General features: G+C 40.2%; 1 protein-coding gene and 1 long non-coding RNA gene across 3 annotated transcripts in view; both read right to left on the bottom strand.

Annotated features, from left to right (window-relative positions):
* Nucleotides 1-6,586: 6,586 nt before the first annotated feature.
* SHCBP1 (SHC binding and spindle associated 1) lies at nt 6,587-45,510 on the bottom strand. Its single transcript, XM_019456054.2, has 13 exons — nt 45,384-45,510; nt 42,596-42,763; nt 42,298-42,413; nt 40,671-40,879; nt 29,542-29,634; nt 26,351-26,584; nt 26,092-26,260; nt 25,663-25,783; nt 22,747-22,878; nt 21,989-22,107; nt 10,167-10,253; nt 9,646-9,787; nt 6,587-7,798 (listed from the first exon to the last, which is right to left on the bottom strand). The coding sequence occupies exons 1-13, from the start codon at nt 45,490-45,492 to the stop codon at nt 7,473-7,475; spliced, it is 2,025 nt and encodes a 674-aa protein (XP_019311599.2). The 5' UTR covers nt 45,493-45,510; the 3' UTR covers nt 6,587-7,472.
* A 22,252-nt stretch (nt 45,511-67,762) lies between these two features.
* The window catches only part of LOC109270990 (uncharacterized), a 9,525-nt gene continuing 5,198 nt past the window's right edge, over nt 67,763-72,089 (bottom strand). The window contains exons 3-5 of one of the 2 annotated variants that reach the window (XR_002081779.2): nt 69,339-69,358; nt 68,850-68,917; nt 67,763-68,096 (exon numbers count right to left, since the gene is read on the bottom strand). This is a non-coding gene — a long non-coding RNA (uncharacterized LOC109270990). The remainder of the gene's footprint in view (nt 68,097-68,849; nt 68,918-69,338; nt 69,359-72,089) is intronic. The other variant, XR_008423477.1, reaches the window with a different exon arrangement.

Below are 72,089 nucleotides of genomic sequence, written 5' to 3' on the forward strand. Positions count from 1 at the left end.
AGGATTCATGCACAGAATCATGACACCAAGACTTTTTAATTTCTAGGAAGCAACTTTATTCGTGCTGGCACTGCTCAGTTGGGTTCGTACGCAAAGAACTGAGCACTGAATGTCCCATGGCATAGATTTTTACACATTTTCTATTTCTTTGTCTCCCACGTATGGTAACACACACAAACATGTACTCTGATTAAGTAGTTTCAGTTTACAAGGTCATGAAGGATGTTGTCACGAAGGTGCATAGCCAGGTTCCCTTGAAGTTTTCTCTCCGTTTTTTTTTTTTTCTCTCCTTAGGCAAGGGACCTTACCACAAGATGATAAAGCTAATAAATAAGGATCCTAAAATAGCTATTATAAATATGCTCTACATATTCAAGAAAGTAGAATATGATCATGATGAAAAGAGAAAGAAAAGATATTAAAAAGAGTCCTCCCAAAACACCCTCTTGGGATAAAAAATATAATATCTGAAATGAAAATTCACTGGATGGGATGAATAGCAGTTAAAACAGTGTAGAAGAAAAGATAAGTAAACTTAAAGACACAGCAATAAAAATTATCCAAAATGAAACACATTATTTTACCCATTGGACAAAACAAAACAGAGTAGCATGCATGTGTTAAGAGTCAAGAAAAGAACTGAGACAAAATAATATCTGGAAAAAAAATTCTCACACAATGAAGAAGTACAATGAACTCCATGCAGAATAAACATAAAGAAGTCCACACAAAATACAGGATAATGAATTGCTGACAACCAATGATAAAAACTTTAAAACAGCCAGGAGAAAAAGACACATAACAGCAGTCTACTTGTCAGAAACTATGTAAGCCAACTGACAGTGGAACAACATCCTTAGATACTGAAATAAACTGTCAGTTTAGAATTCTCTAAGCAGCAAAACTCATCTTTCAAAATTGAAGACAAAATAACGGGATTTTCAGACAAGTGCTAGAAGAATTCCGTCAGCAGATCTGTACAAAAAGAAATGATAAGGGAAGTTATTCAAGTACAATATGACACCAAATAGAATTTTGGATCAACACAAAATAATGAAAAACACTAGAAATGGTATATATGTTAATAAATGTAAGACATATTTTAAAAATCTTGTTGAATAATAGTTTAAGGCAAAAATAACAGCAAAATATTGAGGGGCTTATAACACACATATGAGTACAATATTTGATAGCAATAGCACAAAGGATAGAAGGGGGAAATTGACCTTACATATAAGGTGATAAAATATTATTTGAAGGTAGTACATGTATATTGTAAACAAACTCAAGCAAACTCAAGCCACAGGCCAAATCCAGCCTGCTACCTATTTTTGTACAGTTCAGAATGAAGAATGGTTTTTACAGTACCATTACAGTACCATTTCACAGAGTGGAGAGTGGAAAGGAGATATAAGACCATATATGTCAGGGCTCCTCAGTGGCTCAATCGGTTAAGCATCAGACTCTTGGTTTCGGCTCAGGTCATGATCTCCCAGTTTGTGGGTTCAAGCCCCACATTGGGCTCCATGCTGACAGCACAGAGCCTGCTTGGAATTCTCTCTCTCCCTCTCTCTCTGCCCCTCTCCTACTCACTGTCTCTCTCTCAAAATAAATAAATAAACTTAAAAAAAAAAAAAAGACCATATATGTCATACAAAGCCTAAAGTATTCACTATCTGATTCTTTAGAGAATAAGTTGCTAATAAGCCTGGTCCTTAAGTAGGATTTCTCAACCTTGGTACATTTGACATTTTAGGCCAAAATGTCATTCCATGATGTGAGGATAGTCTTGTGCATTATGAGATATTTGGTAGCATCCCTGGCTTCTACCTAACAAATGCTATTAGCACCCCACTCCCAGCTGTGAAAACCAAAAATGTCCCTGGACTCTGGCAAATGTCCTTTTGGCAAACTTGCTTGTGGTTGATAACTATTGCCCTAGAGCACAACTTAAAAAAAAAAAAAAAAAAAAATCATAGCTAATAAGCCAATAGTAAGGGTAGAATGGATCCATTAAAAAACTCTTTTTTAAACCCTTAATCCAAAAGAAGGCAACAAAAACAAAGATTGGTCAGATAAGACATAAAAAACACAAACCATGAAAGAAAATATTAATAAACTGACGTCATCAAAATTTAAATTTCTGCTACTCAAATTATACTCTTAAGAAAATGGAAACTCAAGCCACAGATAGAAAGAAAATATTTGCAAAATGTAATATTTGATAAAAACTTGTATCCAGAATAAAAAACAAACAAAACTTACAACTCAATAATACAAACAACCTGATTGGGGACAGCAGGGGGAGATGGGGGAGAATAGGCAAAAGATTTCAATACACACTTCACTGAAGATAAAGAAATGGCACATATGCACATTAAAAAGATGCTAAACATCATTAATCATAAGGGAAATGCAAACTGAAAGCACAATGAGCTATCACAGCATACCCATTAGAAAACTTAAAATTTAAAGGATATATCAAATATCAAGTATTGGGCAAGGATGTAAAGCAACTAGAACTCTCATATACTGATGGTAGGGAAGCAAAATGGGATAGCCACTTCGGAAAACAATTTGGGATTTTCCAACAAAGTAATATGTGCACTAGCAATCCCACTCATAGGTATTTGTCCCCACAAAAATGAAAACATATGTTCAAAGACTTTTACCCAAATAGTCTTAGCAACTTTATCCATAATAACCAAACACTGCAAACAACACATGTGGCCCATCAACTGGTGAATGAATAGACAATACTCAATATCCACACAATGGAAAACTACTCAACAATAAAAAGAAACAAACTACTGACACATGAAACAATGCAGATGTATTATAAGCACATTATGCTAAACTGAAGAAGATGAGCACAAAAGATTACCTACTGAGTCATTCTTTTTATATGTAACTTTAGAAAAGGCAAAACTATAGTGACAGAAAGCAGACAGATAATCTCCAGTGTCCAAGGGTTGGGGGAGAGGATTGACTGCAAAGGAAAATGAGGGGAATTTTAGAGATGATAGAAACATTCAATACTGTGATTGTGGTGGTGGTTATACAACTAAGGACATTTGTCAAGACCCAGAGAATTGTATACCTAAAACTGATAATGTTTCATATCAAAAAAGCTGATAAAAGCTGATTTAAAAAAAAAAAAGTTCAATACCCAAGAAGGTTTTGAAAAATAAGAACAGAGTGGTAGTGAGACTACATTTTCCCTAAGTCATCTCACTAGGAAAACACCTTGATATATGGAGGGTAGTGTCAGAGAAAAGAGTTTTTCCAGTCACATTTGATTGAGTGCTAGTGATTTGGATCCTGGTAACAGAATATACATTTAGCTGGAGATTATTAGCCAGTAGTATTTAAGCAGAGTGTCAGAAGTAGACAAACAGGGGAACTTGGTATGCTTCCAAGTAAGTGGGAAAAGAATGAACCATTCAGTAGATGGTATAGATAGAACTCACTAACCATTTAGAGAAAAAGAGTTCAATGTCATACCACACACAAAACCAAATGGATTAGAAATATAAATTTAAACAAGATGAATTAACAAGATTAATTAAACAAGGTTATAAAACTACTAAAATACAAAATATTTTTTTTTAATCTGGTAAGATCTATGTAAACAGGACACAAGACCCAGAAGAGCAGATCTGACTGCAATTAAAACTTAAAAATTCAGTAAAACAAAATACCATAAATAAAGCTCAGATGGCTCAAGAGATTTATATATATATATACTTATATATAACCATAAGTATGCTTATATGTAATATGTATACTATATATATGTATGTGTGTATATACATATACTTGCAATATAAAGGATTAAAACATACAGTATCTGGGGCACCTGGGGGGCTCAGTTGGTTAAGCATCTGCCTTCGGCTCAGGTCATGATCTCACAGTTCGTGAGTTAGAGCCCCGCATTGGGCTGTGTGCTGAGAGCTTGGAGCCTGAAGCCTGCTTCAGATTCTGTGTCTCTCTCCCTCTCTGCTCCTTCCTTCCTTCCTCCCTCCCTCCCTCCCTCCCTCCCTCCCTCCCTCTCTCTCTCTCTAAAATAAATAAATACTAAAAAAAAAATGCAGTATCTAAAACTCCTATTAATCAATAACAAAGTCAAACCACCCAACAGAACAATAGGCAAAGGATATGAACAGGCAATTTTCAGAAAAATAGATACATGAAAACATAGTTAATGATAAAATGTCAAACCAATAATAGTAATCAAATAAACACAAGTCCAAATATTTTTTTCACTCATGAATAAGCATTTTTTTTAACTGACAATATTTGCTATTATCAGAATATGGCAAAGTGTCACTCCCATACACTGTGGGCAGGAGTATAAACCAGTGCTCAATTTCTTGGAGAAGTCTGGCAATAGCGATCAAAATTTAAATCTATAACCTTCAACTGGAAGTCTTCTTTATCCAATAACTTAACCACAGAAAATCTTAGAGAAGTCCCAAGTGTTACACTGAGCATTCTTTTATGTGTGTCTATTTGTAATAATGAAAAACTGAAAGCCTGACTCCCCATCAATACAGGGAAATAGGTTAAGTTATACCTCATCCATCTCTAGCCAGACATCTATGTTTTTGCCTAAAAAGCAGTCATTTCATCTGCTTCTAGTAACAGAACCCCTTTTCCTCTAGAAACTTCTCTTTCACCACCTGGAGAATGAGTTGATCACAAAGCTCCATCCCTCTTCATTAGGGTAGAAATGTGACTCAGTGAGAATAGAAGACACCATTTATAGTGACTGGTCAAAGGACAAGCAAATGCTGGCAGAACCAACCAGATGCTAAAAAGTCTCTCTGCCTTCTGGGACCATAAAAACTGGGGATACTGAAGGCCATCTTTGCCACCACATGGAAAAAGCCAACCTGAAGATGAAGCCAAGACCAGAAAAGGCAAAATTAAAAGGATAGAACAACCCAACTATGCCCCAAATCAGCTCTCGTTTTCAGACCTCCTGGCTCCAGGACCCAACCCTCTAAGCCTGTCTGAATTAGGTTTTTAATCACTTTAAATGAAAGAATTCTGACAATGGAGTATAACACAATCAATAAAAAGACTAAGATAGATCTGCATATACAGACATAGATTTCTATAATATGTTAAGAGAAAACAGCAAAAGTAATTTTCAGAACATTATATACTAGGTCTTTTGTATTGTTTTCAAAGGATATATACTTTTAACAGTGAGAACTGGGAAAAGAGAGTGTTCTCTTTAACACATATAAGACTGTAGAAATTTTGTACATATCATTTTTTTTAACGTTTATTTATTTTTGAGACAGAGAGAGACAGAGCATGAACAGGGGAGGGGTAGAGAGAGAGGGAGACACAGAATCTGAGAGCTGTCAGCACAGAGTCCGATGCGGGGCTCGAACTCACGGACCATGAGATCATGACCTGAGCCGAAGTCGGATGCTTAACCGACCGAGCCACCCAGGCGCCCCTGTACATATGATTTTTTAAATCACAGAATAAAATGTTATAAAATTAAATGCTATATATAAATTTACATCAAGGTCGAATCATCAATTTCCATAGAAGTCTATGGAATTTTTTGCCTAGAAAGTAATAGAACTAAAAAACAGCAAATTGAATTACAAAGCAACGTAAGTGGGATTACTCCTTAGGTGCTCATCAAAGTTTTATAGGTAAGTCTCTTCAACCTCCCTCTGAAGAGCTAAATCTGGAAAGTGGGTATTTCTTCAACCTCCTACAACCAGAAGTTGCAGAAGTTCTAAAAAAGTGGGGTAGACACACTTGAGAACAAATTACCTATGGCTGAATAAATGAAAATACATTCATGTATATATTTGTGGCATAATTACAGAATAAGAAACCAAAGGAGATACTTCTAGGGAATCTCCAAGAAAATACTCAAATCAAGATACAGAACTTTGCTACCTGCCATGAATTCAAGGTTACACTAAGAGTAGACCAAAAAGGACATATAATTCATTCAACACTGAAGATAGTCCCTTTTCCATGTCAGTGTTTTCACCTCAAATGTTAAATCCACATCCTTCCAGAGCTCGCTCTCTTGACTCCCTGTACTAAGTCATCTAAGGTGTTCAACTCTTCACGACTGAGGCAAAATGTGGTCTACATAACTTAAATAAGAATGCATTAGGCCTACTCACTAATAACTTATCATGTGAATTAAAATGAATGTAAGTTTAGATTTAAACTGAGATAGAAATGAAATCTAAAAACCATCATGCTATAAAAAGGAACGAAGAAGGTATTAACTTTACTTACCCTGCTACTTGTCATTCTCTTGGCACTCTACCAAGTTACAAGAGAATATATGAAATCTAAACTCCAAGATAAAGAAATTTTATTGGAAAACCAATTTGATTTTTTTAAACATTGAATAAATGGTTTTTAAATCAGTATTTGGGTCAAGTTTATGCAGAATTAATTAGCATTACCACTGCAATAGGATTTAAAATGAGGAAAAGAAAAATGCCTTTCAATGGTCATTCCATTGTGTGCATTCCAAAAGGACCACAGATGCTACACAGCACTATGGCCCATAATGCATCTGGAAAAACAGAACAAGATTCAACTTATTATTTCATAATTTTAATTTTAATCAGTAAGCATATTAATGTCACATATACTTTTTAAAAATATAAATATCTTTAAAAGCTGTGTCTTACAATATGATATTCAAGAACACAGAGCTGATACAGGTTGTAAAAGAAACCACTATGTGTAAGATATTTGAAATCTGATCAGAATACTGTTATGGTCAAAGAAAAACACCTTCTTTTTAATCATTCATATTCAGCAACAGTGAAAATGTTCTACATACGCATTGGCTCTGAATAACACATCTCATATCTGTTTCAAACCTGCCATGCTATCTATTACTGTTTTGATGATTACATTGTTCAACACAAAAATGCATCCCACTCAAATTCTCAATAGTAAGTCTGATTATGCAGATAACTTCCTAATAATAAAAACTTATTTTAAGACAAGTATTATGCAAATATATCATGGAATTCAGACTTGCTGTAATTGGGAGAAAAATACAAGTGTAAAGAACACTGCACATTTGACATTTGATACCTACTGCATTTCTGTGCACTCATCTTGCATTCCCTTTCTTCTTTGAAGTGCTAGGTTAAAAGTGTATTTACACTAGAAAGTTACTGATAGGCTTAATAATATGAGAGAACTATGTGTTTGAGAAAGCAAGACTTTCTGGATAAGAAATCTTCAAATATTTTCTATTTTATGTTTTTATGACCTTCCTTATAAAAGGGAATGTTTCATGTGCAACACCTGCAGATAGAAATAGATGTACATTTCACTCAAACCCAATCAAATATATCAAATATAAAATACAGACATGAAGCAAACTATGATAGCAGCAGTGATTCTCAGGGCAGCATGTGCAAAATCCAATATTTTGCTATCTATTTATATCACGGTGGTCAGAAAAGAAATGTGCCAAAACTCCCTTTCCCATTCCACTTGAAATGGTTCCCCACAATTGAAACAAACATCTCCTGTGACATTAAGTTGTCATCAGCTTGCGTGATCCCCAGTTCACTCAACCTTTTCTTCTTCATCTGACCCTTCTGTGTGGAGGCAGCAACTAGTTCATTTACAATTTCATAGTTGCCTTCCACTTGCTCAGAAAGACTAGATCTTGCATAAAGCTCCATTTTGCCAGTTGTACATTGAATCAGCTCTTCTAGATCCACCCTTTCCGCTGTGTCTGCCTCCTCACTTGTCGGAATTTTAAGTGCTCTATTTTCTGAAGAAACAAACAAATTATAACAAATACAGTAAAATGTAAAAATAATGCAACAAAAAATATATATCTTTCTATATTCTAAAAAAAAATTGTTTTAATGTTTACTTATTATTGAGAGAGAGAGAGAGAGAGACAGAGAGAGAGACAGAGAGAGAGACAGAGCATGAGCAGGGAAGGGGCAGAGAGAGGAGACGCAGGATCCAAAGCAGACTCCCGGCTCCGAGCTGTCAGCACAGAGCCTGACGCAGGACTCGAACTCACAAACCACGAGATCATGACCTGAGCCGAAGTCGGATGCTTAACCGACTGAGCCACCCAGGTGCCCCTATATTTCTATATTCTAATTAAAGCTTTTAAGTTTTTACTGCCAAGGATTCATGCTGTCATCTGACTGGATTCCATGAACCCTTTGCCATAAGTATTTCAATAAGCAGTTGTCTTAGTCTTTGTACCAAGACTTTCTGACCCTCATACAGGATTACCAATTTTGAATTATTTTCTATTTTTATCCTAGAATCTCATTCACTCAACGGACCCTTTCTGGATATTGACTACCTACTATAAGCACAGTGTTAGGAGATAGACACAAAGATTAGTAAGAGTGCCACTATTCCCAAAGGAACACTCCTTCTAGCAGCTAATGCCAGCATTAGAAGTGAGTGCTTACTGAGAGGCAGAATTCTAGATGGCCCCTATGATGCCCACCCCCCTGGTGTTACTTTCGGGATTGTTAAGTGGCAAAAGGATTTTGCACATGTAATTAAGGTTACTAATCAGCTGACTCTAAGGAAATAATTCAGGTGTCCCTAATCTAATCACTTGGACCTTTTAAAAGTTGGGGTTTTGTTCTGGCTAGATGAAGAAGAGGAAAGTATGAAGAAATTCAAAACATGAGAGATTTGAAGCATGAACAAAATTTGCCTTAAGGAAGTTTCTCTTGAGGACAGTTGCTGAGATAGAGGAGGTTATGGGGGCAAGGACTGGACAGTGGCCTCTAGAAGCTGAAGCAATCCTCAGGCAATTGCAAAAAAAAAAAAAAAAAAAAAAATGGAGACCTCAGTCCTACAACCTAAAGGAAATGGATTTTGCCAACAATATGAATGAGCTCAGAAGCAGATTTCCCCCTCAGAGCTCTCAGATCAAAGCCCACTCCCCTTAACTTCACCCTTCTGAGACCCTAAGCACATAATGCAGCCAAGCCCACCTGGACTTCTGACCTACATAACTGTGAGAAGAAAAAGAACTCACAGATAACTAGACTGTATCCTGATGGATGACGAGGACTACTTTCCTCATCCATGCCAATGCATAATCCCTAAGATTTCACAGTAATCTGGGTCATGGCTTAAAAGTCACAAATTTCCTACTGAGCTCAGTTTTCCTGCCAAGAAAGATAGTTAACAGGGAGGCATTTACTTCTGCCAATAAAAAATAGAGACAAACTCCACAGTCCCCTCCAGTAAATGCAGCCTTCAATCTGGCACATGCATTTCTCTGCCTCCATCCTTAACAAATGTCAGCAGGAGCTACCATTTCTATCATATGCTCAGCTTTATTCTATAAATGCACAGAAAGCCAAGCATGATAAGAAGAGAACTGCAGGACCACAGAAACCACACACCAGGGTTTTGAATGAATAGGTGAACTAGTTGACCTTGAAAGTTTCTTTCACCCTGAGAGTCTACAATGTTACAGCCTTCCCAAGTTTCTCTATCTCAGAGTCCAAGCATATGCCAGTTATCTTTGTTAAGGAGAGGAAGACTCAGATCCTTAATAAGAGCTTTATGCTGAAATAAAGTAAACTAGGATCACATTTTTATTTTTAAAAATCACTAAATAAAACATACCTTCAGTTTCATCTTGGACATTTTCTTGCAGGTCAGAGAAGATTGTAGGTTTCACCAAGACAACACCATAACCTTCATTATTATGTATGACATTATTCACCATGGATATTTTGGGAATGTCATAATGCTCATCTAAGAAGTCCTGTGACATTGAAAACAAATGTTTTAAGGAACTGTCACATTCAACACTGCCTGCTTTAAAAATCTTCTCACTGTTTTCAGGCTATTCTAAAAATAAAGTAGAAAGCTATGCTTATTAATATGTTGTAGCACAGTCTGAGCTCTGAATGACACAGCATTCCTCTGTCATTTCTGCAGATCTATAGATAGCAAAGTATTCTCACAAAAGACCCTCAGTCACCAACTACCGATATCAAGATGATTATTAAGATGTATGTACTGTTTGTGCTTTTCAAAACCAAACAATAGAACTCAACTTGGGAATTTAACAAAACACAATTATTTCTTAGATGAAACCATTCTAACCTTTGGAAAGAGGGTGTTTTAGCAGGTACACTCACCTTAATGAGTATCCCTTCCTTGCAGTGATGGATCCCATTGTCACTCAAGGTGCACTTACTCCCGGGATATATTTCTATACCAGCACCCTACAAGTTACATTTCAAGGTATCACAATCAGTATTTTAAGGCAGGACTACAAGAGAAGATTTATTACAATCATTTCTTAAACCTTAACACAGTGTAAATATAAAGTGTTTTACAGAAAGTTTTATTAGATATTTCTAATCAACATTTCTATTTGCTCCATTTCCAGCAAGTTGTCTATCATTTATCACTTTCAAAAACCACATGCAGAGACACACACAAAACACTGGCTAAGATGATCAACACTTGATTATTGTTCCACTCCCTTTCATTCTGGATAAGTCAGTTTTCTGATTCTGCCAAATAAAAAAAAACCAAAATATTTAACAATTTTGCATTTATTCAAAATGATCATCCTGAGATACTAAATTAGTTGGAGAATCGTATTTGAGTCTAGTAAAATATTGCAATTTAAGTATAGAAAGAAGACCTGATATTTTTTTTTTTTTTTTTTTTTTTTATTTTTGGGACAGAGAGAGAGACAGAGCATGAACGGGGGAGGGGCAGAGAGAGAGGGAGACACAGAATCGGAAACAGGCTCCAGGCTCCGAGCCATCAGCCCAGAGCCTGACGTGGGGCTCGAACTCACGGACCGCGAGATCGTGACCTGGCTGAAGTCGGACGCTTAACCGACTGCGCCACCCAGGCGCCCCAAGAAGACCTGATATTTTTAAAAACACACTAGTTTTAAAACATCCCAACATAACCTAAAAATCACTTCTATGAGCTAAACAATTAATAGCCTCCACTACTACACACATGTTAAAATTAGCAACCAATTCAAGTGACTCAATAAAACAAAGTAACCAGAAAGATCCATGCATGGCACAATTCTTTCACAGTGTCCCTTGAGACCACATGGTACCAATTAAGTAACAGTAACAGGAATAATTTACTTCCTAAAACTATACTAAGCACTTTGGGAAGTAAAAATAATTTACTCAAACCTCTATAGTTATTTAAGAAATCACTTTGGGAATAATTTAATATACAATATCATACATGAAGAAGAGCTGCTATTAACCATTTATAAGACACCTACCACATATATGTTGAGTTTTTTTCTAAGAGTAGTAGTGAACCATGAGAAAATATTTATTATTAATTGCCCTTTTGGGGATACAAGAACACATATGGCTAGATAGCTAATCTAACTCTCTACTAGGTAAAAAAAAAAAATCTTCCAATTGGGCTTTCTTCCCCAGACATGAAGCTGAAGAATCTGGCAATCCATAAACACAAGACACAGACCAGTAAAGCCTTCCAAAAAGCCTGAACTCTCTAGCCAAAGGACCAGGCAGTTTAGAAAGACAGAAGACTTTCAGATAATTATAGCTCTATGCCAGTCAAACGCCACAGACAAAAATAGTGGCCCATCCCCATGTTGGCAAATGCTAAGAGGAGAGAACAGACTTTCACCTTCTCGAGGCTGTAACCAGGCACCCCAACTCTCCCAATGGGGTGGTGTCAGAGAAAGCCAAGCAGGAAGCCAGGATTTGCATCCCCACCAGCCAATAACAAGGCCCTAGCAGCATCACTGGAGACTACACACTCCCACCCAACAGTCACAAGATGCCACTCCCTCTCACCACTAGAGCAGTATCAGAGCAGGCCTGGTAGAAAGTCTGGACTTTCACCATTGCTCAGTGGTAACAAGGCCACTGTCATGGGCCACAGTGTCAGTGGGCACCATGCTGGAAACCAGAATTTCCATCCCCTCCCAGCAGTAACAAAGAGCTATCCCACTGAAACAGGTATCAGTGGAGGCTAAAATAGGGAACCTGGGCTTCTACCTCCTTCCACCAGCAGTACCCTTCATCCCATCCCCTCCTGTAAGGGTGTCACTTAAACTAAAACAGAAGATCCAGACTCTCATAATGTAGTACAAAATGTCCAGGTTTTGATGGAAAATCACCTGTCATACCAAGAACCAGGAAGATGTCAAACTGAATAAGATGGTCAATAGATGCCAAAACCAAGATGTCAGAGATGTTAGAATTAGCTGACAATGATTTTAAAGCATCCACGATAAATAGGCTTTAAGAAGCAATTATGAACATACTTAAATGAAAAATTAAAGGCGCACATAGAAAGTCTCAGTGAAAAAAACAGAAGATATGAAAGACCAAATGGAAATTTCAGAACTCAAAAATAACTGAAATAAAAAGCTCTGTGGATGGACTCAACAGCAAAAAGGAAAACAAGGAGGAAAGAATCAGTGAACTAGTAAGATAGAACAGTAGAAATTACCCAACCTAAACAACACAGAGAAAATTCACTGAAAAAGAAAAGTGAACAGAGCCTCAGGGACCAATAGGACTATAACAAACTACCAATATCAAGAATGAAATGAGATACCAGCACTGACCCTGCAGACATCAAAAGGTTAAAGACTAAGGGAATACCACAAATAACTATACCTGTAAATTTGACAACTTAGCAGAAGAAATGGTCACCTGCCCCCCCAGGCTGGTGTGAGGCCTAACGGGCTAGGTGGGAGGTGGTACATATAACACCTGGAGCTCCAGGAGTCACTGATGCCACTGCCACCAAACAGGAAAGCCCTTCACCACTGACCTGGCACCCATCCACAGGAGCTCTGTAACCTATCAGCATATCTGTTAACTCACTCAGTATGAAATAAGTCATTTGAACAGCCCTATAACTGTTAAGGAAATTGAATTCATAATTTTAAAATTTCCAAAAAAGAAATCCCCAGGCCCAGACGGTTTCACTGGAAAAATCTACCAAACATTTAAAGAATTAATACAAATTAGTGAAGGGAATGCTTCCAAATTCATTTTATGACGCTAATATTATCCTGATAACAAAACTTGACAAAGATGGTGCAAATAAAGAAAACTTCAGACCAATATCTCTCATGAATACAGATGTAAAAATTCCTCACAAAACATTGGCAAATATATTACAGCAATATATTAAAAAATATACACTATGACTAAATTGTGTTATTCCAGGGGTGCAAAACTGGTTCAAAATTTGAAAATCAATTAATGTAACCCACCATTTTGTTTCTTCCAAAAAAGAAAAATCATGTAATCATATGAAATGATGAAGGAAAAACATCTAACAAACATCAACACACAGTGATTACAAAAATTATCACAAAACAGAAATAGAGAACTTACTCAACTTGATAAAGATTATCTACAAAAAGCCTATAATTAACCTTATAGTTAATGGTATAATACTGAATACATTCTCCCTGATATCAAGAAGAACAAGTAAGGATGGCCACCCTCACCACTCTTATTCAGCATAGTGCTGGAAGTTCTAGTCAGTGCCATAAAGCAAAAAAAAAAAAAAAAAAAGGAAACAAAACCATACAGATCAGAAGGGAAGAAATAAAACTGTCCCTATTTGCAAATGATATGTAGAAAATCCCAAGAAATCTACAAAAACATTCCTAGAACTAATAAGAAAAGTCAGCAAGGGGGGGGGTTCCGGAAGATGGCGGCGTAGGAGGACGCGGGGCTCACAGGGCGTCCTGCCGATCACTTAGATTCCACCTACACCTGCCTAAAGAACCCAGAAAACTGCCAGAGGATTAGCAGAAGGGAGTCTCCGGAGTCAAGCGCAGACTAGAGGCCCACGGAAGAGGGTAGGAAGGGCGGCGAGGCGGTGCGCGCTCCACGGACTGGCGGGAGGGAGCCGGGGCGGAGGGGCGGCTCGCCGGCCAAGCAGAGCCCCCGAGTCTGGCTGGCAAAAGCGGAGGGGCCGGACAGACTGTGTTCCGACAGCAAGCGCGACTTAGCGTCTGGGAGGTCATAAGTTAACAGCTCTGCTCAGAAAGCGGGAAGGCTGGAGGACAAAGGGAGGGAGAGCTGCTGAGCCCCCGGACGGCAGAGCTCAGCTTGGGGGGGAACAAAGGCGCCAGCGCCATCTCCCCCGCCCATCCCCCAGCCAAAATCCCAAAGGGAACCAGTTCCTGCCAGGGAACTTGCTCGCTCCGCGCAAACACCCAACTCTGTGCTTCTGCGGAGCCAAACCTCCGGCAGCGGATCTGACTCCCTCCCGCTGCCACAGGGCTCCTCCTGAAGTGGATCACCTAAGGAGAAGCGAGCTAAGCCTGCCCCTCCAGCCCCCGTGCACCTTGCCTACCCACCCCAGCTAATACGCCAGATCCCCAGCAACACAAGCCTGGCAGTGTGCAAGTAGCCCAGACGGGACACGCCACCCCACAGTGAATCCCGCCCCTAGGAGAGGGGAAGAGAAGGCACACACCAGTCTGACTGTGGCCCCAGCAGTGGGCTGGGGGCAGACATCGGGTCGGACTGCGGCCCCGCCCACTAACTCCAGTTATACACCACAGCACAGGGGAAGTGCACTGCAGGTCCTCACCACGCCAGGGACTCTCCAAAATGACCAAACGGAAGAATTCCCCTCAGAAGAATCTCCAGGAAATAACAACAGCTAATGAACTGATCAAAAAGGATTTAAATAATATAACGGACAGTGAATTTAGAATAATAGTCATAAAATTAATCGCTGGGCTTGAAAACAGTATACAGGACAGCAGAGAATCTCTTGCCACAAAGATCGAGGGACTAAGGAACAGTCACGAGGAGTTGAAAAACGCTTTAAACGAATTGCAAAACAAAATGGAATCCACGATGGCTCGGCTTGAAGAGGCAGAGGAGAGAATAGGTGAACTAGAAGATAAAGTTATGGAGAAAGAGGAAGCTGAAAGAAAGAGAGATAAAAAAATCCAGGAGTATGAGGGGAAAATTAGAGAACTAAGTGATACACTAAAAAAAAATAATATACGCATAATTGGTATCCCAGAGGAGGAAGAGAGAGGGAAGGGTGCTGAAGGGGTACTTGAACAAATTATAGCTGAGAACTTCCCTGAACTGGGGAAGGAAAAAGGCATTGAAATCCAAGAGGCACAGAGAACTCCCTTCAGACGTAACTTGAATCGATCTTCTGCACGACATATCATAGTGAAACTGGCAAAATACAAGGATAAAGAGAAAATTCTGAAAGCAGCAAGGGATAAACGTGCCCTCACATATAAAGGGAGACCTATAAGACTCGTGACTGATCTCTCCTTTGAAACTTGGCAGGCCAGAAAGGCTTGGCACGATATCTACAGTGTGCTAAACAGAAAAAATATGCAGCCGAGAATCCTTTATCCAGCAAGTCTGTCATTTAGAATAGAAGGAGAGATAAAGGTCTTCCCAAACAAACAAAAACTGAAGGAATTTGTCACCACGAAACCAGCCCTACAAGAGATCCTAAGGGGGATCCTGTGAGACAAAGTACCAGAGACATCACTACAAGCATAAAACATACAGACATCACAATGACTCTAAACCCATATCTTTCTATAATAACACTGAATGTAAATGGATTAAATGCGCCAACCAAAAGACATAGGGTATCAGAATGGATAAAAAAACAAGACCCATCTATTTGCTGTCTACAAGAGACTCATTTTAGATCTGAGGACACCTTTAGATTGAGAGTGAGGGGATGGAGAACTATTTATCATGCTCCTGGAAGCCAAAAGAAAGCTGGAGTAGCCATACTTATATCAGACAAACTAGACTTTAAATTAAAGGCTGTAACAAGAGATGAAGAAGGGCATTATATAATAATCACAGGGTCTATCCACCAGGAAGAGCTAACTATTATAAATGTCTATGCGCCAAATACCCGAGCCCCCAGATATATAAAACAATTACTCATAAACATAAGCAACCTTATTGATAAGAATGTGGTCATTGCAGGGGACTTTAACACCCCACTTACAGAAATGGATAGATCATCTAGACACACAGTCAATAAAGAAACAAGGGCCCTGAATGATACATTGGATCAGATGGACTTGACAGATATATTTAGAACTCTGCATCCCAAAGCAACAGAATATACTTTCTTCTCGAGTGCACATGGAACATTCTCCAAGATAGATCATATACTGGGTCACAAAACAGCCCTTCATAAGTTTACAAGAATTGAAATTATACCATGCATACTTTCAGACCACAATGCTATGAAGCTTGAAATCAACCACAGGAAAAAGTCTGGAAAACCTCCAAAAGCATGGAGGTTAAAGAACACCCTACTAACGAATGAGTGGGTCAACCAGGCAATTAGAGAAGAAATTAAAACATATATGGAAACAAACGAAAATGAAAATACAACAATCCAAACGCTTTGGGATGCAGCGAAGGCAGTCGTGAGAGGAAAATACATTGCAATCCAGGCCTATCTCAAGAAACAAGAAAAATCCCAAATACAAAATCTAACAGCACACCTAAAGGAAATAGAAGCAGAACAGCAAAGGCAGCCTAAACCCAGCAGAAGAAGAGCAATCATAAAGATCAGAGCAGAAATAAACAATATAGAATCTAAAAAAACTGTAGAGCAGATCAACGAAACCAAGAGTTGGTTTTTTGAAAAAATAAACAAAATTGACAAACCTCTAGCCAGGCTTCTCAAAAAGAAAAGGGAGATGACCCAAATAGATAAAATCATCAATGAAAATGGAATTATTACAACCAATCCCTCAGAGATACAAACAATTATCAGGGAATACTATGAAAAATTATATGCCAGCAAATTGGACAACCTGGAAGAAATGGACAAATTTCTAAACACCCACACTCTTCCAAAACTCAATCAGGAGGAAATAGAAAGCTTGAACAGACCCATAACCAGCGAAGAAATTGAATCGGTTATCAAAAATCTCCCAACAAATAAGAGTCCAGGACCAGATGGCTTCCCAGGGGAGTTCTACCAGACATTTAAAGCAGAGATAATACCTATCCTTCTCAAGCTATTCCAAGAAATAGAAAGGGAAGGAAAACTTCCAGACTCATTCTATGAAGCCAGTATTACTTTGATTCCTAAACCAGACAGAGACCCAGTAAAAAAAGAGAACTACAGGCCAATATCCCTGATGAATATGGATGCAAAAATTCTCAATGAGATACTAGCAAATCGAATTCAACAGCATATAAAAAGAATTATTCACCATGATCAAGTGGGATTCATTCCTGGGATGCAGGGCTGGTTCAACATTCGCAAATCGATCAACGTGATACATCACATTAACAAAAAAAAAGAGAAGAACCATATGATCCTGTCAATCGATGCAGAAAAGGCCTTTGACAAAATCCAGCACCCTTTCTTAATAAAAACCCTTGAGAAAGTCGGGATAGAAGGAACATACTTAAAGATCATAAAGGCCATTTATGAAAAGCCCACAGCTAACATCATCCTCAACGGGGAAAAACTGAGAGCTTTTTCCCTGAGATCAGGAACACGACAGGGATGCCCACTGTCACCGCTGCTGTTTAATATAGTGCTGGAAGTTCTAGCATCAGCAATCAGACAACAAAAGGAAATCAAAGGCATCCAAATTGGCAAAGATGAAGTCAAGCTTTCGCTTTTTGCAGATGACATGATATTATACATGGAAAATCCGATAGACTCCACCAAAAGTCTGCTAGAACTGATACATGAATTCAGCAAAGTTGCAGGATACAAAATCAATGTGCAGAAATCAGTTGCATTCTTATACACTAACAATGAAGCAACAGAAAGACAAATGAAGAAACTGATCCCATTCACAATTGCACCAAGAAGCATAAAATACCTAGGAATAAATCTAACCAAAGATGTAAAAGATCTGTATGCTGAAAACTATAGAAAGCTTATGCAGGTAATTGAAGAAGATATAAAGAAATGGAAAGACATTCCCTGCTCATGGATTGGAAGAATAAATATTGTCAAAATGTCAATACTACCCAAAGCTATCTACACATTCAATGCAATCCCAATCAAAATTGCACCAGCATTCTTCTCGAAACTAGAACAAGCAATCCTAAAATTCATATGGAACCACAAAAGGCCCCGAATAGCCAAAGTAATTTTGAAGAAGAAGACCAAAGCAGGAGGCATCACAATCCCAGACTTTAGCCTCTACTACAAAGCTGTCATCATCAAGACAGCATGGTATTGGCATAAAAACAGACACATAGACCAATGGAATAGAAGAGAAACCCCAGAACTAGACCCACAAACGTATGGCCAACTCATCTTTGACAAAGCAGGAAAGAACATCCAATGGAAAAAAGACAGTCTCTTTAACAAATGGTGCTGGGAGAACTGGACAGCAACATGCAGAAGGTTGAAACTAGACCACTTTCTCACACCATTCACAAAAATAAACTCAAAATGGATAAAGGACCTGAATGTGAGACAGGAAACCATCAAAACCTTAGAGGAGAAAGCAGGAAAAGACCTCTCTGACCTCAGCCGTAGCAATCTCTTACTCGGCACATCCCCAAAGGCAAGGGAATTAAAAGCAAAAGTGAATTACTGGGACCTTATGAAGATAAAAAGCTTCTGCACAGCAAAGGAAACAACCAACAAAACTAAAAGGCAACCAACGGAATGGGAAAAGATATTTGCAAATGACACATCGGACAAAGGGCTAGTATCCAAAATCTATAAAGAGCTCATCAAACTCCACACCCGAAAAACAAATAACCCAGTGAAGAAATGGGCAGAAAACATGAATAGACACTTCTCTAAAGAAGACATCCGGATGGCCAACAGGCACATGAAAAGATGTTCAACGTCGCTCCTTATCAGGGAAATACAAATCAAAACCACACTCAGATACCACCTCACGCCAGTCAGAGTGGCCAAAATGAACAAATCAGGAGACTATAGATGCTGGAGAGGATGTGGAGAAACAGGAACCCTCTTGCACTGTTGGTGGGAATGCAAATTGGTGCAGCCGCTCTGGAAAGCAGTGTGGAGGTTCCTCAGAAAATTAAAAATAGACCTACCCTATGACCCAGCAATAGCACTGCTAGGAATTTATCCAAGGGATACAGGAGTACTGATGCATAGGGGCACCTGTACCCCAATGTTTATAGTGGCACTCTCAACAATAGCCAAATTATGGAAAGAGCCTAAATGTCCATCAACTGATGAATGGATAAAGAAATTGTGGTTTATATACACAATGGAATACTACGTGGCAATGAGAAAAAATGAAATATGGCCTTTTGTAGCAACATGGATGGAACTGGAGAGTGTCATGCTAAGTGAAATAAGCCATACAGAGAAAGACAGATACCATATGGTTTCACTCTTATGTGGATCCTGAGAAACATAACAGAAACCCATGGGGGAGGGGAAGGAAAAAAAAAAAAAAAAAGAGGTTAGAGTGGGAGAGAGCCAAAGCATTAGAGACTGTTAAAAACTGAGAACAAACTGAGGGTTGATGGGGGGTGGGAGGGAGGGCAGGGTGGGTGATGGGTATTGAGGAGGGCACCTTTTGGGATGAGCACTGGGTGTTGTATGGAAACCAATTTGACAGTAAATTTCATATATTAAAAAAAAAAAAAAAAAAAAAGTCAGCAAGGTCACAGGATATGTGACAAACAATAGTCAATTGTATACTAGCAATGAACACATGGACATTGAAATTAAAAATATGAGATGACTTATAATCACCTAAAAATGAAATATTTACATACAAATCTAAGAAAACACATACAAGACTTGTATTCTAAAAATTATGGAATGCTGATGAAAGAAATCAAAGATGAAAATAAATGGGAGAGACAGAGTGTTCACAAGATTGGAAGACTCAACATAAAAAAGATGTCCATCCTTCCTAAATTGATATACAGTTTTATTAGAATTCCTATCAAAATCTCACCAAGATTTTTTGTAGACAGAGACCATATTTTTCTAAAACTTATATTGACAGGCAAAGGAACCAGAATAGTTGAAACCATTTTGGAAAAGACAAAGTGGGAGGAATCACTGTATCAGATTTCAAGACTCAACATACAGTAGCAGATATTGGTGGAGGGACAGGTACACAGATCAGTGGAATGGAATGGAGAACCTAGAAATGGACCTACACAAATTTTCCAGATGATTTTTGACAAAGGTAGAAAACCAATTTATCAAAGGAAGAACCGCCTTTTCAAGAAATGGTGTGGTTACAACTGGACATCTATGGGCAAAAAAATAAATTAACCTTAATGTAAAACTCATATTTACACCAAAATTTACTCAAAAAATGGATCATGACCTTAAATGTAAAATGTAAACTATGAAATTTTTAGGAAAAAAAATAGAAGAAAATCTTTCATATCTAAGGCTGGGCAAAGAGTTCTTACACTTAACACCAAAATCACTACCCCATAAAAGGGAAATCAGTAAATTGGACTTCACTGACACTTAAAGCTTTTCTTTGTAGAAGCCCAAGTGAAGAAAATGAAAAGACAAGCTACAGTTTAGCATACAAATCTGCAAACCAAATACCCACCAGAGGACTAGTATCTAGAATATAAAAAGAACTCTCCAAAATCTACAGTAAAAAAGAAAAAATAATCCGATTAGAAAATGGGCAGAAGTCATGAACAGACATTTCACTGAAGAGAAGGATGGCACGTAAGAATATGAAAAAATGTTCAATATCATTAACCACTAGGTAAATGAAAAGTAAAACCACATACCTATCAGAATGGCTAAAATTTTAAAAACCAAATGCTGGTAAGGATATGGAGAAACTATACCACTCAAACACTGCTGATGGGAATGTAAAATGGTGTAACTACTCTGGAAAACAGTTTGGCCGTGTCTTTAAAAAAAAAAAGTAAACATGTAGCTACCATGTGCACTCCTGGGCATTTACGCCAGAGAAATGAAAAGTGCTCACACAGTAACCTGTACACAAATGTTTGCAGCAGCTTTATTTACAATAGCCAAAACCTGGAAAAAAAAACAGATATCCTTCAACGGGTAAACAGTTAAACAAACTGGAATATGCTAGAATACTATTCAGCAGTAAAAAAAGAACAAACACTTTGCACCTGGAACAACTTGGATGAATCTCCAGAGAACTGTGCTGAGTGAAAAAAGCCAATCCCAGAAGGTTACATTCTGTATGATTATGTTTATGTAACATTCTTGAAATGACGAAATAATAGAAATGGAGAAGAGACTAAAGTTTGCCAGTGATTAAGGAAGAGGTCTGAAGGACCATGAAGGATGCAGGATCCTTGGAGTGATGGAAATACTCGACTGAATCATGTTATCCTGTTGTGCTACAGTTTTCCAAGATGTTACAATTATGGGGAAACTAGTACAGAGTATACATACAGGACCATTCTGTATAATTTCTTACAACAGTACGTTAGCTCAGCAATAATCTCAAAATAAAAAGTCTCATTTAAAAAAAGCAACTCAGGGCGCCTGGGTGGCTCAGTCAATTGGGTGTCCGACTTCGGCTCAGGTCACAATCTCGTGGCCTATGAGTTTGAGCCCCACATCGGGCTCTGTGCTGGCAGCTCAAAACCTGGAGCCTGCTTCAGAGATTCTGTGTCTCCCTCTCCTTCAGCCCCTCCCCAACTCATGCTCTGTCTCTGTCTCAAAAATAAATAAACATTAAAAAAAATTTTTTTAAAAAGAGCAACTGAGCTTCAATTGCTACAAAACTGTTTGTAAAATTAATAAATGTGAAGGGTCTAAATCTCAAAGCTATCCTAGAGAAACTGTCAGATTTCTTATTTTTCTTCCTTACACAATGGACTCTGGCTGATTTAGTGTATATAAGTGTCTGAACTTCTTTGAGGAAAGAGAACGGGAGTGTACATCTTTACATCTTGGTCCCACATTTTACTTATTTAGAACTTAAACCTAAACTTCTTCCCCAAAAGATAAGAGATTATCCTACCTTGGCACCATATAAATCTGAGTTCTTCATTAAAAATTCTGCTGATGTTCGCACCGTGACTCCTGTAGTTTCACACTGCAGCACACAGTTTTCCAATGTGGTCTTACCACGATGAATGACTAGAATGAAAACATGCAATCAAATGCTTTAAGTAATGTGTGTTTTCCAATATTAGAAATGGTCTAGAGCTGACATTAGGTGGTCTAAATATTTCACTAGCCACCATGTAAACTTTGTTATTGGAATTACAAATTCATAATTTACAAAACAATGACTAAAATCTAAAAGCAGCATTTTAAAAAAGAATGATCTCAGAAACGTAAAACCAAGTTAAAAAGCACTTTTCATTACCAAAAAAGTATCAGAAAGTAACTTTCATGAGTATCCTGGAAGGGAGAAGAAAAGGAGACCAATTCTAGAAAGGAAATACAGATCCTAGGAAACAAATACCAGCACAATGGGAAAATAGCTGCATTGAGTTTAGGGCTAATCGAAAACAAAGAACACAGACCACAATATTGGAATGTTTGAAAGAAAAAAATGATCACAAAGAAACCAATATTAAACTAACAAATTTTCAGAATAGACAACTATTTTTTACTTTAGAGTAAGCTTCCTAAGTCATCATGTTATGTGTACATAAATAATTAGTCAGTCTTCCATATACTCAAAAGTAAGTTTATTAAATTGCATTTTCCAGGGAAAGTAAAGTTTTCCTTCCTGGAACAAAATAATACATGAAATATTCAGATACTTACTCAAGATTCCTTCTACAGCATCATGCTGAATAAATTTTATGCTTGAGATCTTAATATCTGCACCTGTACAATCCACAAAAGTGTCTCCTTTGCCCCTCTTTTCTATCACAATATCATCTGGTAGACCATATCCTAAGGAAGAGAGCAAGAGTGTTCAAGATGCTTGAGGGGAAATGTCTAAACACAAAATCGCTACAGTAGATTTCTCTATTTCAAATGACCACAAATGATATTTGAGACCAGTCAACCAAGTTGCATTTAAGTAAAATCTAATTATCTCCTCACATATCTTGTTTAATTTAAACCAGGGTATACAATTTTTAATTATAACAACTCCTCAGTTTGCTCCCATTATCAGGAAGACTACCCTATCAACCATCTCAGACCAGGTCAGCACTAAATTTGCTTACAAAACTGCTATATAAAAGTAAATAATCCTAAATACTCACAGCTGGTTCAAAAAGTTTTAAAAATGCATTTAACCCTTAAAAGTTTTTTTCCCCACTCTAAAATCCTATTATTCTAATACAAATTAGGTTTGAAAAGTCTTAGGCATTTCTCAAGATTTTTAAATTTTAGTATTCTCTTAAACAGGTTGACTTAGAACCTGACAGATGGACTTAAAACAATTTCACTTATTGAAAAAACAGGTCTACTCATGAACCAATAAAAAACAATGGAGCTCTACAAATTCCAAACTAATAATGCAGGCCAGACCTCTGAATGGGCTTACAAAACCTGGAGTGTCAGAAAACTAGAGAAGTTGTCTGACTTTCATCATAAAATGGAATCACATAGAAAAAGCTGTAAGAACTAAGTCTCAATGTCTAAGATGAGCCTTTGTTTGAGTAAATGAAAGCAGTCACTACATTAAACAGGCAAAACCAATAAAGTTTTCTGTACTCAAAGGACACAGACAAGCCTTTGGGGGCACTGAAGAAGAATACAAGAGGATTCCATACTTGGGGGTAATGCCAGTGGTGGACTCTGGATGATTGGATTGTAAGTAATTTCTCTTTCTGATTTCTTTTGTGTCTGCCTGCAGTTGGAACATTTTCTACGATAACCATTATGTTTATCATCAAAAAAATTAAAAACTAAAAAAATTTGCCATATTGAGGAAAAAAATTAAGCTTATTACATTAACAAGCTACATATTCTTAGCAATTTAAAACATAAAACCATCATTTAAGCAAATGTACTAAACAAGAAAGAAAAACCCTACTATAGGTACTGTTAACACCCTGCACATAGTAGGTACTCAATTATATATCTCTTGTGATAAGTGTTAGCTATAGATCAGTCAGATAAGGTATCAGATAAGCCTTAATCTTCTTACGCATGAACAGGTACTCCATATATTCACACTAGATATACCACCTCATTCCCCAAATTCTCAGAAATGCCCCCTGTTAGTAAATCTATAGTCATTTTTACACTTAATCCTCAGATATCTATATGGTTATTTATGACACTTTGGCAATTTCATTATTAATTTCCTCACCAACCTAGGAAGAACTGCTATCCACCATACAATCTATAATATCAATGCTATTTTCACTATGCTAAAAAATAAAGTGTTTTTATTGCAGCGATTTATCCTGCAGATGTGTTATTTATATACACACATCTATTATATATCAAATATTTGGAGAAGAGAAAGAACAAAAATTACCTACATAAAACAAAAAAGGGGGTAAAGTGATGTACTAGTGAACAGCAGGAAATTAAACTCCCAGCCTTGCTTCCATTAAGAAGTTTTGACAAGATAAAGATAAAGAGCATAGCTTAAGCAGTTTGTGAACAGCTGCACAAGTCCCAAAATGATATATGATTTTTTGCATTACAAGCTTTATTGCTAACTTGAAGCTTTTTTAGTAAATAGTTGAACAGGTGCATCTAAATTTAATATGTTATGGAAATACACAGGACCATGAAGAACAACTGTAAAGTAACCTAAATTTAGGAATCACTCTAAATGTACAATAAGATTATGACAGCCTAAAAAGCTATTTTTAATAGAATCTTTCAACATTAATGTTCTCATAAGTATACTTTGGTCAAGATACGAAGTAGAATTTGACATTCAGCAAGTTTAAAGAATGAATAAGATAAAGATTTTTGGTCCACTTTCAAGTTGGACCTGCACCTATGCAGAAATACGTTAAATTTAAAACAAAAACCATGCATCAACACATCCATAACATATAAGAAATTAAGAGTAGGCAGGAAATAAAAAATACTAAACCTTAAAAAATATTCCTAGGGAAAATTTTTATTCTAGAAATGAAATTTCCTTTCCATAAACCACCTACATTCTGGAAAATATGCTTCTTCGTAATGGTCTTTTTTTCTCTATGTTCTTGTTTTCCCAACACATACAATGCCACAAAAAAATCATACCTCAAGTTGCTCAAACACTGAGTCAATGTCCCACACACTTTAAATATATATATATATATATATATATATAATATATATATATATATATACATATATATATATATTATATATATTATATATATATAATATAAATATATATATATATATATAATATATACATATATATATATATTTTTTTTTTTTTGAGAGACAGAGAGAGAGGACACATGTGGCAGGCAGGCACACGTGGGAAAAGGGCAGAGGGAGAGAGAGAATCTTAAGCAGCCAGCACAGAGCCAAGGCAGGACTCAATCTCACAACTGTGAAATCATGACTTGAGCCAAAATCAGGAGTTAGTAGCTTAACCAACTGAACCACCCAGGCTCTCCTAAACACTCAAAATATTTTAAGGAAATTCATTTGAAATCAAATAGAATTAATCATATTCTTGGAGTTTCAACAAGATCAGTGATTTACTGTTTTCTTAAGCATTATCATGCCAGAGAGTTTGGTCTCATGATATTCCGGACTCACCTTCCAACTCAATGGAGTCAGCAATGGCGAATGTGCCATGTACCATGTAATGGCCAGGACAAACAATCACAGTGTCACCTTCATAGCAGGCATTTATAGCAGACAATGGATCACTATGGAACTAGAAAACAACAACATATTGCAAATATACACCCCCAAAAGCAACCTACATATCACTCCAGGTACTCTCATGTTTCACTTTCAAAGTGCCAAAACCACATACTTAAAAAAAATATATCCTCAGCTACTGCACTGAACCCAACACGTGCTTGGTAAGTGACTAATGCTTATGAAAGGCAGGGCTCTCACTACTACCCATTTCACAAAAAATCAACTCTGGGAAGCTCCTATAAACGCTTTGTAGAATTCAGGAAAACCTGGCATGAATTAGAAGAGAAAAAGCCACCTGCAGCAAAAAACTCCTTTTACCTGAATTTCTGTTTCTTCCTTACAAGGCTCCTGACAAAGCCTGTCCCTGAGCAGAGACCGCAGCAGACCAGTCATCATGGTGGAGGAGACCACATGTGTGACCTTCTGACCATTTGGACGAATGCCCTTTGCTTGGATATTCGAATTCTTCTGATAACCAAACACGTATCTTAGAGAAACCAACAGACCTATCAGTTCTCAGTAAGATAGCTGGTTAGAAAAGATGCCAACTAGCTAAGAATAACAAAGACACACATACCTCAACAATGGATTCTCAATGAGTTTTAGCTTTTGTTTCAACTGTTCCATCTCTGAATATAATTTTAACCCTTCAACCATGGAGATGTTTTCCTGCTCGGAATCGGAGTTACAATTTGACAAACTGCTTCTCAGATTTAAAAATTTCCTGTAACTGTCCTCACATTGGGACAACAGATTGCGGTAATCAACAATAAGTCCTGAAGGAACTCGATCTTCAAGGATGTCATAATGCCTGCAAGTTTAAAAGCAAATTGAAATCCACTGCCTTTCTGATATATTTTCCTATCATTAAAACAGCCCATTTAGTCCTTAAAGACCAGGAAGAAAAGCATTTTATAATACATAACTCAGTACATGTTAAGTCTTTCTGAATAGCACTCTATTATAAGTGGAAGCTATTGAAAGTTTTAAGGATCACTTTATTAAAGTCACTAGCTTTTCTTGCTTTGGGGAGTTGCTGGGTTTTATTCTTAGATCCAAGCATTTGTTATTTACAAACACTGAAAGTCCATGTTTCACAATTTGTAATCATTATTTAATAAAAATTATTTTCTCATATATTAGATTCAAAATCTTAAGTGAATGTCAGAGGGCAATCTGGGAGTGTGGATGGGAAAGGAAGTATCTCAAGTAGTTTCATAACAATGTCGAAGATGACCATATTTATAAGATTGAAAAATAAAAATGATTCAAGTCATCTAGTCCTTCCTCACATTTAAAGCCCTACAGCAAAAAATTATGCTGAATATTCCCTTAGGAAGATTATAACAGTATTTCAAAAACATAAGCCTTTGAGATTCTCAGAAAAAAATATAAAGCTGCCATTACTAAACTAGAGAGTGATTGAAACAAAATAACCTTGTACTGGACAACCTTACTGGTACTTAAAATTTATTATTAGTTTGTATATCTTCACAAATATATAGACAGAACAAAAAGTATTTCTAGATGCAATAAAATAATTTATGAATGTACAGTCAAGTTAATGGACATGAAATTAATGGATATGAAAATACACTGCAATATTACTGTCATTACCTAGTGTTTTAAAATAATTGCTTTATTTCTCACTTAAAAGTATATTGACTAGCTATGCCTGAGGCTAGAGTTTTTCAACCTTGGCTGCATATTAGAATCACGGGGGAGCTTTTAAAAATACAAATGCTCAGGTCCCCATTCGGACCAATTAAATTGGTCTCCAGAAGTAGAGAGGTTTTGTTTTTTTTTTAAAGTTCCTTGGGGATTCTAATGTGCAGTCAAGGTTGAAAACTATTGCCTTAGATGATGTTTTTCTAACTTAGTCATGCTCTAAATTATATAGGGGGGAAAAACAGAACCACATCCTAAACAAATTTACATGAAATTACAGTTAACATTCAAACAGTACTTAAAATGAATAAAAAATAATTTTTTCCACTTTTCAAGTAAATGAATTAGGTGAAGCTTGAAAAGCAAGGATTTTGTCTGCTTTGATTAATCCATACTCATTTAAAGATATTCTAGAAATCCACTTTGCAAACAAAAAATTGGGAACCAAACCACTGACTGCTTGATCAGGTCTATTAAGTTATGAATATTAAGACTCAAATTTTAAAATAAATTTCTTAGCATTTCCAATATCCATGCCAATCAGCTTATGTCTTCTCATTAAAGTGATACTTTGTGGTCTGGAAGCAATGAACCAACATCTGTGTCTCAGACCCATAAGCTTTGAAGTACAGCGTTTTGAATTAAAAAGGAAAAATATTTACCTCACAGTGCAAAATCAAGACAGTATGGTTTGATTCCCTTTAAATCCTGCATGTTCATAACGCTACTCCTCTCTTTGCCCAGGGACCTTTTTAAAGAGTCTGCCTATATTTGATAACATTCCAGTTTCCCCATCAAGTACCATAGTTTTCTTCTCCATAACTTAAAACAATTCCTCCCTTACACTTTTCTTATCTGCCAGGGATGTAAAAGGTAAATATGTAAATCATCTCTTGTTGTTTGAACATGTAAAGCTGTCAAATCAGAATACAGTCTTTTCCAAGTAAAGATCAAATTTGCTAGATACACATTATTCACCTACCACTACATTTCACTTCAATCAAAACCAATCATTGCTCTCTAAGAGCAAGCATAACAAAACTAGAAAATATGCAAGCTTATTGAAATTCTGGCATTTTATTGAATACGTTATGGGAAAATAGGAAATGCATGATGGAAAAACTGGAAAGGCTAAATAGAAATCACACATAATTCTAAACCAGGAGGAACCATTAACCATACTTTTCACATGTTTTTTACTTATTATTTACTATGTAAATCAAGAGAAATTTACCAAATCTATTTGGGTTCCACGAAAATGTAAAGGGTTACTGCCTTACCTTATGTAGCAAAATCATCTTTCACACAGGGAAAAAAAATCACCTTCTATAATTTATTTTTTTAGTGCAAGTTCTAATTTTATTCTTACTGCAGCACTGCCTATTAAATTACCACTCATGAATACAAGAAAATTACCTGGTCTTAGAGTACCACCTAGTGGAAATCTGAATACTATGTGGGTTGCATAGTTAAGTTACATTTTTTGTAATGTGTTTTTCCCTATAAAAATATGACAATTCTTCTTCTTAGAAGAAGATTGTGTTTCAGTAATTAGTAAATTTTTATGCACCACCAATATTAATTGTTTAGTATTTTTATCTATTTGTCAAATAAGATTTAAGGACAAGAACTTGACAAAACATCCTGAGATAATTCTGTTAGTTTAGCCCAGTGTCTTTTACTATAGGAACTTAGAATAAAGCCAAATATTTTTAAAAGTACTCTTTTAAAAAATTAAAGCAAAAGAAATATTTTATAATTCAACTAACTTCTTATTTCTCAAATAATTGTCTTTGAATTTAACACAGGGTTTCTTTTAAACACATTAGCTCAAACTGAGTTTTATTCAGACTTACAAAACAGTGAGATGTTTAATTTCAGTGTCCCTGAACTCAGCTTTTAGACTCAAGTATATAAACACTAAAAATAGTTTTCTCTGCATTCGTACAGGCTTCATTTAATAACTCGTCAATGGGTTATCCTATTTGTATAGCGGCCTGCTTCTGTGTGTGGGCCCTTGGAGTAACATACACCAGACAGGTAAAATAAACCATGGACAGCTCTTTTTCCAACATGGACAAGGTCACTACAAATACTTACAACCTCAATCGAGGTTCAACACATCTGACAAAATAATCATACTCATCCTCCTCTTCTTCATCCCAGCTCCTCCAAATGTTTTGATAGAAAAATCTGAAAAGGAAACTCATATCATTCAAATTAATCACTGGCTCAGTGTTAGGGTTTTGGAGAGTGCAAGCTAAAGAGTAAATCACAACAACTCTATCAGTGATGATAGAGAATGCTGCATAAATGCTAGACTTGATAGTTTTGAGTCATACAAGAACTTTTTTAGATTGACTAAAGTTTTCTACAACACTGTTTCCATTACCACCTCTTTTTAATCAGAAGAACTATTTATTGACCATCTGTAATTGGGTAGATGGTAGTGTCATTTGTTAAGATAGGAAAGACTGGGAGAGAAAAAGGTTTGGGGTTGAAAACAGTTTGAACTGAGATGCCTATGTGACCTCCAAGTGGATGATGTCAAGAGCGAATATGAATATATATGCCCAAAGCCCAAGGGAAATATCAGAGCTAAAGACATAAATCTAGGAGTTGTCAGCATACTGATGACATTAAAGCAACAGATGAGATCATCTAGGGACATAATATAAAACAGCAGTTCTCAAACCTGATTCTGCATGTTAGAGTTCCCCAGGAAGCTTTTAAAAATTGATTCCCAAACCTATCCCAGACCTATAAATCAGAACCTTTGTAAAAGGCAGGAGGGGGACAGGGGTTGGGTGCAAGATCCATATTTTTTTAACCCCCCCCCCAAGCGATTGAACAAATTTTTATTATGGAAAATTTCAAACATCCACAAGAGCAAGTAGTATCATGAACACCGTTTATGCATTAACCAGCTTCAACAATTATCAATGCATAGGCTATTTTATTTCATCTCTACCCTACCCACTTACTTCTCTGCTCCCCACCCCCACCATCTCAACACTGGATTTACTTTAAAGCAAATGTCAAACACAACATTCACAAATTTTAGCATATAGCTCTAAAATAAATCTTTACACCAAGAAAGTGTTATAATTTCTTAATATCCAAATATCCAGTCAGTATTGAATTTTCCCTATCTGTCTCTTCTGCTATTGTTGCTGTTATTGTTTTATCATTGGCTTGTTCAAATCAGGATCCAAACAAGGGTCAGCTATTGCATTTAATTAAATCACAGTTATTCTATAGATTATCCCTCCCTCCTTTTCTCTTTGCAATTTATTTAAGTTTCCCACACTCTGAATTTTATTGATTGCATCCCCATGGGGTCATTTAACATGTTCTTCCGCTTCTTTTACTTCTGGTAAACAGAAAGTAAGATCTAAAGACTTGATCAGCTTTCGGAAAGATGTTTTGGCAAGGATACTTAAAGGCGGACACAATGTACTTCCATCAGGAAGCATAAGATACCTGGTCATCTCTTCTGATGATGAGGTTAAGAATAACCAGTGGATTCAGGTGTTGTCAACCGGATCCATCTACTAGAGAGTTCCCCATCAGTTTTTCACCAATGGTTGTAGCAGCCAACCACGATTATTGCCTAGAACCTTTATTTTATTACAATTTGCAAAATAGTGATATTCTGATCCTATCATTCTTTCTTCATGTATTAGTTGGACTACTCCTATAAAACACAATCCCCAGGGGCACCCGGAAGATCAGTCAGTTGAACGTCTGACTTTGGCTCAGGTCATGATCTTGCAGTTCGTGAGTTCGAGCCCCACATTGGGCTTGCTGCTGTCAGCCTGTCAGTGCAGAGCCCACTTCAGATCCTCTGTACCCCCTCTCTGCCCCTCCTCTGCTTGCGCTCTCCCCAAAATAAGTATTTAAAAAAACAAAAACAAAAGCAATTCCCAGGTAATTCTAATGTGCTTCCAAGGCTGATTAAAGAGAGAGAAGGGTAGATAGTCTAGGACTGATCCCTGGGTAACTCCAACATTTTAAAGTTTTGAGCAAGAGAGGAAGAGCCAAGATGACTAAGAAGCTGGAAGAGTGTGTGTTACGAAGATGGGAGTGATCAGATAACTAGAATGTGACCAAGAGGGAAAGCAAGATGAGATCAGAAAAGAAATGACTGGGAAGGAGAACATGGAGGACTTTGGTGACCTTAAGCACAATTTCAGTGGTGCTGTGGGGCAGAAGCATTACTGGAATGCCAGGAGGTGCAGACTGTGACTACACAGAATTCTGTCAAGTTCTGCTGTGAGGGCACCTGGGTGGCACCTGGGTTAAGCGATCGACTTTGACTCAGGTTATAATCTCACGGTTCATGAGTCGAGACCCACATCAGGCTCTGTGCTGACCACTCACAGCCTGGAGCCTGCTTCAGATTCTGTGTCTCCCTCTGTCTCTGCCCCTCCCTCACTAGTGCTCTATCTCTCAAAAATAAGCATTAAAAAAATTAAAAAAAAAAAGTTCTGCTATGAAAAGGAAGGAGCAGTGAAAATAAAGCCATCTCTTAATTCTTGTAGATTGGACTGCCGGTCTCTTCATCCTCTAGTCATCTCAAAAAAAAAAAAAAAAAAAAAAAAAAAAGAACCTGAGCATGCGTTTACTCAGTTAAAAAACTCTGCTGGCTGCTGCCCTCACAACGAAGTTCAAATTCCTGAGCTTGGCGGTATTACTTGGATTCACAATCTGGCTACAGAGCACCTCTCTTGTCAGACCTCCTGCATGCAAACTCCCATTTCACAAGGTCTTTCAAACTTCCATGTGAAATGCTGGTCAGGCTGTCCACCTTCTCCACCTGGTGAACTTATATTTACATTTCAAGACTTAGCTCAAGTATTATCCTCACCAGTACCATACTGGGCATTCACACACATCACTCACATCTGCACCTCCTCCAGTGTTTATTCTCTCAAGACCAAAACCTTAACTTCTGGCTTATCCACTCATATCTCCTCATCCCCCACATCCACTCGGCCACCAAGTCCCGGCCATCCTACCTTCTCAGTAAGCTTCCATGTGTCCTCTCCACACCCCACTCTAGCCCACTCTCTTGCCCGATCTTCTTATTCCATCTCCTTCCATTTGTTTTTCACACAGCAGCCAGAACAAATCTTTTAAAACACAAAGCTGATCCTATTCACCCTTGAATAAAAACCTTTTTCAGTGCTTCCGCAGTGCTTTTACAGATAAAATGATTAATTGGCCGATGAAGTCCCACATCTTCTGACTCCTGACAACCTCTAAGCTAGTTTCATAAGTCTTCCCCATTACTGTCTGTGTTCCAGCTATAATGGCCTTCCAGTTCCTTAAATTCACTCAGCTCCTGAACCTGTTCCCTCCCCACCCTTGCCACAACCCCTTTCACGTAGCCAACCCTTCAGACCCAAGTTCAAATGTCATTTCCTCAGGAAACAACCATGTAACAGCCACCTGACCTAGTCTTAGAACACTCTAATTCTTCATTGCACTCACTGCAGTTTCAATCACATTTATACCTTCATGTGATTAAGATTCATCTCTCACCTTTAGAATGAAGCCTGCTGGTGATGGTGATTGTGTCTGTTTCATGCACCAATCAAATCAGGACCCAGCACTTGAATACTCATTGAATAAAAAACAAACAAGAACCCTCATAACTTTTCTGGGCATTGACCAGAATCTAAGTCCGCAAAATGAAGAATAAATTTAGCCAGGCTCACCTTCAAATACCATTACTAATTCCAGATACTTGTCTTCTACCAACTTCAATACCCATAAAGATTCATTCCCTGATTCCTAATTTCCTAAACTCATCAATTATCCCTTTACCTTCAAAGGCTTCAGTTGACAGATTTTTTTTCAAGTGAGAGAAACTGGTTCTGAACAGAAGCCAGTTCTTTAGATTTATATTGCTTGGCCAAATACTGAATATCTAGGGTTAAAAGTTCTTGTGTACAATTAGAAATTTTCCATAAGATCTTGGAAGCTGGGCCCGAAACACTCTGCTTCTTTGTGGAACATCGAAATTAAGCTCAGCAAAACCAGGTTAACTCACTAATGGTATAAAAAGTGAAAACTACAAGACACTATGCTACTATTATCCAGTCTCCCAGCTCCTAGAGGAATAGAAGTCCATTTTTAAATAAACAAAGGTCAGCCTTCCTTAGTGAATATACTTATAATAAAGAAGATTCAAAAGAACTATCTGTATCAGGAACTATCTGACAAAAGATTTATCTGATGATGGTTAACAGAAAGGAGGTGAATGAGGGGATGGGTGAAATAGGTGATGGAGATTAAGGAGAGCACTTTTGATAGGCATTGGGTGATAAATGGAACTGCTGAATCACTATAAGTATCCCCTAAGTATCCTGGAAGCGGCCTGAGAAAATATCTTTGGTCAGATACATTCTTGGGAAAAAAAGTGTGTCTTATCGGTGTAGAAGACATAGTGTACCACCTCCTTCACTTTCTTTCCTTTCTTCAATTCAAGTACTTTAATCATAAGCCTTAGCCTCCAGAACTTTTAAGAGTTTCTAAACATATACAAACTGAAAGGGCGGGCCTACGGCGGCCGACTCCATCTTGTTCTGTGTCCTTCACCTTGACCACACCTCCTCCCCTTGAGTAACCCCCCCCCCCTCACCTGCCTAACAGGACTCGGACCCTTCCCCAGCCAATCGGCTGAGGCCATAGCCATCACCTCACCAACTGCCCCTAGGCCCCAATAAAACCTTTGTCCTTTTGAAACTCGCACTCTCTCCCTGGTATCTCACCGCTGGGTCGGTGCAGGTAGGGGATTGAGCTCGAGCTAGCTCGAATAAAGGCTCTTTTGCTTTTACATCGGACTTGGCTCCCTGGCGGTATTTGGGGATCACGAATTCTGGGCATAACATCTGGGGGCTCGGCCCGGGATCCCCAAGACCCCCGAGGGACCCCCGACCCGGAGAGCCTGACTGGCCACGGTTAGTGTCTGTCTGTTTGGTCTGTCTTTTCTGTGTGAGCTCATTTCTGGAATTCTGGTAGTGCCCGACGCGGTCTAAGTGGACGCACTGGAGGACCACGGGCCGGGAGTTTCGGAAGACGTTCCGATCCTCCCTTCTGGAGGGACGTGGAATCCCCTCATCTGTTTTGGAGGGATGTGGAATCCCCTCAAAGGTCTGAGACGAGGCGGGTCGCTCCCGCTGGTCGGTGTGAGGCCGTCGTCTTTGGAGGGACGTGGAATCCCCTCATCGGTTTTGGAGGGACGTGGAATCCCCTCAAAGGTCTAAGCTAGCTTTCAGTTTTGCTTCCATGGAGTTGGAAGACTTTCTAGGGGCCCTCTGTTTTTGTGTTTCTCTGTTTTGTTCTGTGGACTTACTGGACAGACGTTATGGGACAGACTCAGACTATTCCTCTAAGTATTATGATTGATCACTTTAAGGATGTGAGGGGAAGAGCTAACAACCTCAGTGTGGAAGTCCAAAAGGGTCGGTTGCAGTTTTTTTGTTCTAGCGAGTGGCCAACTTTCAATGTCGGATGGCCACCAGAGGGGACCTTCGACCTCCCTACCATCCACTGAGTCAGGAGTATCATCTCTCGGCCTAAGACGGGCCATCTTGATCAGCTCCCTTACATTATCACTTGGCAGGACCTTGTAGAAGACCCACCCTCTTGGCTTAAGCCCTTCCTAGCCCAGCTCCCTCTGGAGCCAAAGCCCATTCTTGCTTTGCAGGGGACAAAGAAGAAGAAAAGTCTTACCCAGCCTTCAGCACCCCTCTACCCTGTCCTACAGGGGGGTACTGAAGAAGAATTAATTTTTTCCTCCCCGTATAACCCCTCTAGGATGCCGGAAGAACACCAACCTCCCCCTCCAGGGGAGGCAGACGCTGTTCCGAGAGCAGGAGGCGGAAACGCTCCAGCGGGAAGCCCGCCCTTTACCAGACAAAGGGCTCAGAGGGAGCAATCCGCCTCTGCCGCCGACTCCACCATTCTGCCCCTGCGAGCCACCGGACCCCCAGACGCGGAGGAGAATCAGCCCCATCACTATTGGCCTTTCGCCACTAGTGACCTCTACAATTGGAAAGCTCAGAATCCTAAGTTTTCCGAGAAACCGGCAGGGCTTATTGATTTATTAGACTCTGTTCTTTTTACCCATCAGCCCATGTGGGACGATTGCCAGCAGCTTTTGCAGGTCCTGTTCACGACTGAAGAAAGAGAAAGAATCCTCAATGGGGCCCAAAAACTAGTTCCGGGCGCAGACGGGAATCCCACCACCAACCAGGCTCAGATAGATGCCTCCTTCCCCTTAACTCGGCCCCAGTGGGATTTCAACACGGCAGAAGGTAAGGAGAGGCTCCGGGTCTACCGCCAGACTCTAATGGGGGGTCTCCGAATGGCTGCTAGAAAGCCAACCAATTTGGCCAAGGTAGGAAATGTACAACAGGGAAAAGATGAATCTCCGGCTGCCTTTTTAGAACGGATCATGGAGGCATTCCGTACCTATACCCCCATGGATCCAGAGGCTCCGGAAAGCAAGGCAGCTGTTATCATGGCCTTTGTAAACCAATCGGCCATAGACATTAGGAGAAAATTACAGAAAATAGATAGACTAGAAGGAAAAAATCTGCAGGACTTACTGGTGGTAGCCGAAAAGGTATATAATAACCGGGAGCCTCCTGAGGACAAGCAGGCTCGCGCCACGGCAGCTGCCAGCAGTAAGCAGACTCGAGACCTGGCCAGAATACTACTAGCTACCACTGCTGACTTCCCCGAGGAACGAGACCGCCATCTCCAGCAGCTGGCAGACGACGCAAGAAAAGGTAAAGGAACCACCAAGGGGGGGAAGTAGAGGCTGCAGAAGGATCAGTGCGCATACTGCAAGGAGATAGGGCACTGGGCCCAAGATTGTCCAAAAGGGGCCGGCGGGAAGGGAAGCAAGACTGATCTAGTAAAAGTCCTAGAGCTAGATGAACTAAGTGATTAGGGGAGTCGGGGTTCGGACCCTCTCCCCGAACCCAGGGTAACTCTTAAAGTGGAGGGGACCCCTATTGACTTCCTTGTCGACACCGGAGCACAACATTCAGTCCTCCGCACCCCACAAGGAAAACTAGCTAGCAAGAAGTTCTGGGTACAAGGGGCAACTGGTATGAGCCAGTATTCATGGACTACCCGAAGAACAGTAGATTTGGGAACGGGCCGGGTATCCCACTCCTTTATGGTAATACCAGAATTCCCCTACCCGCTTAGGGGACAGGTTAGGACCTGGTTAGGGGTTAGGACAGGTTAGGGGACAGTTAGGACAGGACTTACTGACCAAGATTGGAGTTCAGATAACTTTCAAACAAGGGGGGCCTCAGGTCACCGATGGCAAGGGCCACCCCATCCAGGTCCTGACCATGAAACTGGAGGATGAATACCGCCTCCACCAGGAGGCGCTCTCGAGAGAGGATAATATAGACAGACGGCTACAAGAATTCCCCTCGGTTTGGGCAGAGACGGGGGTGGGGGGGATGGGACTAGCCGCTCATAGGACCCCAGTCCTGGTAGAGCTCAAGCCAGGAGAGAGTCCGGTAAGGATCAAACAATACCCCATGTCTCAGGAGGCCCGGAAGGGGATCCAGCCACATATCCGGAGACTATGAAGCCTAGGGGTACTAGTTCCTTGCCAGTCTGCCTGGAACACCCCCTTACTGCTGGTCAAAAAGCCTCACACAAATGACTACCAACCGGTACAAGACCTCCGGGAAGTAAATAAGAGGGTCGCGAACATACACCCAACTGTTCCCAACCCATATACTCTCTTGAGCTCCTTGGCGCCCTCCAGGGTCTGGTATACTGTACTAGATTTAAAGGACGCCTTCAGTCTGCCGCTGGCACCCCAGAGCCAACCCTTGTTTGCCTTTGAGTGGCATGATCCGGAGGAGGGCTACAGTGGGCAACTCACCTGGACACGGCTACCTCAGGGATTCAAAAATTCACCCACCATCTTCGACGAGGCACTACACGAGGACCTGGGTGAGTACAGAAGGGAGCACCCTGGCCTCACCCTTCTACAGTACGTCGATGACATCCTGATTGCTGCCGACACGGCCAAAGACTGTGAGCGAGGGACCCAGGACATGCTGACTACCCTGGGAGCCTTAGGGTACCGGGCATCCGCGAAGAAGGCTCAGATATGCAGGGAGAGGGTAAGTTACCTGGGATATATCCTGGAGGGCGGACAGCGGCGGTTATCAGATGCCAGAAAAGAAACTGTCCTAAAGATCCCTACTCCCACCTCCCGAAGAGAAGTGAAGGAATTCCTAGATCAGCCGGCTACTGCCGCCTCTGGGTTCCAGGTTTTGCTGAGATCGCCAGGCCCCTATATGAAGCTACCAAAGAGGGGAAAACATTTAAATGGGCTGAAAAAGAAGAAACTGCCTTTAATCAGTTAAAAAAGGCCCTCCTAAGTGCCCCAGCCCTGGGCCTACCAGACATTACGAAGCCCTTCCACCTCTTTGCAGACGAACATAAAGGAATAGCAAAAGGGGTTCTAACTCACGCCTTAGGCCCCTGGAACCGCCCAGTGGCTTATGTGTCTAAGAAACTAGACCCAGTGGCTGCTGGCTGGCCGCCATGCCTAAGAATTATTGCAGCGACAGCACTCCTAGTCAAGGATGCAGACAAACTGACCCTAGGACAGGAGATCTGGATCATGACCCCACACGCCATTGAAGGGGTCCTGAAACAGCCTCCGGATAGATGGATGAGCAATACACGTATGACTCATTACCAGAGCCTCCTACTCAACCCTCCATGAGTGCAGTTCCACCCCAGTGCAGCCCTCAATCCTGCAACCCTGCTGCCCGACCCTGACCTAGGTGCTCCATTACATGACTGTGCGGGAATCCTGGAACAAGTACATGGATTCCGGATGGACCTGACCGACCGGCCCCTCCCCGATGCCGAGGCCACGTGGTTCACTGATGGCAGCAGCTTTGTGCGGGACGGACACAGGTATGCAGGTGCAGCAGTGGTCACCAAAACGGACACCGTATGGGTGGAGGCTCTACCCTCCAGAACATCAGCCCAGCGAGCAGAGCTCATAGCCCTCACCAAAGTGCTGATGCTGGGAGCTAGAAAACGGCTTAACAACTACCGGATTTGGGAGACCCAGTTTTACTAGACCAGCCCAAATACTCCCAGGAGGAGTTACAGCAGATCAAGAAACTCCCCATAGCCCAGGAGATAAAGGGATGGTGGTATACACCTAACAAGGAGCTCATGCTGCCAGACCGGCTCGGAGCACATGCATCGGTCTACTCACATGGGGGCCCGAAAATTAAAAGACTTAATCCGACATGACAGAATCAAGATTCACGAACAGGACACCAAAATAGAGCAAGTTGTATCTGCCCGCAAGACCTGCCAACTCACCCACGTGAGAGCCACATCAAATAAAAAAGGAACCAGGCTCAGAGGCACCAGACCGGGAGCCCAATGGGAAGTCGACTTCACTGAAGTCAAACCAGGAAAGTTTGGTTTTAAATATCTTTTAGTATTTACAGACACCTTCTCTGGCTGGGTGGAGGCATACCCAACCAAGCATGAAACGGCTCAGACGGTGGCTAAGAAGCTACTAGAAGACATCTTACCCAGGTATGGTTTTCCTGCCATGGTAGGATCAGACAATGGACCAGCTTTTATCTCGCAGGTAACACAGGCAGTAGCCAAGGCGGTGGGGGCAAACTGGAAATTACATTGTGCTTATAGGCCCCAGAGCTCAGGACAGGTAGAAAGAATGAATAGAACCCTAAAAGAGACCCTTACCAAATTAACCATGGAGACTGGCGGGGACTGGGTGACTCTCCTACCGCATGCCCTTTACCGGGTTAGAAACACTCCTTACACTCTGGGTTTTACTCCCTATGAGATCATGTTTGGCAGGCCACCCCCTGTTATTCCCAGCCTTTGAGCCGAACTTATTGCTGAGTTTAAAGATCAAGAACTTTTTCTTTCCTTGAGAGGGCTCCAGAGGGTGCACGAGGACATTTGGCCGCGCCTCCGTGCCATCTACGAGGCTGGCCCAACCCCGACACCTCATCAGTACAGGCCAGGAGACGGTCTACGTCAAGAGGCACCACCGAGAGACCCTCGAGCCGCGCTGGAAGGGACCCTACATCGTGGTGTTGACAACCCCCACCGCTCTCAAAGTAGACGGCATCGCGACCTGAGTCCATCACACCCACGTTCGGCCAGCGGGCCCCTCCTCGATCCGGAAGGACTTCATCACGCGATGGGCCATCAGTTGGGACCAACACAACCCGCTCAAGCTCAAGCTACAGCGCATTCAACCCACCTAATATTGATAACTGTTAACTCTGCTTGTCATTGCTCATGCTGCCGGGAGTCCCCACGCCCCCCCAAACATTACCTGGCAGATCATAGACACCAGCTTGGGGACAATACTTAATCAGACCTCCCAGAGCCACCCCAGGGACACTTGGTTCCCAGAACTTTGCATAAACCTCCAAACTCTGTTCCCCTTGTCACCATAAATGCAGCCGGTCCCATGATTGTAGCGGTCCCTCAGCTACATGACAAGGGGGGAATAAAAGGGCGGGCCTATGCCGGCCAACTCCATCTTGTTCTGTGTCCTTCACCTTGACCACACCTCCTCCCCTTGAGTAACTCCCCCCCCCCCCACCTGTCTAACAGGACTCGGACCCTTCCCCAGCCAATCGGCTGAGGCCATAGCCATCACCTCACCAACTGCCCCTAGGCCCCAATACAACCTTTGTCCTTTTGAAACTCGCTCTCTCTCCCTGGTATCTCACCGCTGCATCGGTGCAGGTAGGGGATTGAGCTCGAGCTAGCTCGACTAAAGGCTCTTTTGCTTTTACATCGGACTTGGCTCCCTGGCGGTATTTGGGGATCACGAATTCTGGGCATAACACAAACCAAATGAAGAATCCCGTATCTTTTGTTAACATTTGAGGACACTGAATGAAGGCCATACAGGAATTCTTTGGGTTTTTTTTTTCAACTTTTCTATAAGTCTGAAATTATCTCAAAATGAAAACTTAAAACCCTTTTTAAATTTTTTTTAATTTAAAAAAGATTTCCCTATCTTTGAACATTTTAAAATACTGCAATGACCAACTTTATAATTTGAGTTTTAAATCTAGGTATATAATGCAGACCAGAATTACTGCATTTCATCCAGTCTCAGGCCACAAGGTTATTTTTATCAACTCTCTTCCTACCTGACATGTTCAACTGCAAGAGCTGTCTGGTCAAATACTCCAGAATCATCAAACACCACCCACAGCTCTTGCAGGGGCAACCGATGTTCCTTCAGATCGAGGAGCTCATTCATACACTCCAAGGTAAAAGCGCTCACTTGAGATTCACAGAGGTACGGGTTGGCAAGCCTCACTACTGCCTTCAAGGCTGCAAAGTCCACATCTGTGACCTGAAATTTAAAATGTTACTTACATGGAAATAAAAATTAAGACAAATATAAAACACTACTTACAGCCTGATTTTTTAAAGCATGAAATGGGAACACAGAGCCTTCTTCCATAATATAAAAAATAAACAAGAAGGGCCTTGTTCTTACCCATATGGAGCTTACATTGTAATTGAGAATTGAGAAGACAAACAAGACTGTGATAAGCATTTGACAAAGCATAACTAGCAGGGGTGATGGTCTGGTTTTGCTGGGATGGTAGGGAAAAGTACAGGATGAAAGGGAAGCAGCCATCTGAAGATCAGGCAGGTGAAAAAGCCCTGTGGCAGACTGGCTGCTGGAGCAGGAGAAAGGCAGTGTTTTTTGCTGGAACCAAAGGCAAGAAATGGGCAAGGGAAGGGGCAGCAGTAGATGAAGTGTGAGAGAGGGGCAAGGAGATCAGGACAGAAAGGGCATTGGAAGGTACTTGGGTTTTGTGTTCTCTAGACAAAGAGAAACCACAAAGCCAACACCAAGGCTTTAGTAAATGCAATGCATTAGAGGTTTTAAGCAGAGGAATGGCACATTTCTCTTTTAAAACAATGACTCTGATAAATTTTAGAGAATAAGTCAGGGTGGAGGTGGGAGATTGAACATGGACAGAAGACATGGATTGTAACGACACTATCATAATCAAATTAATAGGCCTTTACTGCAACCAAAGATATTAGCATAACCCAAAATTCAAAAGTCCCCAGGAACAGCTGCCACCTACTGCCTCATACATAATCACTGCAGAAAGTGATGTCATTTTAAAAAGGAGCTGCAGCAACAACTTGTATTCTTACTCCCTGGTTTAACATTTTAGTTTAACAGGGTTTTTTGTGGTCTAGTTAACAAACACTGAGAAAAATTCACAGCTATAATTAGAGTGCAAATTTAGTGTAAAAGGCCCAGTCAGCTGAAAAATAAGATTGTTTTTACTTTTGACAATGGGACACATTATCAAGAGATTAACCACATATCTACAAATTTGTTAGGCAAAAAAATAGGCCAGTTTTTAAATGCCTGGTGGGTTTGAGCTACTTAATGGGCTACAACTAAGAAGGTAAAAAATTAATTGAAACTCGGTTGACTTCATAATGAGGCCTCTTTATTTCTTAAATGGTCTCAAATACCTCCTCCACTTCATAGATTTATAAACCATTTCCCCTTGTCAAAGGACACTGAAACTTACACCACCTCAATTCCCTGGTAACTCCTCCTTGGCTGCCTTTAAAATTTGCAGAACATTCCATACACCATGACAATTAGATGTGAAAAACATGCTATTTTCAATCAGCTCATAAACTTTAATTAAAAATAAGCACTTTGGCTGTAACAGTCTGAGGAAAAGTGCTTTTAGCAAGAGACAAATGCCTTAACAACAGAATTAAATTTACCTCAACCAGCACCTCAAACACATTAGTGTGCCAGACTGCCCGCCATCCAGATGGTTCAAGGACCTTCTCCAAGAACTCAGCTGTGAATTCTCTTACTTCAGAGGCCTTGCAGTCAGCTACAAACAAATTAAACACAATAAGAATTGAGACTGCATAAAGCAGAGAAAAGTTAACAAATCTACTTAAATCCACTTTCTCAGAATCAACTGGCAAGTCTGAGGGACTCAAATAAACAATCTACGTGTAAACTGAAAAGATAAAAGTAGTAAAAAAGAAAAAAAAAAACAACCCTACTTACCTAAAATGTAATCTTGATAAGCTCTGAATCGCTCATAGAACAAAAGTTGACTTGTCTGGAATATTTCTGGGAAATGAGTCTTTCCTTCAGGCACAAAACTTTGTAAACTAGTACCCCGCTTATCATGATTGCTACAATCACTGCATGAATCTTCATCTTGGAACAGAGCTACAAGAACAATGAAAATAAGCAGGCTTAGAAACTCCAAACAAAATATAAACAAGGATTTGGGAGCAATGCTTTATTTACCTTTATCACTGTCAGAAGAAACCAGTTTTCCAAACTTGAAAATATCACAAAAACCAAGTTCTACTTTGAAACAGTAAGAACTTAAAATGTTTCATAGGTTAGGTCTTTGTTGTTCTGTGAAGTTTTTCACAGAGGCAGAGGAAAAGGGTTGTTTTTGATTCACTGTAAGTTACCAAAGATCTCCTTTAAAGAATAAAGCTGTGATTCTTACTGTAGCTAGCAACTTATAATAATGGTCAAATATCTTACAGTATTTTTTTCCCCAAAACAATTCCATAAAGTTTCATTAAAGTTAGGAGCTGCTTTCCTATAGTCCTTCTCAAAATAAGTTGAAGCCTTTCTTTATTTTCTTCAATATCAGTCTGTCAATGGCCCCTCAATAAACAAGGATGAGAGATTCTTAATAATGCATAAGGTTTACTTCGCTAAAGCTACTAGGTTCCTCCTCACTAATTTCAGTAACTATGTCTAAGGAAAAGATTAGAAAATGCTAATCACATTAGGTTTGGGCTGTATGTAATTATGTTTTATAAGGCATGATTTGGCCAGTGGCATATCTAATTCTGTGTAATGCGATGTTTTTAATAGACAAAATGGCTACTAAATAAACAATGCAAAGGGTAGCATTTGAGCTGGCAAAATAATTTCCATAGGTTATCTGAGACTGTTATTAACAACAGTCTTCCCACCCCACCCCCCAGCTCCATGTATTTTCTCCTTGCTTTGACTTCTTTGCTTCTGTTCAGGCCACCAGAGCTACTTGACCTCACAAATGACCCACAGTGTACTCAGAGGTCTACTGCTCACAAATGCCAATGCACATGAAACTAAAAGGGCATCAATACCTCACTAGCTGTGGGGCAATCTCTCTGTGCGTCAATTTCCTCTCCTATAAAGGAAAGGTGAAAATAGCATGCTTATTTCAATTAAATTAAGATAATTAAATTGTTAATCACAACAGTAATATATAAATAGTATATATAAATGTTAAAGAAATAATACCTTTGCCTCACACCCATTAGGATGGCAATTATCAAAAAACAACAAGAAAAACTATCAGGGAAACAAGTGTTAGTGAGGATATGGAGAAAGAGAAACTCTTGTAAACTGTTGTAGGCATGTAAAATGGTACGGCTGCTATGGAGAACAGTATGGTGGTCCCCCAAAGCCCTAAAAATAGAATTACCTTATGACCCAGCAATTTGACTTCTGAGTATATATCCAAAAGAACTGAAAGCAGGACCTCCAAAAGATATTTGTATACCCATGTTCATAGCAGCATTATTCACAATAGCTAAAAGGTGGGAGCAATCCAAGTGTCCATCAATGGATGAATGGAAGGAAATGAATGAAAAAGGAAGGAAATGCTGACATCTGCTACACCATGGATGAACTGTGAGGACATGATGCTAAATGAAATAAGCCAGTAACAGGAAGAGAAATACTGTATGATTTCACTGATAATGAGGTACTTAGTCAAAATCATAAAGACAGAAAGTATAATGATCATAGCCAGGGGATGAGGGAGAGGATGGGAAATTATTGTTCAATAGGAATAGAGTTTCAGTTTAGAAGATAACAGAGTTATGGGAATGGACGGTGGTGATGGCTGCATAACGGTCTGAATATATTTAATAACACTGAACTGTACAATTAAAAATTAAGACAGTAAATTTTGTTTTATGTGTATTTTAACACAATACAAAAAAGCAAAGGATACCTTACTTCAGCACAATTCTTTACCGCCACTGTGAAAGCATTACTTTTCACACATTATTTCACTTAATCTTCAACATTCTGTTAAGACCATTGGCTCTGTTTTCCAGAAAAGAAAACTGAGGCCAAGTGACTTTTACCAGGTCACAAGAGGGATAACTAGTGGAATTAAGTCATACATGTTTTCTCACTTTGCCAAGTCTCTTTCCACTACACAATCCAACTGCAAATGTTAAAGGAAAATTCTGAACAGCTTAAAAATATCAGGACAAATAATAATAACGGAAATCTCCACAAAGAGGTAGACAGGACTGAGAATTACACTTCGGTTCTATTTTTAGACTGTCCCACATTGGCTCCCCTAACTTTGGGCGTGTCACCTACTCTCGGTGCGCAGGGCTACCTAGGCCAAGGGTTCAAGTTTCTTCTCTGTCAGTTAAGGGAGAATGGTTCATGATCTACCTTGAGCTGGAGATGAAAAATAGGAGACGTCTCTCCACAGGTGAACATGCACAAAGCACCCGAAAGCCCACCCAGATATCCAGGTTGGAAATTCCTGGCCAGGCTCAACTCCCTCCAGTCTCGCGGAAGCTGAAGCCAGATGGGGCGGGGAGAAGGGGAGATGCCCAGGGTATCTTCCGACTTTGGCCTCCTGAGAGGCGGTCGGAGCCTCGCACTGTCACCACCGCCACCCTTGAGAGCTGGGTCCGGAAGCCCAAATAAAACCCAGGCGCCCTTTGAAAGTCCCGACGCCCCCAGGACCCCGCGGAAAGGGTCCGCCGCTAGAAGGCGGCTCCTCGGGCCCGGCATAACGGGTGCTCACCTTTCTCCAGAGGCGCTGTCGACTCCTCGACCCCCCAGCCCGTGCGCTCCGGCTGGGGAACCATCGCCTGCGACCCCAGCCCGCCAGCCGCCAGCAACCCGTCAGCCATTTCAAATTTCCGCGGGCTACCGCCTAGCCCAGTAACAGAATGACGCAGGCGTTTCTGATTGGATAGTGGGCCGAGGCTCTTGGGCCAATTAGAGGTAGGCTTACGTAGCCCCGTTTCCGAACAAGCTCCGCCCCCTCCAGCTTCCACTAACCCCGGAAACAGCGCCTTTGCGCCACCTACTGGGCGAGCGGACTGCTGTTCTTGTCCAAACTCTTGGTCTTTTGTTTACTGGGACAAAATTTAACTGGAACATAATTCGGGAAGATTTCTGAAACACTAACAAGCAATGCCTGGAAATGGGTATTAGAAAATGCACTGAATTGGGGATCAAAAAGCAGTATGTAGACTTGTTTTTGCCATTACTAGTGGTATTACCTTGAGCAAGTCACTTCACCTCTCAGGGCATCCTCAGTTGTAATAGTGTATCAGTCTAGGTGGCTGCGAACCTTTCACCACGACAAATCAGCCTCATTATCTCTCAACCCCTCCCCTCACCTCTCTCATTTACTATGTACACACAACACGCTCATGCACACACGCAATATTTTCAAAGAATGTCAAATTAAGTTTAGTAAGTAAAAGTATGCTTTACCCATATTTATTAATCAAAGGCAACTGTAATCTCCAATAATAACAGCTAACATTCATTAAGTATTGTGTGCAAGACACCCTCCTGCATGCTTTACCTTCACTCTTTTCTTTTTCCAGTTTTATTGAGAAATAATTGACCTACATCACTCTGTAAGTTTAAGGCACACAGAGTAACAACTTGATTTACATATATTGTGAAATGATTACCCCAGTAGGTCCAGCTAACATCCATCTTCAAATATAGATACAATAAAAATAAAAGCAGAAAAGAATAAAGGCAAAACATTTTTTCTCCTTGTGATGAGAAGATTTAGTCTCTTTTCTGTGGATGATACAGCAGTGTTAGCCATAGTCATCATGTTATACATTCATACCTGCATTATTTTTTATACAATCTTCAAAAAAATCCTATGAGACAGGAAATAATTTTCTTCTCATTTTACATTTGAGGAAACAGAGTCACCAAGAAGTAAAATAACTTGCCTAATTTAACCCAGCCCAGCCAACATTACAAACCAGCCAAACTCTAGAAGTCACTCCATTATGCTTCAGACGGTGGTGACTAGTCAGAGCTGAGATCGGCCAGTTATAGCAGAGGTTACCAGAACACCAGCTGGGCTAAGTCCCACAGAAAGCCAACAGCCTGATTGTGACAGGCTACGCAGTCTTGTCAGAGGGAAAATGTATCCACTTACTGCCTTGAAGGAAGACCTTGGGCTAAAGCCTCTCAGATCCCTTATGACTGAAATGAAATGGGGGTGGGGGGAGGCAAATGTGGAAACCTGCACTTAATTCCACTAGCTTTTCCAGAAAATGCAATTTCTTTAACTCTTGTGTACAGCATCTGACCTTACACTTATTTGTTCACGGAGAAGATATTTATTGAGTTCCACGAGGTGAAAACACACAAAACAATAAAATCAAGACAAGTACCAGGCCTTGAAGATTAAGCTAGCTTTCTCATTATTGTCCTTTTAACCCTCCCACCCACAAACCCCGAAAGTGGCAGGATTTCTCTCACCTTTCCCCCTCAGCCCTGGAGACAACATAGCTCTCATCTTGTTCAATTACCAAATACTTCATCAACCATCAAGATATTACCCAAACCAGTGCTTCTGGAAAAGCCTTGAAAGGAACAGGAGGCTGCAGAATCAAAGACAAAATACCTATGCTGCTTTAAACTCCATTAAGGACAAATTATTTATTAAACTGGTTGCATTTCCAAACCTACATTAATATTTATACATTACCTGTTTGATTATATCAAAAGTTTTTAGTTTTCCCCTAAAAGGAGACCTATAAGGAGCACACCTTTCTTGAGAATTTGCCTTCCCTGCCCCTTCCCCGTATCCTAAGGGAAGGATTTTTTTCATTCTTCCTTTCCACCTGTAGCCCATCTTGACCTTCCACCTACCCTAAATTGGGATGGCACCCATTATTCCCACTCTTTTTTATATCTTTGCTCTCTTTCTCTCCACTAGGTCCTTATACTATGGTCTACGCAACGGCTCAAAACTAACTCCCCTCCCCCAAAAACTTCCTAAAGCCCAGTTGCAATCCTAAAATACAGCCCACATGCTTTCTTTCTCTATAGTGCCTTTCTCTCCTGCTTTCTTGAATGCCAATAGCTCCCTCCAACCTCACAAGCAGCACTGATGCCCACCACCCCACTTCTCTTCCCTTGGCCTCTGGGACCTTACTCTCCTAGTCTTCCTTCCTGCCCTTGTTCCTCTTCCCTCCCCTCAGATTTCCTAAACCTTAGGGTTTTCCCAAGGACATGTCCTGACTCCACCTTTCTCAGGAGGTAACTTAAGTGAGTGAAGAGGGCCAAGTGTGGACTGTGGCAATCACTGTGAGCACACAGGAAAGTTGATTTGCTAATTCACTCAACAAATAATTAACATATAGAGTATAAACTCTTTGCAAACAAGACAAGTAAGCAACCAGGTAAACAAGACAAGGCCCCTGTCTGCATGGAGTTCACCGCCTAGTGAAGATGCACAACAAACAAGAAAAATACAACTAACAAGCAAGAGTCTATTATGAAAAATACTAAAAAATAAAATAAAATTTAGTAATGTGATAGAGAATGATGAGTAAAGAAGACAAATTCGGGTTTTTATGTGAAAATGCTTGATTTTCAAGTAACAACTATTTTTTTTTTAAATGTAAACACTATGGAACCCAGAAAAGCTTATTTCCTAGGCCAAATCTGGCCCACAGCTCACTAGATTGCAGCCTGTGCTCTAAGCCCCAACAGCTCAAAGTGTAGCCCAGGGACCAGGAGCTTGTTAGAAATGCAGTCTCTCTCCCTTCCCCAGATGTGCTGGATGGAAATCTGCATTTCAAAAGGATCCCCGGTCCCCAAACAACAGCATTTGTATTTGACACAAAGGCCTTCAAACCTAACTTCTCTCCCAAATTTAGTTCAGTTTTCATCTTCCTGCTGGAACACTTGACCAGGAATTCCTGTCCATGATTCACATTCACTGTGCGGTGAAGCCAAACCCAAGTGCAGCTTACTTGCCAGCTTATATGACACTCATCTCATCCCACCTTCCCTGCCACAGCCTCATATGACCACTACCATCTCCCAATCAGGTTGTCAAGATGGCATCTGGGAAGTCACTCCATCTGAGAAGACTTTACCCACCCTCTCATTTGCTTCCAAAATTAATTGCTCCCCTCTTGCTGCTACTACAAGGGTCTCAAGGGTAAATGCCTGAATGACCAGCCAAGTGACATAAGAAGTGGGCACTGGTATAAGTCCCATGGGAAGTGGTGGGTATAGATCTAATGTTGCCATGTTGGTTTTCCAAGAGAAGCCAGAAATCCAGATTTTTATAAGAAATCTCCCATACTAAAAGGTTGGTAACTAATTTTTAAAAACTTAAACATTGTGCCAGCCAAATAAACATATCTGTAGACCATCAGTTTGCAACTTCTGAGATTAATCATGACATTGCTATGGGTTCTTTGAAGACAAGTACCTCATCATATTTATGTTTGTATTGCTGGCACTACTACTAAACTTCACTTATTAAAGGGACAAACTAAATGAATACCACTCCCTTTATATATAATGTGTTAAGAGAGAGACAGACAGACGGACAACACGCCCCAAACGGAGTCACTTGGGCTAAATCCACATCACCAAATTGAGACTTAATACCTAATTTAACTGCAGTTTCAACCTCCCCCAGGACTGTAATCTTAAACCATTAAATCTGGAACTTCCTGGTTAGCACTAGTGAGGTAATCCACCTGATAGACCCCTTCTGCCTCCAAAGAAAGATGAGGTAACCACTTTTTCCTTGTCTCTGTCCCCTTCTGCCTATAAAATCTCCCATTTTGTTCAGCTCTTTGGAGCTCCTCTCTGCTAGATAGGATGTTGCTCAATTCATGAATTGCTGAATAATGCCCATAAGACTTTAAATTTTTTTCAGTTGAATTTTGTTTTTTAACAAATGCAATATTACGATGCCATTAGCCAAAGGCTCGGTTTTAGAATCAAGTGGCCAGGGGTCTGGACCATTCCTGCTGCTGCTGCCCAGAGGCCTCCTAGAACCACAGATTCATCATTAACCTATTTCCTGAGGCAAGGTCACTGAAGGCTACCTGTACTGGGGGAACTTCTTCTCCCAAACCAGTCCACTAGCTTCCCCAAGGATAGAAACACCTCTGTGGCAGTGACTCATTGTATAGTTGAGGGGTTTGACCCTCTGGGAGTCAGGGACCCACTCTAGTCGCACTATCCCACTATAGAATGTAACTACACATCCACATGCATGAGTTTCTGGAAGCAGAGATAAATCAGGATAGAGAGGACCAATTCTGACCATCACAGAAAGGTAGGGAGAGCCCCCAGACCCTGGGAGGGATCCTTCTGGGGGAAGCTTGTCCCTCCATCTGCTGTTGTAGGGAGCTCCTTGTGGGCCCAGGGTAGGCAGGTATTCCACAATGTCCACTCTGCTGCAGGGAGAGACATGCTAGGTCCTGCTATTCTGATTTGAAAGTCTAGGGCCCCATTGACAAAAACAGAAACAAACCAAAGCCAGGGGCGAATTTTGGGTTGTATTTTCCACTAGAGGGCAGCTTAAACTTTCAAAAGAAAATGACTCTTCAGCTCTTGGTTAAACACTTGAGTTCTTTCAGCAAGTTTCCTCTTGAGCCTCTGGGTCCTGTGTGAGTCTCTGGAGATGAGAAGGGAACAAAGAAACCTAGCTCTTTCCTCATGGAACTCACAGTCTGGTGGGAGAGACACATATTAAACAAGACAACATCCAGTGAATGTAGAGTCGGAACCTAAAACAATTACGATCAAGGAGAGAGAAGCCCAGAGCAGGAAAATCTTTGCATTGGGAGGCATAAGAAGACCTCACTGAGGGGAGGATATTGGGCTGAAACCTTCAGGATAAGGCAAAGGCAGTCATGGTAGGAGGTGGCAGTATATTCAGAAAGACAGGGGAACCTAGGAAGGAGAATCAGGTGATGCAAGAAGAGGGCAGTCCCAGCTCTAGAGGCTCTGAGGCAGGAGAGAGTTTGGTGCGTTGCACAGACAGAAAATAGTCCTTGAGCCTTCAGCACAGAGTGTGAGGGAGGAAGTGGCTGGCAAGGAGACTGCTGGGGTAACAAAGCCTCAAAGACTAGCCCTCATAAATAGTTCAGATTTTATTCAACATGTAATAGGATGACATTGATGAGCTTCAAGGAAAAGAGGTGATTTGATTGGTGCTCTAGCAAGAGCATTCTGGCTGCTGTAATGAGAATGCATATAGAGGGACTTTGGCATTTGAGTACATCTGCTACCTGCCTACATAGATTGGGTAAAACTAACAGGAACATCACACATTTGCATAGTGTTCTCTAGTTTACAAGAGTGATTTCATTTGATCCTAGTCCTCTGCCCAATTTCTTTCCCCCTCTCCAACTTTACTATGAGATACTTACCTAGAGGAAGTTTGTTTGGTGAGTTCTCATGAGTTGCCCAAAGTCAGAGGGATCCATAAATGGGGTAGTCTGGACTCTACCAAGGTCTGCTGGACTTCCAATTCAGGGCTTTTTTAATCTTGACTTAAGCCATATAGCTCAAATACATATTACTTGATATATATATAGATATATATAAATACATTTATACATATGTATTTTTATTTTATTATTTATTTATTTACATTTGTCTAACATATTAAGTAAAAGTGATGCCTATATCCTGATCTTCAAAACTCTGCAGAGAACAGGTCAGGCATTTAGTTCTCCAAATGTTTGGACATATGTAGTCTAGAGAACTAGTGCAGGACAGCCCGTGATGAACTGGGTGATATTTGACCCACCAAGCCGTGACATACACAGTAGTACTCCATCATCAAATGGAAACAGTATATACCTGAGCAGGCCCTGAATGCATAAGTAAGTTACATGAAGAAGTGACACAAATACCCACTCCTACAACACTGCCTTGTCTCTCCCAGCCTGAACCATGGCCTCATTGGGGAGTTCCCTATAATCAGTTCACACAGGAAGAAAAGACTTGGTTTTCAGATGGTTCTGCACAAAATATAAGCACCACATGAAAGTGAGCAGCTGCAGCAGGACAGCCCATCTCTGGGACATCCCTTAGGACGGTGGTGAAGAGAAGCCCTCCCACCTGTTTACTTTGTGATTATATACAGCTTCATGGTCTGTGGCCAATGGCTTAACTGGATAGTCAAATCTTGGAAGGAACATAATTGGAAAAATTTTAACAAAGAAATTTGGAGAAGAAATATGTGGATAGACCCCTCTGAATAGGCATAAAAATGTGAAGATATTTGTGTCCCAAGTGAATGTTCACAAAGGGGGACCTCAGCAGAGGATGATTTTAATAATCAAGCAGATAGGGTGACGTGTGGTGTGGATACCAGTTCTCTTCTTTCCCCAGCCACCTCATCATTGCCCAATGGGTTCATGAACAAAGTAGCCATGGTAGCAAAAATAGAAGTTATGCATGGACTTCCACTCACCAAAGCTGACCTGGCTTCAGTCACCACTGAGTTCCCAATCTACCAACAGCAAAAACCTACACTTGAGTCCCAGATATGGCACCATCCCCAGGGTGATAAGCCAGTTACTTGGTGGCAGGTTGATTACCTTAGACCACTTACATGAAAGAGGTAGTATCTTGTTCTTACTGGAAGAGGTACTTAGTCTGGGTATGGATTTGCCTTCTTTGTATGCAATGCGCTCCTGCCAAAACTACTATCTATGGACTGATACAATGCCTTATCCACCATTATGGTATTCCACACAGCATTTTTTCTGATCAAGGAACTTACTTTATAGCAAAAGAAATGTGGCAATTGGCCATGCTCATGAAATTTTTACCATGTTCTCTACCATCCTAAAGCAACTGGTTTAGAGAGCAGAATGGCCTTTTGAAGACTCTGTTAAGCACCAGCTAGTGGCAATACATTGCAGAGTTGGGGCAAAGCTTTCCAAAAGTCTGTATATACTCTGAACTAGCATCCAATATAGTGTACTGTTTCTTCCATAGCCAGGATTCATAAGTCCAGGAATCAAGAGGTAGAAATGAGAGTGGTACCACTTACTCTTACCCTTAATGACCCATTAGCAAAACTTTTGCTTCCTGTACCAGAACATTATTGTCTGCTAGCCTAGGGGTATTAGTTCCAGTGGGGGGATGCTTCCACCAGGAGACACAACAATGATTCCATTGAACTATAAGTTAAGACTGCTACCAGGCCACCCTGGGTTCCTCATACCTCTGAATCAACAGGCAAAGAAGGGAGTTATTGTGCCATCTGGAGTGATTGATCCTGATCAACAAAGGGAAATTTGACCAGGGAGGTAAAGAAGAGTCTGAAATACTGGAGATCCTTTAGGATATCTCTTATATTACCATGCCCTGTGATTAAAGTCAATGGAAGACTACAATAACTCTCCAGGCAGTACTATTTTTTTTAATTTTATTTTTTTATTTTTTAAAATTTACATCCAAATTAGTTAGTATATAGTGAAACAATGATTTCAGAAGTAGATTCTTTAATGCCCCTTACCCATTTAGCACATCCCCCCTCCCACAACCCCTCCAGCAACCCTCAGTTTGTTCTCCATGTTTGAGTCTCTGCTGTTTTGTCCCCCTCCCTGTTTTTATATTATTTTTGTTTCCTTTCTCTTATGTTCATCTGATTTGTCTCTTAAAGTCCTCATATGAGTGAAGTCATATGATTTTTGTCTTTCTCTGACCAATTTCACTTAGCATAATACCCTCCAGTTCCATCCACATAGTTGCAAATGGCAAGATTTCATTCTTTTTGATTGCCGACTAATGCTCCATTGTGTGTGTGTATATATGTATACATATATGTATATATATGTGTGGTGTATATATATACATATATGTATACATATATGTATATATGTGTGTGTGTGTATATATATATATATACACACCACATTTTCTTTACCATTCATCCATCAATGGACATTTGGGCTCTTTCCATACTTTGGCTATTGTTGATAGTGCTGCTATAAACATTGGGGTGCATATGCCCCTTTGAAACAGTACGCTGTATCCCGTGGATAAATGCCTAGGAGTGCAATTTCTGGGTCATAGGGTAGTTCTATTTTTAGTTTTTTGAGGAACCTCCATACTGTTTTCCAGAGTGGCTGTACCAGCTTGCATTGCCACCAACAATGCAAAAGAGATCCTCTTTCTCTGCATCCTCGCCAACATCTGTTGTTGCCTGAGTTGTTAATGTTAGCCATTCTGACAGGTGTGAGGTGGTATCTCACTGTGGTTTTGGTTTGGATTTCCCTGATAATGAGTGATGTGGAGCATTTTTTCATGTGTCGGTTGGCCATCGGGAGGTCTTCCTTGGAGAAGTATCTATTCATGTCTTTTGCCCATTTCTTCACTGGATTATTTGTTTTTTGGGTGTTGAGTTTGATAAGTTTTTTATAGATTTTGGATACTAACCCTTTATCTGATATGTAGCTTGCAATTATCTTCTCCCATTCCATCGGTTGTCTTTTAGTTTTGTTGATTGTTTCCTTAACTGTGCAGAAGCTTTTTATTTTGATGAGGTCCCAGTAGTTCATTTTTGCTTTTGTTTACCTTGCCTCTGGAGATGTGTTGAGTAAGAAGTTTCTGCAGCCAAGATCAAAGAGGTTTTTGCCTGCTTTCTCCTCGAGGATTTTGATGGCTTCCTGTCTTACATTGAGGTCTTTCATCCATTTTGAGTTTATTTTAGTGTATGGTGTAAGCAAGTGTTCCAGGTTCATTTTTCTGCCTGTCGCTGTCCAGTTTTCCCAGCACCACTTGCTAAAGAGACTGTCTTTATTCCATTGGATATTCCTTCCTGCTTTGTCAAAGATTAGTTGGCCATACGCTTGTGGGTCCATTTCTGGGTTCTCTATTCTGTTCCATTGATCTGAGTGTCTGTTCTTGTGCCAACCAGGCAGGACTATTAATGACCCAGACTTTTCAGGGATGAAGATTTGGATCACCCACCAGGTAAAGAACAATGATGAGCTGAGGTGCTTGCTTAAAACAAAGGGAATCCAGAATGAAGAGTGAAAGAAAGTTGTTATAAATACCAGCCATGATCATGTGACCAGTTACAGAAACAAGAACTGTAATTGGCATGAGTCTTTCCTCCTTATTCTGTTATGAATGTATTGTGTACACTTACACACACACACACACACACACACACACACATGTTTTCTTTCTTCTACCACTCCATATCATGTATTATAAGATATGTTCACTTTAGGGACACCTGGTGGCTCAGTCAGTTGAGCGGCTGACTCTTGATTTCTGCTCAGGTTATGATCCCAGGGTCACGGCACTGAGCATAGATCCTGCTTAAGATTCTCCCTTTTTCTCCCTTTGCCCCTCTCCCCCGCTTGCATGTGCACTCCTTCTCAAATTAAAAAAACAAAAAGCATGTTGATTTTAGGGGCGCCTGGGTGGCTCAGTCACTTAAGCATCTGACTTCGACTCAGGTCATGACCTCACAGCTCATGAGTTCCAGCCCCACATCAGGCTGTGTGCTGACAGCTCAGAGCCTGGAGCCAGCTTCAGATTTCTGTGTGTGTGTGTCTCTCCCCCCTCCCCCACTCATTCTCTGTCACTCTCTCTGTCTCAAAAATAAATAAACATTAAAAAAAAGTATGCTGATTTTAAATCATTGTATTTAAGTTACAGGATATCAAGAAGAGTAAGCATCACTCACAGACTTTACCTCCTCTTCTGGGAAAGGGGCTAGTGTGTTTTTGGTTTTACACAGGATAGTTGTGTCATGGTAGGTGGAACTACGATCTTGTTATTGTCTTAATTTGGTGATTAGGTGTGGTTTAAGGAGATATGTATGGGTGTCATATTAACAAAGAGTGCACTTATGATTAATTTTATGGGTCAATTTTATGTGTTCAGATTTCTGGTTAAACATTATTTTGGGGTTTGTCTGTGAGGATGTTTATAGAATTAGTATTTGAATCACTATACTGAGGAGAGAGGATTGCCTTCCCCATGTGGACAGCTTCATCCAACCCACTGAAGGCCATAAAGGTAAAGGAAGGGAGGATTTAGAGGGAAAAAAGGTGAAGAGGTGGAAGATAATGTGGCACCTTTCTCTGCCTGAGTGCTGGGATGGGACATTGATCTTTTCCTACCCTTCACACCAAGACTAAAATCTATTGAAATCTATACCATCAGCTCTCTGGCTCTCAGGCCTTTATACGTGTGTGTGTGTGTGTGTGTGTGTGTGTGTGTGTGTATGAAGTACATATATATGTGTGTCAAATATATTTGTGTGTGTCAAATACATATATATATGAGTTTCAAATATATATATATATATGCACACACATATATGTGTATACACACACACACACACACACACACACACAAACATACACAGTATGAATATATATTTCAAATGAAGACCAGTTGCCAGTCCTTGGATTCTCCCACTGACCCAAGACCACAGCATGCCTAGCCTGTATGCTTCTCCCTGCCCCCAAAGGTACCCCAAAGTACCTGGGGAGGAGGGTAATAGAGGTGCTCTCTCACCTTCATTTGGCTCAGCCCCAAGAAATCCCACTGCTCTGGGCCAACCCTAACATGGACAGAACTACCACAGCACCATATGAAATCTGAACACTCCAGAGCAGGGCAGACTCTCATGAATCATCTGATTTGGAGACAGACATATTTTTAACTGAATGTCTCTTCATTACTTCAAATGCTTGTAACTAAGGGGTATTGATAGTAAAATAAAGAAAGTAATTAAATGTTATAATTGACCCATGGCCCCAGTTAAAGTGACTCACATAATCCATATTTCTGTGTCCCATTCTGCAGAGCTCAGGGTCACCTTCTCTCTGACACCAGCCCTATTTCTTCCACTTGGTATTTATGAGCTATTCTCCATGTCTTTGCAAATCTTACCCAACTTTAAGGCACAGGGTGAGCCCACATCCTCCAGGGAGACTTCTTTGCTTGATTTCCTCTGAACTTTTTCTAGTCATTAATCCTACTTCTAAATTTCATTATTCGATGTGTTGAGAAAATAGCACATATATTGCTACATCAAAAATATTTTTAGGGGCGCCTGGGTGGCTCAGTCGGTTAAGCGTCCGACTTCAACTCAGGTCATGATCTCGCGGTTCGTGAGTTCAAGCCCCGCATCGGCCTGGAGCCTGTTTCAGATTCTGTGTCTCCCTCTCTCTCTCTGACCCTCCCCCATTCAAGCTCTGTCTCTCTCTGTCTCAAAAATAAATAAACGTTAAAAAAAATTTATAACAATTTCATAACTGCCTTTGATTATACTTGGTTTCCTTTGTAATCCTATATATTTTATTTTTGCACCTAAAAATATTCTGTAAAGAAGTCCAGAAGCTTCCCTCAGTAGGATCATGGCACAGAAAAGGTTAAGAATTTCTGCTTATGCTTTCATATTTCTGACTCTCCTATCGCCCAACTGAGGGAGGCCTGGGTCCTAGAGCAGCTAGAGGAGCAGCCATCAGGTGGCTCTGGAGAAAGTACCTTCCCCTCCTACCTGCCCACTGGAGAGTACTTCCAAGAAGGCCCCATGCTAATCAGACCAGCAAAGAGTCTTCTTTATGGCAGATGGAGGCTCTAGCACTTGTCAGGGACTGGGAATAGGAGTTGTCAGATGAAAAGAAAACTTTGGGCTTAGCCAGCTTGGGCCCCCCACCAAGACCAAATAGTTCTATCTATACTTAACAATGACACCAGGGCCACCAGGGCCATCACTGCTGCTTATTGGACTACAAGATGGGCTGAGAGAAGCTGCTACAAGACTTGCTTCTTGGTGGAAGCTTTAAGAAGAGACAGTGCAAAATTTGCCACTTTTTCCTTCTTCTCTTGGCTTCCATCAGCCTGATTCCGTCAGTGATGCCAATAAATAGATTAGATTATATTAGATTTTGTAATTTAAAAAGCTACACAACATGGTATGCCCTATCATGTCTTCAACATGTTTTTTCTTGACTGGTAGCCAAGTAACTGCTGTCACAGGGTAAATACCATATCTTTGTTCATTCAACTTGCTCAGCACTGGGGTTCTGTGTCCTTTTTTTTTTAATTTAAATTTAAGTTAGTCAATATACAGTGTAATCTTGGCTGCAGGAGTAGAACCCAGTGATTCATCTCTTACATATGACACCCAGTGATCATCCCAAAAAGTGTCCTCTTGTGGCCATCACCCATTTAACCCATCTTCCCACCCATCCCCCACTCCTGCAATCCTAAGTTTGTTCTCTGTATTTAAGAGTCTCTTATGGTTTGCTGGGGCTCTATGTTTCCTTGGGGCCACAAGTATTACCACTCACTGCAACAGAAAACCCTACTAATCACAGTAGCAAGTAGAGGTGTCTAACCAAATTGTGCAGGCCAAACAACTGCCTCAGCACTGGTGACAATAATGTTGACTTGGGTCCCTAGGAGAGGAATCTCAGGTTTAGGATGGATCAGAGAGTGAGGAAGGGCAGGAGTTCTTGCTGAACATGATATCAGTTATATAGTGGCTGTATGTTCTTTCTCTGCATAGCATCTCTTAAGGGAACCACCTCTCACACTCGCTCAGTTCATCCACTTTAGAGATAGGGATAGGCATATCAACCAGGCCAGGCAAGTCAGGGAACCCCATTCCCCTGGCCATAGTGGTTGGCTCAGAGATGGGTGCATGACCAAAGCTGACCAGTCAGAATTCTCCCCAGGATTTTTGCTAGAACCAGAAAGAGGAGTTCCACCTTTCAGTAGGACCACCAGCTATGAGGATAATGTAACCTTAATACTGCCAGAGTCATCTTTGCCTGCCCATGGAAGAGTCTGCCTGAATAATATGTCACAGAATAAACCAGAGAAGAACTATGGAAAAAAGGAAGATTCCTGGGAACAATAATTCATTTTCTGGGTCCACCTGTGCCTAAGCCAGATTCACACAACACATGCACAAGCACACAGTGATCTTTCTAACTTTATGAGTCAGTGAGTTCCATTTTTCTATATTGTTTAAATTAATTGAATTGGCTTTCTGCCACTTGCAAACATAGGGGTCTGTCCTGATTCATGCCATGCTCCATCCTTTTGGAAGCTTCTTTGTAGTCCATGTGGTCCTCACACCATCACTATGGAGTGAATGCAACATAGATTCCTCCACCTATTTTACCAAAAGTGTTAATGAGGCCCAGAAAGAATCAATTTGCCCCAACCTTACAACACTTAGTGTTATTGCCAGGGCTGATGTCAGCATCTTGACTCCCTCATGCAACCACACTGCCCTTGGGTCCCTATTTACATTGTCTGCTGAGAGTCTCTTAGCTGCAGGTTGGTGGTGACAGGCAAGGGAACCACACTCTTCCAAGCTGGAAGTAGGACCAGTGCATCTTCCTCATATTAATCTCTCCATTCCAGAGACTTTGAGTTCACAGATACAATTAGGACAATCCCTCTCCTGGTAATTCAGTCTCTGCTGTTAATCATTAGGTCATTAACCTTCACTCTGATAACAAGCTCATGTTTAATTCAAACAGATCTGTTACCAAGGCAGTCTCCTTGGGAATCTCCATCCCCTTCTGGAAAGGTTTGAGGGTGAGAGTGGTACAAGGAAAGGGAGGGAGGTTCTGGACCTTTCTCTGGCTTTCAGTGAGTTTTGTCTAATCTCAAAAAAATAACACTGCAAGCCTGAGACAAATAATTCTGGTGAATTCCTGGACCTCAATTTCTCCAAATGAAAAATGAAGAGTTTAAACTAAACTCAGCTCCAAAATATCAGAGCAGTTTCAAGAGTGGGCAAGGGGTGCTCAGCCCTGAACCCTCCCTGTTCCTCCTCAACCAGGGCAGTTATATTTTTATTTGCCTTTTAAATTTTATTTTTACTATAATTTAATCAGAAACATAATGAATACATTTCTATTGTAAGATATCCAACCAACAAGTGTAAGTTCCCTTGGCTACCTCTCCTAAATCCAGTTCCCTTCTTCCTACCCCCAGAGGTAACTTATTAGTTTGGAAGAGTTTTACCCTTCCAGGCATTAATATATATGGATAATATTCCTTTGTGTATGTGAGTTCTTTTAGTTTTATGAAATAAATATAATTTTGAAAACTTATTTTTTAACTTCTTATTTGAACAATATATCTTGAAGATAGCCCATCTTAGTTTCTACAATTCTACATTATTCTTTTTATAAGTCACTTTGTTGTTAAGGCTCTGAAAAAAATCAATAAAACACTTCCCACTTAGCTGTAGTTGGCCTCTTTTCTTTCATGGTTTTCCAAACCAGAAAACCACATAGAATCACATAATGGATTTAACAGATAATGAAAAGAATCATGTATTCAAGGTAAATGTCATTATTGCATACATTAGTCAGAATTGAAATTTCATCTTTTATGTGTGTCTCTCAAAAATACTGAAAAGAAAAAGGGAGGGTGTTTTAATGATCCCCAGAGGGCAATGTTGCCCTCAGTGGAGCAGACTCATTAGCTTCCCACCAGTTCTGTAAGGTCACTCTTGGGGAGACCTATGCTAATTGGCCCTTCATTTCCCTGGTGATGATACAACTTCTCCCCAGACTGGCAACTGCCTTGCCAGTTTACCTCTTAATATGGCCCTGACTCAAGTTTTCAGATAAAAAGACAGGAGGACAGATTACAGAACAAAGCTACTCACTGGCAATGTTATCACCCAAACTGCAACATTTTCCTAAATCTGGAAACAAGGCTACAGGACCTTTTTTGTTACTGGACATATTTCTGGCTTTCCATGGGTTTTGTCTGGTCTTAAGAAAATAACCCTGCAGGGGTGCCGTGGTGGCTTAGTCCGTTAAGCTTCTGACTCTTGATTCTGCTCAGGTCATGGTCTCACCGGTCCATAAGATCCAGCTCCACATCAGCACAAAGCCCTCTTGGGATTCTATCTCTCCCTTTTTTTCTTTTTTTTTTTTTAATTTTAATTTTTTAATTTACATTCAAGTTAGCACATGGTGCAACAATGATTTCAGGAGTAGATTCCTTAATGCCCCTTACCCATTTAGTCCATCCCCCTCCCACAACCCCTCCAGCAACCCTCTGTTCTCCAATTTTAGGAGTCACTTATGTTTTGTCCCCCTCCTTGTTTTTATATTATTTTTGCTTCCCTTCCCTTATGTTCATCTGTTCTGTGTCTTAAAGTCCTCATATGGGTGAAGTCATATGATATTTGCCTTTCTCTGACTGACAAATTTCGCTTGGCAAAATACCCTCTAGTTCCATCCACGTAGTTTCAAATGGCAAGATTTCATTCTTATTGACTGCCGAGTAATATTCCATTGTATATATATACCACATCTTCTTTATCTGTTCATCCATCAATGGACATTTGGGCTCTTTTCATACTTTGGCTATTGTTGATAGTGCGGCTATAAACATTGGGTGCATATGCCCCTTTGAAACAGCATACCTGTATCCCTTGGATAAATACCTAGTGGCACAATTGCTGGGTCATAGGGTAGTTCTATTTTTAATTTTTTGAGGAACCTCCATACTGTTTTCCACAGTGGCTGCACCAGTTTGCATTCCCACCAGCAGTGCAAAAGACATCCTCTTTCTCCTCATCCTCACCAACATCTGTTGTTGCCTGAGTTGTTAATGTTAGCCATTCTGACAGGTGTGAGGTGGTATCTCATTGTGGTTTTGGTTTGGATTTCCCTGATAATGAGTGATGTGGAGCATTTTTTCACGTGTCGGTTGGCCATCTGGAGGTCTTCTTTGGAGAAGTGTCTATTCATGTCTTTTGCCCATTTCTTCACTGGATTATTTGTTTTTTGGGTGTTGAGTTTGATAAGTTCTTTATAGATCTTGGATACTAACCCTTTATCTGATATGTCGCTTGCAAATATCTTCTCCCATTCCATCGGTTGTCTTTTAGTTTTGCTGATTGTTTCCTTCACTGTGCAGAAGTTTTTATTTTGATGGGGTCCCAGTAGTTCCCTTTTGCTTTTGATTACCTTACCTTCAGAGATGTGTTGAGTAAGAAGTTTCTGCAGCCAAGATCAAAGAGGTTTTTGCCTGCTTTCTCCTCGAGGATTTTGATGGCTTCCTGTCTTACATTGAGGTCTTTCATCCATTTTGAGTTTATTTTAGTGTATGGTGTAAGCAAGTGTTCCAGGTTCATTTTTCTGCCTGTCGCTGTCCAGTTTTCCCAGCACCACTTGCTAAAGAGACTGTCTTTATTCCATTGGATATTCCTTCCTGCTTTGTCAAAGATTAGTTGGCCATACGTTTGTGGGTCCATTTCTGGGTTCTCTATTCTGTTCCATTGATCTGAGTGTCTGTTTTTGTGCCAGGTTTTTGTTCTTTAAAAAGGAAATTGGGCACGTGCATTTTGATGTCAGCATTTGAGATGGACATCAAGTTTTTAGCGCCTATTCTTAGGCCATTTAGAGTAGCATTCTGAGCAGCTTCTGCACAATACAGTGAAATGAATGTGACTGCCTGATTGAGGATGCAGAAGAAAAGCAGCACAATACACAGCATAAAAATCAGAGCAGACTGTGGGAGGATGAGAAGATTGCAATTGAATGGGGCTCAATATTTGATTACAATAGACCCCTCAGTTGCCATAGAAACAAAACCACCTTTCTGAAAAATATACCACTGGGGCCAGGCAGGCATACATTAAAAGAAAAAAAAAAAAGACTAAATTAAAATGATGCACAGAATGGCAAGGAATGCTCCTGAAATTGCTCCAGCTGGATGGATAAATGAGGAAAGCATGAAGATAACAAGCGGGGTACAATGCAGGCACTTTATGCAGGCTGATTGAAACAGCCTCCAAACTGCAAAGAAATAATGGTATTTGAATCTGGGCCTCTTCTTCTGTGACCAGGCCCCAGGTGCTGGTTTCCTCTGGGATTTTGGATGAGTGAGCCCCATCCTGAGGGCTAGGGTCAGGGCACCATCAAAACAGGATTCTGGATAACATTGTGGGAAAGAGAGAGAAAGATGGAGAGGGAGACAAGGACAGAGAGAGAAAGAGACAAAGAGAGGAGAGAGGCACACAAAGAGACACAGAGAGACAAACTCAGACCTTGTTGCCAATAATTGAAAGTTGGCTGGGTACTGGCTGACATTCTCAGAGGGCAGTCTGGCAAACTGTACTGAGAACCTAGAAAAAGTGCATTCCCAGGAATTCGAATTCTGGGAATCTGTGCTGAGATTTTCATTATAGAGCTATTTAAATTTGCAAAAATTTAAGGGGAGAAAAATTCCCTAATAATACCATGAAAAAACTAATAATACCAGTGAAAATGCTTACCTGGATATCCCTGTGCCAAGAGCTTTACCTGTGTCCTATTTAATCCTCCTGACAAACCAGGAGGGAGCGGTTATTTATTATCTCCATGTTACAGATGAAACTGACATCCCTGTAGGATGAGCAATATGCCTGGGTCACTAAGTAAATGGCATACCTGGGATTTCAACCCAGGTCTTTCTGAATAGATACTTGAAGATGTTAACCACTCACAATTAAATGAATTATAATGTCATTATAAAGTGCAGTATTTTATTGACACTAAAATTATGTTTATGAACAATTTTGTGACAGGAAAATGTGAGAAATTCAGGCCACAAAACTTGTATATTTTATAATTCCAACAATGTTGTGTGATTTTTATATCTTTGCAAACAAAAAACAAAGGAAGAACATTATGGCTTTTAAAATATTCTACTGCCTGCTTTCTCTATTTTTTAAAAACATGTTTATTTTTTTAGAGAGAGAGAGTTAGTGGAAGAAGAGCAGAATGAGGCGGAGACAGAGGCTCTGAAGGGGCCTCTGTGCTGATAGCAGAGAGCCTGATGTGGGGCTTGAACTCACAAAACGTGAGATCATGACCTAAGCTGAAGTTGGAAAGTTAGTTGACTGAGCCACCTGGGTGTTCCTATGTCTGCTTTTCTATACTTTCAAGTTTTTTTTTTTAAAAATAGATTGTCAGCTCTGTGTAGATCTGAGACTGTGGGTATGGGTAATATCAGAACATTTCAGTGTTATTTTTTTTAAGTTTATTTGTTTATTTTGAGAGGGAGAGTACGAGCAGGAGAGGAGCAGAGAGAAAGGGAGAGAGAGACTCTGGAGGCAAGGTAATCAAAAGCAAAAGGGAACTACTGGGACCCCATCAAAATAAAAACTTCTGCACAGTGAAGGAAACAATCAGCAAAACTAAAAGACAACCGATGGAATGGGAGAAGATATTTGCAAGCGACATATCAGATAAAGGGTTAGTATCCAAGATCTATAAAGAACTTATCAAACTCAACACCCAAAAAACAAATAATCCAGTGAAGAAATGGGCAAAAGACATGAATAGACACTTCTCCAAAGAAGACCTCCAGATGGCCAACCGACACGTGAAAAAATGCTCCACATCACTCATTATCAGGGAAATCCAAACCAAAACCACAATGAGATACCACCTCACACCTGTCAGAATGGCTAACATTAACAACTCAGGCAACAACAGATGTTGGTGAGGATGAGGAGAAAGAGGATGTCTTTTGCACTGCTGGTGGGAATGCAAACTGGTGCAGCCACTGTGGAAAACAGTATGGAGGTTCCTCAAAAAATTAAAAATAGAACTACCCTATGACCCAGCAATTGTGCCACTAGGTATTTATCCAAGGGATACAGGTATGCTGTTTCAAAGGGGCATATGCACCCAATGTTTATAGCCGCACTATCAACAATAGCCAAAGTATGAAAAGAGCCCAAATGTCCATTGATGGATGAACAGATAAAGAAGATGTGGTATATATATACAATGGAATATTACTCGGCAGTCAATAAGAATGAAATCTTGCCATTTGAAACTACGTGGATGGAACTAGAGGGTATTTTGCCAAGCGAAATTTGTCAGTCAGAGAAAGGCAAATATCATATGACTTCACCCATATGAGGACTTTAAGACACAGAACAGATGAACATAAGGGAAGGGAAGCAAAAATAATATAAAAACAAGGAGGGGGACAAAACATAAGTGACTCCTAAAATTGGAGAACAGAGGGTTGCTGGAGGGGTTGTGGGAGGGGGATGGACTAAATGGGTAAGGGGCATTAAGGAATCTACTCCTGAAATCATTGTTGCACCATGTGCTAACTAACTTGGATGTAAATTTTAAAAATAATAATAAAATTTTGAAAAACCGCCAAGAATGTTTCCCTCAACAATGTTCTCATATCATAACTGCCATTGATTTACATATCTGACTCTAAATTGTACTAGGTCTTTTCAACCCAACAAAAACAGCAACAATAATAATAAGCTACCATTTATTGAATTCATACTGTGTGCCAGACACTGTGCTGTCTTTTTTGTTATTATTTATAATTTAATTTTTGAATAAACAATAAACTTGAAGTTTCCAAAATTTGGACGTGTGGTGCATTTTTATCAAAAATATGCCTGCCCCCACTGTTCTCACTCAGTTTCCCTCCCCATAAACAACTAATTTTGCATGCTGCCAGAGATTTACTATCCATGTGCAAGCAGATATATGTGTGTGTAACCTGCATCTGAAATCTCTTAGAAACCATTCCACATTAGTTCATAGAGAGCTTCCTTATTCTTTCCATGGCTATATGGAAATATATGTGATGGCTTCCATTACATGGAAGTACCATAGTTTATTTAAACATGTACATACTACTGAACATTTGGGTGATTTTTAATCTTTTGAATAATCTTGTCCAGTTTTCATTTCATATGCGTGCAAGTATATACAGAGGAAAATTCTTAGCGATGTAATTCTTGGGTCAAAGGGTGAGTCCATTTTAAATTTAAGTAGATATTGCAAAATTATCCTCAAAGATATTTTACCAATCCATACTAGCACCAGGAACATAGAAGAGTGTGTATTTCCCCATACCTTTTTGTAGAAGACCAAGAGAGAAATTTGTTTTGTTGAGGTGAGGCCGAGAAAAGGGAGAGAAGTTTCCTGTGAGACCAAGGAAGGTGGCAGGTGTCAAAGGAAAAAAGAATTCATTCTAAGTTGTAAAGAAAAAATCATTCAATGACATCTGTTAAAGCACAGTAAGGAAGACTTCATTCAAGGTGGGGATGGACTATCATGTTAGGTGTAGAGACCACTGAGGTGGGAGTTTGCAGCAGTAAAGAGAGGTTGGTCTCAACTCTGATTTCAGCATGGGCATTGGGAATTTATATCCAAGGAGCAGGTGGAAGTCAGTGGACAGAAAAAGGAAACATCAGGGGTTTGGGGGATTCTGGTTAAACCTGTTACCAAAGTCAAACTTGCCCATGAACCTGTTGTGAAGTAAGCCAGTGGCTGGCACGCAGGTTTTGAAGCAAAGAAAGCTTTATTTTCAAAAGGGCAGCCAACAAGAAGACAGAGGATTGTTCCTAAAGTTACCTTGCCTTGTTCATCCTAGGGGCAGTTTATACATGATTGGTCAGGGTTTATGGGATTCTTGAAAATTTAGTGGGAAGTCTTGAAACCATTTGAAGATATGCATTCTTCTGGACAGTGAGACACCATCTGGCACCTGGGACCTCTGATAGTTTTAAGACAAATGTCACCTTCTGTTTTCCATCAGATTCTTATAATCAATGTGCAAACAAGAGGTAGAATGAAAAGGGCAAAGCTAATAATTAACCATGCACAGAGCTTAAGGAAACCTAATTAAGTAAAGAACAGAACATGAGGCTAGATTAATAATAAAACTATAACACAGCTTATACCTTCAAAACAGGTCTAAGAACGAAGTGTTTGGCCTTAACCCCACCTAACAGGGTACTTGCTGAAGACAGAGCAAGGTGATCACACCTGATCAGGGATGGTGGGGGTGAGGAACCAGATTTGGAGGGTGATCAGACATTAAGGATGGTGGGGGAGGTGGGTTTCTGGTTAAACTGACTTAGCAGGGCTCTTGCTAAAATTGGACAATGCAGAGATGACTATAGAAATCCAAAATTCAGGCCTGGTTGAGGAAAGAGTTAAGGGAAGCCTGAGTGGATTTGGTCAATGGAAGAATCTTTGTAATAGGTTCCATGATGTGTCCCTACCTTGTGATCTTCAAATCTTCAGTAGAATGTATTAAATTCATAAAGTGCCTGGTGGAGATTATCCTGAAAGTTGATGGAAAGTTTCATTTTGTATCCAGCTGTTATGTGAAGCAGAGGCAGCCCTGGGGATCCAGGCATGAAAGCAGGAAGGACATAAGGACACACACAGAAATTGGACGGAGGGTTCTGGGCTTCCAGATACTGTTGTTTATGGAGCCCGGCAGAGCTGAGCTGCTCTCCAGGGACAGGGGGCTGCAGGGGACATTTAGGACACACACACATACAGCTATAGTTCCTTTGTAAATAAACCTGGCACTATCTGGAAAACATATTTGGGAGTGAAGAGACAGAGAGAAATCTGTCCCTCCCACTCACCCTCCCAAGTCCTCTCTAAAAAGATAACCCTGCCTTCTTCCTCGGAAATGCTCAGGCCAATGGCCTGATTGAGAAGCAGAAGAAAAGCAGCATAGCGCAATGTAAAAAGTCAGGGCAAGGAAAACTGTTGATCACTCCCTTTGGGAATCTTTAGGTCAAACATGACTTCATCTCTTTATTCCTAACAGCTGCCTTTGCTGGAGCTGCCATGCCATGCTAGCTGCTTTGCATGAGTTGTCACATATAATCCCCACAGCCAAACTCTATTACAGTGGTTCCCAAACTTTACTGCATGCCAGAATCACCTGGGGAGCTTTACAAACTCATACTTCATGCCAATTAAATCAGAATGTCTGGGGATGAAAATCAGTATTTTTTAAGACCCCTAGATGATTCATTGTGCAGCCAAATATGGGAACCATTGGTCTATTATTATCCTTCTTTATAGAAAAAGAAACTAAGACTCACTGTGGCTAAGGGCCCACAGCTGGTAGAAGATCCAGAGCTAAGCTTTCTAAACCCACACAGTAGCCACCAAGTGGAACTTCTTCAGAGCTTCTACAGGGTAGCATGAGAGATTCTTGGGCTAGACAAGACTTCTGAGTTCATCTTGCCATTTTACCTGTGACATTGTATTAGGGTTCTCCAGAGAAACAGAATCAATAGGATAATTATTTATTTATTTATTTATTTATTTATTTATTATAAAGAATCAGCTCACGTGGTTATGGAGGCTGAAATGTCCCAAAATATTTAGTCAGCAAGCAGGAGGCCTGAGAACCAGGAGGGCAGATGGTGTGAGATACGGTCCAAGTCTGAGTCTGAAGGTAAGAGAAGACACATGTGCCACCTCAGTCAAGTAGAGAGAGAGAATTCTCTCTTATCTGCACTTTTGTTCTATTCATACCTCCAACAGACTGGATGAGACCCACCCACATAGAGGAGGGAAGTCTGTTTTAAGCAGTCTACAAGTCTAACTGTTAATCTGCTCCAGAAACACCTTCACAGACACACCCAGGATGATGTTTAACCAAATATCTGGGGACCCTGTGGCCCAGACAAGTTGAAACATAAAGTTAACCATAGGAAGACACATCTTTATCCAGCCTTGGCTTACACACACTTCTATTGGAGACATTTCTGCCTCTAGGGAAGCCCATTCCATCACTGGAAAACACTATCAGAAATCTTATTCTTATATTCAGTGGAAATTTTCTCCCCACTAATCTCTGCTCATCAGTCCTATTTATTGAATTTTCTTCAAATTCAATTTTCTTCAAATTACACAAATGTTTATTATTTCCAGAATCTCCAGCACCAGAGACATGTGTTCCAGAAAATGATGCCTCACCTTAATCCTACAAAGAGCCATCACTCTTTACAAGGCATGGCCAAATTGGAGTTATTGCTAGTAGGTCCTGACATTCCTAATGAAGATCCTACAGAGTGAACACTTAATTTTTGGCTGTGCAGCATCTATTTGCCCCATTTTAACAGTGCCTTGATTTCCTATATGGAAATGATCTCTCCTCCATTATGGGGAGTCTTGGTGAAAGAGTAAATCTAGGGTCCTACCCTCCACTGAGGGAGGCCAGGCCTTTCCCCCTCTCTCCTGGCATAGCTAGGGGGTAGACATGTGGCTTATGCATGGCTTGGCCAACAGGTCCAGAAGTCCTACCAACAAATTACCTTTCATTTAGTTCATCTATATTTGGTTTATGTTGTTTGCAGACAAGAAAACTAAAGTAAGGACCTAGTTCTGGGGTAGAGGGTAAGACAGTTTGGAAGTAGGATATATACCTGTGAAGTAAGAGGGTTTGAAGGCAGATTGTAACAGTCTCCAGGATATGCCAAGGTCCACACTGGGCCTGAAGAAATAGATAGGAACCATTAGCTTCTAGATGTAAAATCCCATCTCCCAAATATTTACAAATCATATATCTGCCTGAAAGACTGAAATCCAGAATATAGAAAGAATACTTGCTACTTAATAAAACAATACAAATTTTTAAATGGGCAAAAGATTTGAATATAAATTTCACCAGAGAAAGTGTACAATAACTAATAAGCACCTGACAAACTACTCAATATCATTAGTCATTAGAAAAATGCAAATTGGAACTATAGTGAGATAGCACATCACACCCACTAGAATGTCTACAATCAAAAAGACAGAAGGTAACAAGTGTTGGGGAGAATGTGGACAAAATAGAATCCTCATGTAATGTTGGTGCAGCCACTTTGGAAAATAGTTTGGCAGTTTCTTAAAAAGTTAAATATAAAACTTACCATACAGCTCAGAAATTCTCCTTCTAAGTATTCACATAAAAGAAATGAAAACATATGGTTACACAAAGACCTGTATCTAAATGTACTTAGAAGCTTTATTCATAACAACCAAAAAATGAAAGCAATCCGTGTAAATAACTTGTGAAATACTACAACATGGATGAAACTCAAAAACATTAAGTGAAAGAAGCCACAGACAAAAGACCACATACTGTGTTATTCAATTTATATTAAATGCCCAGAAAAAGCAGATCTATAGATAAATAGATTAATGGTTGCCTAGGGTTGAGACAGGGATTGACTGCAAATGAACACAAGAAATATTTTTGGTTTAATGGAAATGTTCTAATAGTAGATTTTACAACTCTAAATGTGCTAAAAATCTTTGAATTGTACACTTAAAATGGGTTACTTTTATGGTATATAAATTATACATCAATAGTTATTTTTTAAATCCCATCTTCCATTTCTGAGAAGGCATTAGAGGAATAGCTGCTTTCTAACCCCTGTATCAGCAGATATTAAATGCAATGTTTCTGGTGTGAAGGACCTGTAAATTCCTAAAACAACAGAACTAAAAATGCTCTTACTGGAAGTATTAGAATTCTCATTGTTTCAAATGACAAAAATACAACTCAAAATGGTGTAGTCAAAAAAAAAAAAAAAAGTACCAATCGTCTCATATAACTGAAAAGTTCAGGGGCATGTTGTTTTCAGGCAGAGCTGCATCCAGGGGCTCAGTACTTTCTCCATCTCATTATCTCTTTTTCTCTGAATTTAGCTTTCCTCCTATATCAGCTTTTGTATTCCTTTCAAGGGATGGCTCTAGAAAGTTCTCCCAATGTAATAATCCCGAAGGAAAAGGAGCTCCCCTTTGCCAATAGTTTCCACAAATATCCAAGGTTGACTTTTACTGACCCAACAAATCACATTTTTATCACTTACTCAATTATCCTAGGAGACATATTCACCCCAACTACATGAACTGAGGGTGAGGAAAATGCAGTTCCCAAAATAAAAGTCAAAGTGTGATTATCAGACGAGGACTGGATGTTTGGCACAGAAAAAAGGAGATGTTCAGTATAAAAATCATCCAGTTAGACCTAAGGCCAATAAAAAGAGAACTGCAAAAGGCAGCAGAGAGGCACAAAGTGTGAGGATCACATGCTTCCCAGTATCCAAGAGACAAAAGCCTGCTTCAGCCTCCAGTGGGCAATGTGGGTCAGCACCATGAAGAGCAGGCTCTCCTACTTAACCTTCTCCCTTCTTGGTGCCCTGGCCTGGGCCACACAGAGCTCGTTGCCAGAACAAAGCTAAATCTCATTCCAGATCCCTTTCTGCTACCTTTTGCAGATTCCTATTCACTCTTCATTTTGTTTCTCAACCATCCTCTGTTGTAAAATGAGTGTCCCCTGATGATTCTCAAAAATAAAGCACTAGGAGGCATGTTGCCAGTTTTCAGGCAAAGTACACTGGACTAGAATTGGTAGTGGCCATGAAATCTGAAAGGAAGTTTGGCCCCAGCCCAGAAGGAGCCCAGAGACCCAGAAAGCAAGAATGGAAGTCAGACATTCACTTCCTTTGGTATTGAAATCAGCCAAGGGACCAACTTTAAGCTCCAACACAGGGAGAGAGGCGTGGGAATGTGGTTCTACTCAGTATTACCACTTCCTCACCACCCACTGACTCAATCCACTAAAATATGACATCCTATCTGGTACTCCACCAAAGAAGTCTCACCAAGATTACCAAAGACCCCCATCTTGCTGAACCAATGAATCTGTGGTTTTCACATTACCTTTCACAGCAGCAGCATTTGACCTTTTGCCCCCTCCCATACACTTAGAGGACCCTCTTCACAGACTCCCATGACACCTTGCTCCCCAGACTTCCTTCTCTCAACTTGATGTCTCATGCTCAGTATGCTGGTAAACCTACTGTTCTCTACTGGACCATTAAATGATGGAATTCCTCAAGACTCAGTCCTAAAATCTTTCTTAAAACACAAATTTAGGGGCGTCTGGGTGGCTCAATTGATTAAGTGTCCGACTCTTGATTTTGGCTTAGGTTGTGATCTCAGTTTGTGGGTTTGAGCCCCATGTTAGGCTCTGTGCTGACAGTGCAGAGCCTACTTGGGATTCTCTCTCTCTCAAAATAAATAAGTAAAATTAAAAAAAACAAATTTATTAAGACATATAAAATCCATGAAACAAAATTTTACATTTTTTAGTATATGATTCAATAGCATTAATTACATTCACATTGTTTTACCATCATCACCACAATCTATTTCCAAAGCCTTTTCATCACTCCAAACAGGAACTCTGTAACCATTAAACACTTCCCCATTTCCTCCTTCCTCCAGCCTCTGGTAACTTCTCTCTTTTCTGTCTCTATGAAATTGCCTATTTCACCTCAGATAAGTGGAATTATACAAAATTTGTCCTTTTGTGTCTGCCTTATTTCACTTAGCATAATGTTTTCAAGGTTCATTCATGTTGTAACATGTATTGGAACATCTTTCCTTTTTATGACTGAAAGATATCCATTGTATATGTATGCCACATTTGGTTTATCCACTCAATCTCTTGATGGATACTTGAGTTGTTTTCACCTTTCAGCTATTGTAAATAGTGCTGCAATGAACTTTGGCATACAAATATCTGTTGGAGTCCCTACTTTCAATTCCTTTGAGCATACAGCTTATCTTTTTTTATTTTTTTAAATTTTTTAACATTTATTTATTTTTGA

This window comes from Panthera pardus, unplaced genomic scaffold (assembly GCF_024362965.1).
Source record: "Panthera pardus isolate Hobbes unplaced genomic scaffold, ASM2436296v1 HiC_scaffold_18, whole genome shotgun sequence".
Taxonomy (NCBI): Eukaryota; Metazoa; Chordata; class Mammalia; order Carnivora; family Felidae; genus Panthera; species Panthera pardus.

What these genes read in the sequence shown, in the direction of transcription:
- SHCBP1 (XM_019456054.2), bottom strand. Translation starts at nt 45,492, where the DNA reads ATGGCTGACGGGTTGCTGGCGGCTGGCGGGCTGGGGTCGCAGGCGATG. An exon ending in TTATCAAGATTACATTTTAG is followed by an intron (nt 42,414 to 42,595) that starts GTAAGTAGGGTT and finishes ATTTGTTTGTAG; the next exon opens with CTGACTGCAAGGCCTCTGAA. An exon ending in AGGAAGGGATACTCATTAAG is followed by an intron (nt 9,788 to 10,166) that starts GTGAGTGTACCT and finishes TCAATGTCACAG; the next exon opens with GACTTCTTAGATGAGCATTA.